This window comes from Arachis hypogaea, chromosome 20, assembly GCF_003086295.3.
Source record: "Arachis hypogaea cultivar Tifrunner chromosome 20, arahy.Tifrunner.gnm2.J5K5, whole genome shotgun sequence".
Taxonomy (NCBI): Eukaryota; Viridiplantae; Streptophyta; class Magnoliopsida; order Fabales; family Fabaceae; genus Arachis; species Arachis hypogaea.
This window is the reverse complement of record NC_092055.1, coordinates 138,224,553-138,296,263: the sequence shown is the minus strand read 5'-3', so window position 1 is coordinate 138,296,263 and position 71,711 is coordinate 138,224,553. Positions and strand designations below refer to the sequence as shown.

The 71,711-nt window shown below is 34.3% G+C and overlaps 7 protein-coding genes and 1 long non-coding RNA gene across 15 annotated transcripts; all 8 read right to left on the bottom strand.

Moving 5' to 3' along the window:
- Window positions 1–9,043: 9,043 nt before the first annotated feature.
- Window positions 9,044–11,897, bottom strand: LOC112784861 (NDR1/HIN1-like protein 10). Its single transcript, XM_025828195.3, has one exon. It carries the CDS (start codon window positions 9,868–9,870, stop codon window positions 9,175–9,177), a length of 696 nt encoding a protein of 231 aa, XP_025683980.1. The 5' UTR covers window positions 9,871–11,897; the 3' UTR covers window positions 9,044–9,174.
- Window positions 11,898–19,669: 7,772 nt separating this feature from the next.
- Window positions 19,670–22,041, bottom strand: LOC112784030 (NDR1/HIN1-like protein 1). Of its 3 annotated transcripts, none has more exons than XM_072231555.1 (3): window positions 21,599–22,041; window positions 21,063–21,429; window positions 19,670–19,911 (listed from the first exon to the last, which is right to left on the bottom strand). In XM_072231555.1, exons 1-2 carry the CDS (start codon window positions 21,899–21,901, stop codon window positions 21,100–21,102), a joined length of 633 nt encoding a protein of 210 aa, XP_072087656.1. In that variant the 5' UTR covers window positions 21,902–22,041; the 3' UTR covers window positions 19,670–19,911; window positions 21,063–21,099. The 3 variants fall into 3 exon arrangements, with proteins under 3 accessions (XP_072087656.1, XP_072087657.1, XP_025682902.1); XM_072231556.1 differs by having other exon boundaries at window positions 19,670–19,906; XM_025827117.3 differs by lacking the exon at window positions 19,670–19,911 and having other exon boundaries at window positions 20,802–21,429.
- Window positions 22,042–28,589: 6,548 nt separating this feature from the next.
- LOC140182813 (uncharacterized) lies at window positions 28,590–29,861 on the bottom strand. The gene is made up of 2 exons (XR_011878957.1): window positions 29,432–29,861; window positions 28,590–28,811 (listed from the first exon to the last, which is right to left on the bottom strand). It is a non-coding gene; the product is annotated as an uncharacterized lncRNA (long non-coding RNA).
- An 8,215-nt stretch (window positions 29,862–38,076) lies between these two features.
- On the bottom strand, window positions 38,077–38,703 carry LOC112784359 (uncharacterized). The gene has a single exon (XM_025827536.2). It carries the CDS (start codon window positions 38,701–38,703, stop codon window positions 38,077–38,079), a length of 627 nt encoding a protein of 208 aa, XP_025683321.1.
- A 932-nt stretch (window positions 38,704–39,635) lies between these two features.
- LOC112784091 (putative syntaxin-131) lies at window positions 39,636–40,132 on the bottom strand. Its single transcript, XM_072231305.1, has 2 exons — window positions 40,111–40,132; window positions 39,636–40,036 (listed from the first exon to the last, which is right to left on the bottom strand). The coding sequence occupies exons 1-2, from the start codon at window positions 40,130–40,132 to the stop codon at window positions 39,636–39,638; spliced, it is 423 nt and encodes a 140-aa protein (XP_072087406.1).
- Window positions 40,133–40,614: 482 nt separating this feature from the next.
- Window positions 40,615–41,606, bottom strand: LOC140182664 (syntaxin-121-like). The gene has a single exon (XM_072229848.1). It carries the CDS (start codon window positions 41,328–41,330, stop codon window positions 40,689–40,691), a length of 642 nt encoding a protein of 213 aa, XP_072085949.1. The 5' UTR covers window positions 41,331–41,606; the 3' UTR covers window positions 40,615–40,688.
- A 1,040-nt stretch (window positions 41,607–42,646) lies between these two features.
- Window positions 42,647–53,799, bottom strand: LOC112784549 (uncharacterized). Of its 6 annotated transcripts, none has more exons than XM_025827789.3 (27): window positions 53,496–53,798; window positions 53,321–53,415; window positions 53,132–53,231; window positions 52,608–52,712; window positions 52,294–52,456; window positions 51,567–51,690; window positions 51,287–51,349; window positions 51,108–51,188; window positions 50,887–50,981; window positions 50,543–50,693; window positions 50,243–50,329; window positions 50,010–50,129; window positions 49,800–49,928; window positions 49,609–49,706; window positions 49,384–49,507; window positions 49,061–49,168; window positions 48,355–48,496; window positions 47,773–47,883; window positions 47,098–47,222; window positions 45,876–46,061; window positions 45,635–45,745; window positions 45,223–45,387; window positions 44,973–45,131; window positions 44,437–44,670; window positions 43,798–43,962; window positions 43,537–43,655; window positions 42,647–43,409 (listed from the first exon to the last, which is right to left on the bottom strand). In XM_025827789.3, the coding sequence occupies exons 1-27, from the start codon at window positions 53,659–53,661 to the stop codon at window positions 42,872–42,874; spliced, it is 3,864 nt and encodes a 1,287-aa protein (XP_025683574.1). In that variant the 5' UTR covers window positions 53,662–53,798; the 3' UTR covers window positions 42,647–42,871. The 6 variants fall into 6 exon arrangements, with proteins under 6 accessions (XP_025683574.1, XP_029152313.1, XP_025683575.1 ...); XM_029296480.2 differs by having other exon boundaries at window positions 43,537–43,649; XM_025827790.2 differs by having other exon boundaries at window positions 51,567–51,687.
- An 11,930-nt stretch (window positions 53,800–65,729) lies between these two features.
- Window positions 65,730–66,374, bottom strand: LOC140183271 (uncharacterized). Its single transcript, XM_072231304.1, has one exon. The coding sequence runs from the start codon at window positions 66,372–66,374 to the stop codon at window positions 65,730–65,732; it is 645 nt and encodes a 214-aa protein (XP_072087405.1).
- Between the last annotated feature and the right edge of the window lie 5,337 nt (window positions 66,375–71,711).

The window sequence follows — 71,711 nt, the reverse complement described above, 5'->3', positions numbered from 1 at the left end:
AGTGGTAATCACCATGATCCTGGCAAACGCCCATCTACACAGAACACTAGTAGACCAAGGAAGCTCGGCGGACATCCTCTTCAAGCCCGCTTTCGACAAACTAGGGTTAGAGGAGAAAGAGTTAAGAGCTTACCCCGACACCTTGTACGGATTAGGCGACACGCCAATAAAGCCACTAGGATTTTTGCCCCTCCACACCACCTTTGGAAAGGAGGATAAATCAAAGACTCTGAGTATAGACTTCATAGTCATCGACGTGGGGTCGGCCTATAATGCTTTAATCGGCAGAGCTACCCTTAATCGACTCGGAGCGGTGGTATCGACGCCCCACCTCTGCATGAAATTCCCGACCTCAGCGGGGATAGCAACGGTGAGGGGAGACTAGAAGCTGGCAAGGAAGTGCTATAATGAAAGCCTAAACCTGAGAGGAAAAGGCAAAGAAGCTCACACAATAGAGCTCGGTGGAGCAAGGATTAAAGAAGAGCTGCGACCCCAGCCCGGAGGAAAAACCGAGGAGATTCAGGTCGGCGAAGAGGAAGGAAAAAACACTCACATAGGAGCCAACCTAGGGGAAACCCTAAGACAAGGGTTGACTAAGCTCCTAAGGGATAACTCCGATCTCTTCGCCTGGAAGGCCTCCGACATGCCTGGGATAGATCCCGAGCTCATGTCCCACAAGCTTTCGGTCTACTCGGGATCTCGACCTGTACAACAACGAAGACGCAAGTTCGGCCCAGAGCGAGCTCTAATAGTAGAGGAGCAAGTACAAGCGCTCCTAGAAGCCGGTTTCATCAGAGAAGTCAAGTATCCAACATGGCTAGCCAATGTAGTGCTAGTCAAAAAACAAAATGGTAAATGGAGAATGTGCGTCGACTATACCGACTTAAATAAGGCATGTCCCAAGGACCCTTATCCACTACCAAGCATTGATGCCCTAGTAGATTCTAGCTCGGGGTATCAATACTTGTCGTTCATGGACGCCTACTCAGGGTATAACCAAATCCCTATGTATGAACCAGACCAGGAAAAAACATCATTCATCACGCCCAAAGCTAACTTTTGCTACGTGGTCATGCCATTTGGATTAAAAAATGCAGGGGCCACATATCAAAGGCTGATGAATAAGGTGTTTGCCCCTCACTTAGGGAGCTTAATGGAATTGTACGTCGACGATATGCTGGTAAAGACCAAGAAAGAAGTCGACCTCTTGTCCGACCTTTCACAAGTCTTTGACACCATAAGGTTGCACGGGATGAGACTAAATCCTGCAAAGTGCACCTTCGCGGTGGAGGTAGGAAAATTTCTAGGATTCATGCTAACACAAAGAGGGATTGAAGCCAATCCCGACAAGTGTAGAGCTATCTTAGAAATGAAAAGCCCGACTTGTTTGAGGGAGGTCCAACAGCTGAGTGGCCGACTAGCAGCTCTCTCCAGATTTTTGGCGGGATCAGCACTAAGATCCCTTCCACTGTTCTCCCTGTTGAGAAAGGGACACCAGTTTGAATGGACTCCCGAATGCAAGGAGGCATTCCAGGAGTTCAAAAAGTTTTTGAGCCAACCTCCTATTTTGACCCGACCTGTAGCCGGAAAGGACCTCGTCCTATACCTATCCGTGGCAGACAAGACTGTCTCAGCAGCCTTGATAAGAGAAGACAAGGACGGTCAACACCCAATCTACTTCATCAGTAAAGTTCTACAGGGCCCTGAGCTAAGGTATCACAAATTAGAAAAGTTTGCCTACTCCTTAGTAACAGCCTCTCGAAGGCTACGGCCTTACTTCCAAACTCACACAATAAGAGTCCGCACGAACCAACCCATGAAGCAAATCCTCCAAAAGACGGATGTGGCAGGAAGAATGGTTCAATGGGCAATAGAGCTCTCCGAGTTCGACTTGAAGTACGAAACTCGGACGGCGATTAAAGCTCAGTGCCTCGCCGACTTCATTGCAGAATATGCAGGGGATCAAGAGGATAAACCAACTACATGGGAACTCTACGTAGATGGATCCTCCAATAAAACAGGAAGCGGCGCAGGCATAATATTGGTAGATGAAAGGGGAACCCAGATAGAGGTCTCCCTCAAATTTGAGTTCCCAGCTTCAAATAATCAGGCAGAATATGAAGCCTTGATTGCAGGATTGAAGCTGGCAGAAGAAGTCGGTGCCACAAAGGTAATGGTATACAGTGACTCTCAAGTGGTGACCTCCCAAATAAGTGGAGAATATCAGGCAAAAGACCCAAATATGAAGAGATACTTGGAAAAACTCTGGAGCACCTTGGGCGTTTTGCAGAAACCGAGGTCACGCACATAACTCGGGACCTAAATAGCAGAGCAGACGCCCTATCCAAGTTAGCAAGTACCAAGCCAGGGGGAAATAATAGAAGCCTGATCCAAGAAACTCTCCAGGAACCTTCAGTGGTAAAAATGGAAGACAAACAAGAAGTCTTTGAAGTGGTCGGATTAAACCTCGGATGGATGAACCCCTTGGTCGAATACCTGAAATTCGACATCCTCCCCAAGGAGGAAAAGGAGGCCAAGAAAATCCGAAGGGAAGCGCAACACTATACCTTGGTGAAAAATATTCTCTATAGAAGGGGGATATCAACACCATTGTTAAAGTGTGTGCCGACCTCAAGAGCCACTGAGGTATTAGAGGAGGTACACAGTGGAATCTGCGGGAACCATCTCGGAGCGAGGTCATTAGCCAGAAAGGTGATCCGAGCTGGATTCTACTGGCCAACCTTGCAGAAAGATGCCACAGACTTTGTGAAAAAATGCCAACCGTGTCAAATGCATGCAAATTTCCACGTGGCCCCCCCAGAGGAGTTCATCAGTGTCACCTCCCCATGGCCCTTTGCAAAATGGGGAATGGATTTGTTAGGTCCTTTTCCCCAGGCGCCAGGACAAGTCAAATACCTAATAGTGGGAATAGATTATTTCACAAAATGGATAGAATCAGAACCACTGGCCACCATCACTGCACAAAGAAGTCGGAGGTTCCTCTACAAAAATATAATCACAAGGTATGGGATACCTTATTCCATTACCACAGATAACGGAACCCAGTTCACCGACTCCACCTTTAGAAGCCTAGTAGCCAGTATGAACATCAAACAGACAAACACCAGTTCACCTCGGTGGAACACCCACAAGCCAATGGGCAAGCCGAAGCAGCCAACAAAGTCATACTGGCAGGACTGAAGAAAAGATTACAAGATGCGAAAGGAGCTTCGGCTGAAGAGCTCCAACAAGTACTATGGGCTTACAGAACAACCCCCCAATCCGCCACTGGAGAAACACCCTTCCGACTAGTTTATGGCGTAGAAGCCATGATCCCAATAGAGGTCAATGAGCAAAGCCCAAGAGTGATTTTCCACGACGAGATCGGGAATATACAGGGGCACAAAGAGGAGCTCGACTTGCTCCCCGAAATCCGAGAAGAAGCCCAGATAAGAGAAGCAGCGTTGAAGCAAAGGATGACCGCGAGATACAACAAAAAAGTCATTCGAAGGAGTTTCACCCCAGATGACTTGGTCCTAATCAGAAACGATATTGGAGTCAACAAATCGGGGGAAGGAAAGCTCGCTGCTAATTGGAAAGGACCATACAAGATCAACGAGGTCTTAGGAAAGGGATATTATAAGGTAACCGACTTCGACGGCAACGAGTTACCAAGATCATGGCATGCTTGTAATATGAAAAGGTACTACAGCTAAAAGCGAACCCTACTCCCTGATGTACTCTTTTCCCAATTTCATGATTTTTTCCCAAAACCAAAGGGTTTTTTCTGAAAAGGGTTTTTAACGAGGCATCATAGTAGGGGCTAAGGGAAAATAAATAATCAAAAGTCCTTAGTAGCAATAAGGTACCTCCTCAATTAATAAAGATCCCTTTCATTTTAAATATCTCTTTTAAATTTCCTTTTTATTCCCCTTCTACGAAACGCGCCGATTTAAGCTCGACAAAACGTGAAAATCCCATGAACCGACCTAGATGGTCGTCTGGATAAAACGACGAGGTACAAGTCGGCGTAAAGAGGCTATGAAAGTCGATCATGATAAACTCGGGAGCCGTCCGACTCGTAAGTCGGAATGCGAAACCGAGTAAAATTAAAATGAATCGCAAAAGTAGCCTAAGTCACGAAAAACTCAATAAAACAAAATTGAGTGCTAGGAATAACAAAAAGAGATAGGAAAAAACTAAGAAAAAGTTGTAAGGCTGCCTTAAGGATCAAAGAGATTCAGAAAAGCAGGCAAGCCCCAAAGAAAAGGTTTTTTCCAGAAAAGATCAAAGAGTCAAAAGAACCACGAACAGAAAAGCATGCGCGCATAAGGTAACCCAAAACCCTTATCCAAAAAGGGCATTTATTTAAAACGCTAAATTAAACCCTTATTTAAAAAGGGCATCATAAATTGTTTTGTTTACGGCCTTAAAAGGCCAAAAATTGTTCAAACATCAACAAATAAATATAAAGAGTTTAAAAATGGGGGGTCCACAGGCCGGACCCCCAATAGCCAATTCACTTCTTTGCAAGAGGAGTAGGAGGATCACCACCACCAGGACCAGGAGTTGGAGAGAAAGTCGGAGGAGCAGCAGAAGAACTCGGAGCGTCCTTAGAGCGAGGAGGGGACTCTATGATCCTCTGCCCCCGAGTCTTCAAATCAGACTCGGACTCCACCACGGGGACAGGAGGATCCACGATGGCACCATCAATGACGACCTTATCAGGGTCCAAAGGAGAAAGGTCCAAGTCAGGAGCAATGACTCCGACCTGCTCCTTGAAAACCCTCCAAGCCTCATCAGCACCATCCGCAATAGAGTCCTCCAACTCGGTATAGGCCTTCCGAGCATTCAGCAAGTCATTTTTTACAGACACAAGATCAGCAAATAAACTGTTGTAGCTGGCTTGCGCTGCTTTCCTCAAATCCACCTCCATGTTGCATTGGGCTTGCAACTTCTGCTCCTTCTCCCGGAGGCTATCCCTCTCCTCCTTCAGCTTGGCGACTTTCCCCTCCAACTCCCTCTCATGCTCCTGATATATGCGAAGCCTGCCCTCCAGCTCCTCGACCCTCGAGGTCGTCCCTAAAGAGCTGATAGGAGTCTTCTCAAATATATCCAAGAGTTTGCCACAAACCCCCGCCGTCTTGAGACTCTCCTCAACCACAGTGGTAAGGTAGTGCCGAACAGAAACATCATCCATACTCATACGAGCATGAGGATAGATGTTCTTTCGGACGAACGCAAGAGCGTCCACCTCACCAGAAGCGCCAGACTCTATGGTCTTACGCTTCTTCGGCTCTGGTTCAGGAATAGGTCGGACAGAAGGGGGTGGCAGAGAGGAAGCAAAGGAAGAAATTACAATAGGCTGGGAAGGAGTCCCAACGTTCCGAGGAGGAGGAGAAGGAGAGACAATCGCCCTAGCACCACCAGATCTGGCACGAGACTTTGCCTTGGCTTCCTGAACCCTCTGGAAAGACTCTTGAGCGTTTTTCTTTGCCATCTCTGCAAAAACAAATTGGTCGCTAAAAGTCAGACAAGTCGGTAAAAGAAATTGCAAGTCGGAAATAAGTGAGAAACGCAAAAAAGCTACCTAGTTGTGACTGGACAAAGGCCGGCGACCCCTGGAGAAATTTTTTAGTATCCAAGTATGGGGCCCTCCCCCACACTTCTCGGAGGAACCCCACAATGGCCGCCTCCACCTCATCCAAGTCATCAAGACCATATTTTTCACAAGGGGAGGCCTCCACCCAGTATAAAGGAAATCGGGGGGAAGAGTTGTCATCCAGGAAAAAGGGGTGGTGACCCTCTACTGCTTGAACTTTGAAAAAATAGTTTTTGAAATCGTGAAAGGATTCGTCAAAAAGGGTAAAAAGCCTCCGACCTTGTATGGCCCGGAAGGACACCCACTGTTGCTTATTATTTAACCCACTGAAGGGCTTGGTCATGTGGAAGAGATAGAAGAAAATCCTCAGAGAAGTCGGGAACTCTAAAGCCTGGCTGATAAATTGGTAAATTTTCAAAAAACCCCAAGAGTTGGTGTGAAGCTGGGTGGGAGCAACCCGGCAATGACGTAACACAGACATTTCAAACTCTGAAAATGGAAGAAAAACGCCCAAACGGGTGACCATACTCTCATACATAAAAAAGAAATGAGGGGCCGCCTCGTCGGCCTTCCCGAAGCAAACCCGGTCTTCTGGACCCGGGACTACCAACTCGTACTTCGGCTCATCCTCTTCAGACGTACAAATTCTATGATGAGTACGAAGGTGGGTGATAAACTCGGTATCGACCGAAGGCTCCTCCCCTAGAACCGTGACATCGACCCACTGAGAAAGAACATCTACGGAAGCCATTTTCTTTTCTTAAAAAGGGTGACAAGAAACCTACAAAAAGAAAAGGAAAATCAACACACGGTCTCTAAAGGGAGGGAGTACGGAACTAAAGCCTACAAACCAGCCTACCTACAAAATAAAGGCACGAAAATAGAAAGCATGTTACAGAAAGGGAAAAAAAAGCTAACCTTTAAGTCTGAAATCAAGACTGCAAGAAGTAAAAGCCTTCGAAATGCAAGAATGCAGCACGAACAAATGCAAGGGAAATTTGAAAGATTGCAGAAACGAAACAACGAAAGAGAGGGAAAGTATTTATAAAGACGTTAGGGGCATAATGGTAAAACTGGCGCTATCATTAATGAAGATGCACCGTTACCAAGGCCATTAAAATCCCCACGCACACCCCTAACAGACACGACCTTGATTAGACGTAACTGACAGAACCGAAAGGTCAAGGAAGATCACGTCAGTTCTTAAACCATCACGTCGGTTCTCTTGCAAATTGGCTACGACCTCGAATTGAATACTCGAATCCAAATCCTAAAAGGAAATTGGGCTCGAGTAGGGGCACTGTTCATACCCTGGCCCAAGAATTAAGGTCCAGGATCCAAGCAAAAAGGCCCAACCCAAAGGGTTGGCCCTCACCCAGTACCAGCCTTCATCCCCAGAAGTCGGTACTAAGCACGACCTGCTCCAAAGAAGTCGGATACGAGGGTCAGCTGGCAGATAACACTCATTCGAGTGAGTAACTGCCCCTAGAAACTCTCTAACCACTTCATAGAGCCATATCTTAACCTCCCTAAGATATGGGAACGGTTAAACACCTAAAAAGGTGGCACTACTTCAGCGGTGGTTATTGGTTCACCACTATAAATACACTGACACCATTCAGGTATCAGCAAGTTCCAATATACTCTCTAACCTGCTCACACTCTTGCTAACTTAGGCATTGGAGTGTCTTTGCAGGTACCACCCCCCATTCTGTCTCACGTACAAGTCGGACGGAGGAACACCGAGTACCAGGTCCACTCGACAGCCACCTCTTTTACACGTTTGGGCCAACCAACCCCATCCGACCCATTAATCTCCGGTTACCCACCGTAACAAATACATATGTGATTTAATTTATTTTCAAGATGTATATTTTAATATATATTTTATATTAGTGACTAATTTTGGTGGCTAATTCTAATATACACTTAGTACATCCAATATTATAAGGAAAATTCTATGGTAGCATGGGAAGTGGTGACTAAGAGTGACCAAGAGTTGACTAGCTTATAGAAAAAAGACATGTGGTAATTTAATGAGTTGATGACGAATTTAGGATGCTCCAGCTCTCTGGAGGTCTACTGTGCTCTATATGCTCTAGCACTACCAAATGTCAAACTTGTGATATGTGAAAATTTTTTTAAAATGTTTTAGAAGAGATTCAAACCCTTGCCCTCATGGATATAAGGAAAGTGATCATATCACTGTACTAGAATGCTTCTTATTATTATATAGACAAATTATAATATATATAACAATATTTTATTTTATTTATATTCAATTTATTTTAATTTTAAAGTCACTCATTTTAAAATTAATTATATTTTATTTAACTATAAATTTTATTAAATATATACAAATTAAAAAAATAAACAAAAAAAATTTATTAATCACAATTTATTTTTTTTATGATTATATGATATCTATTAATATTATTTTTTCAATGAATACTTGTAATATATAATAATAGATAAAGGCTCACATACAGTTGTCTTCATATGAAGTTAATAGTTGAAAAATTTTAGATGATATTTAAACTCATGCAAATTATTGCGCTCCACACCAGTCTAATGGACGTCAGAACCGCACCGGTGTAAGACTACTAGGTCACTCGGTTATTGGTTCAATTGGTGAGTTACTGGTCGAACCGATTAACTCGGTATAATTAAATAATTATATAAAATTTAATTATTTTTTTATTATAAGTACTTTTATTTTGTTTTTATAAAAATAATTATCATTTTTAAATTTTAATACTTTATTAATTAGTTTATATTTATTGTATTATTATATTATTATAGGTGAAAACTCACATACAGTTATTTTCATGTGAAGTTGATATTTAAGAATCGTTAGATGATTTAACAAGTTTGACTAAATATCATTTAAAATTTTTCAACTATTAACTTCTTATAAAGACAACTGCATGTGAGCATTTACCTATTATTATATACTACAAGTATTTATTAAAAAAATAATATTAATAAATATCATATAATAAAAAAAATGAATTGTGATTAATAATTTTTTTGTTTATCTTTTTAATTTGTATATATTTAATAAAATTTATAGTTAAATAAAATATAATTAATTTTAAAATAAGTGACTTTAAAATTAAAATAAATTGAATATAAATAAAATAAAAGAATTATTATATATATATATTATAATTTATCTCTATAATAATAAAAAGCATTCTAGCATAGTGGTATGGTTACCTTTCTTGTATCCAATTGGACAAAAGTTTGAATGTTCTAAATATGTCTTCAACTCATTGTATCACCACATATTCTCTTCTTATAGGCTAGTCCACTCTTAGCCGCAATTGATAAGTATACAACAAAATTCATATTCATTTAAATTAACAGATAAATCCTCAAACCCACAAAGAAAGGAATAAAAGATGAAGAAGAGTAGAAGACAGAGATTTAAGCGATCGATTTGCAGTTTTGCACCATGAAAACATACTTTATTAAATGGAATGAGGCATATAGATTCACATTATTATACAAAGACAGTGAAATAACAAATAAAGAATGAATAAAATAACAAGAAATTGTGAAGGTGAGAATCAGAAATCAATATCGCACTTGGTGGGCGTAAAGACGGTGAAAGCATTGGTGCCATTGATGAATGGAACCTTGAGATCACACTTGACTCTGGGCTTGTAGGTGCCAGAAATGAGATCCCCAAGCCTGAACCTGATATGAAAGTAGAGCTTGACGTAGATGTCAAAACTCCTACGGTTCTTATCATCAGTGATCTGCGTGTACTGGCTATAATCGAGGAAAATCAATTGTTGACCTGAGAAAACACCGCTCATAGGGTTGGTTCCCTTCTTGTCTTGCCTGAAGGAGTTCATGAAAGTGATGACGTTGGCGGAGGCGAAGTCGGTGTCCTCGTAGAAGGCTTTGGCCAGCACTTGATCGTAGTAGATGCCGAGTTTCTTGTTGGGGTTGTGGGCGGTGAAGTTGAGCACCATGTTGTAGCGGAGTTGGGTGGTGTTGGTGTTGTAATCGAATTGCGTTATTTCTGCGTCGTTGACGTAGAACTTGAATATGCGAGGCTGAACCACCAGGTAGAATATGACTCCTGCTATCACGACCAGCACGATGAGCGCAAGAAGAATCTTCCAGAAGACGCTGAATAGGCAGCAGAAGCAGCTTCTTCTGCTTCGGTCAGGGCGGTAGCGCCGAGGCGGCTCAGCCGGTGGAATGGCTGGTCCGTAGTAGGCTCCGTTCAAGTTTGGTTGCTTATTATCAGCCATGCTTAATTAATTAAGAGATAGAAATTAAATAGAAATGAACAAGTGTGATTGAATGAATGTTAGAAGCACGATGAGGTAGATAGATGAGAATAATAATGAGTATATATAGTAGAATTGTAGAAGGGATTAACGCGGTTGTGTATCAATGGAATGGATCAAGAGTGGATTGAATTGACTGGGTGCATGTTTCGATGTAGCATCGTTGAATTGAATGACTTTTCTCAATATCTTCTTCTATCTCTCCCGAAATCGCCACGAACCAACTCTAGAAGAAAATTTCACGCCAGGTGAATGAATTGAATGAGTTATATTAAAAACATCTTTTTATAAATATTTTTTATTTAAAAGTGGAACTTATTTATTTAGTTATATTAAAAATAAAAATAATATTTTTATAATATATTAAAATTAAATTTTATAATTTATCATTTAATAATTAAAATAAAATATTTTTACACAAAAATAATTATAAAATATTCACTTTATTATACTACTTTTTTTTCTTTTTTAAGGAGGATGGGAGACTCGGACTGTTGTTTTGGTGCAGCTCGCAGTTTAATTAACACAGGTTGGCATGGTGCCTAATCGAAGAAGAAAGTAAACAGAGGCGATTAGCGGTCGATATGATCCTAATTATTATCGAAGCTTGAATGCATAATTAGGCCTTCAATTCCAGAGACTCGTTCACGTAAAACTTGAATATGCGCGGTTGAACAACCACCCAGAATACAAAGCCTGCGATCACAGCGAGAATGATGAGCACAAGTAGAAGCTTCCAGATGACGCTGAAGAGGCAGCAGCAGCTGCTTCTTCTTCGTTCCGCCGGGGGGATGGCGGGGCCATAGTAGGCTCCGTTCAAGTCTGTTGGTTGCTTATTTTCAGCCATGCTTATCTTGAAGCTTCAAGTTTAGATTTTTTGTGTTGTGAAAGAAAATTAACTAAAGAAGAGATTGATGATTTGAGTTTGTATTGACTTTGAGTGGTGACTTCATTCTCTCTCTGCGGCCCCAAACAACGAAGGCGGCAAGTAATTATTTTCAACATTGGTGGCTACCCCTTGCATTGGGAAATTGCAGTATTCTGGGCTTGCAGACAAAACTGATTTCAGTACTTGGGCCTACTGAAGCTCAAAGTCTGTGTTAGCCAGGCCCGTATTTAACCATTGTACAAGCCAGATTTCATAATTTCAACATGATTTTAAAAGACACAAGAGAATTGGCCCTTTTTTTAAAAAAAATTAGTTAATATGTGTTTTAAGGATAGATGATAAGTTTATCATTAATAAAAATTTTTAAATATTTTTATTTAATAAATATAAAATAAATATATTAAAAATTTAAATTTTTTATATTTTCAATAAAAACTTTTTTAATTTATAAACTTAATATGTGATTTTAGAGCACCAGATAAATAAAGTTTTTTTTTTTTTTAATTCAAGTTCCTCCATAATAATATTTCAGTAATTGTTTAAATAACTTTAAATAATTCATGTGTTTAGTACTTTAGTGTGTCCTCCTGATGGTAGATTGTATCTCAATTGTTTAGGTAACCTTAGACTATTAATTAGTTTGGTTAATAAATATGGTACTATTATAAATTCTCATTAACAAGTCGCAAATTTAGATAGATTCAAATGACACATCTTCTGGGAAAGTTTTCACGTATTACAGGCCACTTTACTGGCATAGCGCTATATCAGTGTGCAAAGCTATTCAGATATACATTAAAGAATTTAAACGTTGTAGATTTTGTGTTAAGTTGTTGATGTAAACTCTAATAGAAATGGTGCAGGGTGCTCCTTTAACCGGTGGAACCCATAACCTTGGCAGATCATTTTTTTTTTTTGGACGTGCTTGGCAGATCAATTTAATGACATGTTGTGTGTCCTTGCATTGGATATTGTCATTTTGGTAAGCCAATGCTAAAGCGGACCTGACAATTGTATCCAATACAAAAATTGGGCTATGCATTTTTGTTGGATTTTGTGGGCTTCGTAATGTGTAAGAAAAAATTTGTTTCGAAAGAATTAAAAAGTTTGGGTATTGATCTTTAAAAAAAAAAAAGAGTCGCTAGGCCTTGGGAGAGGTAACAAGACTATTTAGAATCAAATAATTTTTAACCAACTTGGGTTGGTCGAGTGGTTAGCTCACTCGTCTGCTTAAGCAAATGTCGGGTTGGGGGATACTGTTTGGGTAAACAAAAAAAAAAGAATCATAATTTTTCATTTGCCAGGAACATGCAAAATTAAGCTTAAAAGTGTTAAAGTGAAAATTTTAAAATTTCGAGTGCATAATATTGGTTGAAAAGGAATAATTGATGATCCACTTATTTTCATAGTTCCAATTTTTAATTTAAATTCCAAACATAAAAAATTGTAATTTTTTTAACAGGCGGGTTTCGGTAAAAATTTGAAATTACTTCAATTATGCTGTTACGTGGGTAACTTGAAACTGGTGGATTGGGCTTGGAGAATAGGCCCGAGCGTCAAAAAGGAGGTGGACTTCGACTTGCCTCACGTCTGAGAGCCGCCGTCCGACTAGTGCTTGTGAGAGAATGGGATGTGGTACCTGTAAAGACACTTCGATGCCTAAGTCAGCAAGGGGTTTAAGCAGGTTTAGAGAGTATTGGAACTTAGAGATACCTGAGGGGTGTTAGTGTATTTATAGTGGTGAACCAATAACCATCGTTGGAGTAGTTCCACCTTTTAAGGTGGATAACCGTCTCTTTATCTTAGGGTAGTTGGGATATGGCTCTTGGAAGTGGGTTGAGAGATTTTAGAGGCAGTTACTTATTTGAATAAGTGCTATTTGCCAGCTATCCTTCAAGTCCGACTTCTTAGGGAAGGAGTCTGTGTTGGATCTGACCTCTTTCGAGGAGGTCGGTGGGAAGCGAAAGCCAATCTTTGAATTGGACCTTTTAGTGTGTTTGGGCCTGAACCATAGTGTTAGGGCAGGGTATGAACAGCGCCCCTACTCGAGTCTGATCTCTTTTGTTTATGAGTTGGATTCGAGTATATGAATTCGGGTGCGTAGCCGACGTGAATTTGAAACCGACGTGATTTTAAAACCGACATGATTTTCGATTTTCTCAACCGTCGCGTCTAATCAAACGTCGCGTCCGTTGGGGGTTTTCGTATTTATACGTGGAGAGCAGTTACATTGGTAACGGTGCGTTTCTTTAATGATCGCATCAGTTTACCTTTATGCCCCTAACATGTTTATAAATACTTTTTCCTCTCTTTTCTCTGTTTCCTTTCGTCTTCTGAAAATTTCTTACCTGCAATCCTTACTTTTTCAAGGAAAAAGCTTTTTTGCATTCCTTCTTGGAGTTCTACATTGTTGTTGCCTCTGCTTTCTTCTGCTTTTATCAACAAAGGTTAGCCTTTTCTCCTCCTTTTTCTACCATTTACGTTGATATTTTGCTTTGTGCGTTTAGAGGAGGTTTGCCTGCCTCTTGTGGTTTCTTGGTTTCTTAGCGAATACGTTGGTCTAGCAGTTCTGTTTTCTAGCTCTTTTAGAGAGGTTGTCTCGACTTTTAGAGGCTCTGTTGTTTGATCCTTTCCATTTTTTTCTTTGTAGGTTTTTGTCGCTTTTTCATCCACTTCCTTTTATTGGAAAAGATGTCTTCTTCCGTTTCTGAGTGGGTAGATGATACTGTTCTTGGGGAGGAATCCTTAGTGGATACCGATTACATCACCGACCTTCGCACTCATCACAGGATTTGTGGTTCTAATGAAGACGAGCCCAAGTATGAGTCGATAACCCCGGGTCCTGAAGACTGGGTTTGTTTTGGGATAATTTCTGGTTCTGATCCCCATTTTTTCTTTATGTACGACTGCTTTTTTAACCGCCTGGGGGTTCTTCTGCCTTTTTCAGATTTTGAGATAAGTGTGTTGCACCACTGCCAAGTTGCTCCCACCCAACTTCACCCCAATTCTTGGGGTTTTATGAGAATTTTCCGATCTCTTTGAAGATCTTTTTCTATCTTTTTTATATGACCAAGCCCTTTAGTGGGCAAAATAATAAGTAACAGTTGATTTCTTTCCGAGCCAATCAAGGTCGGAAAATTTTTTCTGTATTTGACGATTCTTTCTACGATTTCAAAAGTTTCTTTTTCAAAGTCCAAGTTGTAGAGGGACACCATCCTTTTTTTCTTGATGAAGACTCCAACTCCCGATTTCCTCTCTATTGGTTCGAGGCCTCTCCTGTAGAGAAATATGGCCTGGAGGATTTGGATGAGATAGAAGAGGCTGTCGTGGAATTTTTCCGAGATGCTTGGGGGAGAGCCCCCAATTTGGATACGAAAAAGTTTCTCTTAGGCTCTCCAAATTTCGAGCAGACCCAGAAAGTTCAGGATGCCAAGAGAAGGTCTCAGGCTCGAGCTGACGCTGCGAGGGCCGCTGGCGCTCCTCTTCCTCCTCCTCCTCCTCCTCCTCCTCCTCCTCCTCCTCGTGATCTGGGGACCTCCTCTCATCCCATTATGGTAACTTCTGCCTCTGCTTCTTCTCTTCCTTCCCCCATCCCCCCAGTCCGACCTTCTCCCGAACTCGAGAAAAAGAAGCGTAAGACTTCGGCGTCTGGCTCTTCTCTTTCTGGGGAAGCTGATTTTAATGGTCTCAAATTCGTTCGGAATCATATCTTCCCCCATACTCACATTAGTATGGATGATGCTTCCGTTCGAAACCATCTTCAAATTTTAGTTCAGGGGAGTGTTCGGGCTGCTGGGGTATGTACAAAACTTCTTGATATCTTGGACCAAACACCCATTAGCTCTTTGGCCTCTACCTGAAAGGTTGAGGAGTTGGAGGGGAGGATTGGCCTCTATCAAGAGGAAGAGAAGAAGCTCGAGGGGGAAGTTACCTGGTTGAAGGAGGAGAGGTCCCGACTTCAGGAGAGGGAGAAGAAGTTGATGGCCCAGTGTGTCATGGCAGAGGGCCTGAAGGAGAAGGCGGAGCAGAATTACGTCAGGGTCTTCTCCAAAAATATTGATCTCCAACGGGAGCTGGAAAAAGGTCGGGAGGCCTATCAGGGTTTGGAGGACTCCGTGGCTGAGAGCTCGGAGGAGGCCTGGGAGATTTTTAAGGAGCAGGTTGGAGTTATTGCTCCTGACCTGGACCTTTCTCCTTTGGATCCTAATAAGATTGTTATAAACGAAGCTATCGTTTCTCCTCCCCGACCTGAGACGGACTCCGAGCTGAAGACTCGGGGACAAAAGCTGGTTGAGTCTCCTCTTCGCGAGGAACAACAGGAGGGGACTCTCCCGACGTCTTCAGAACTTCCAACTCCCGTTGCTGTCGAGGCTGCTCCGACCTCTTCTGCTGCCGATCCGAACTCCCTTCCAGTTGGTGACTCTAATCCTTTCTCTTAGATGATTTCAGCTATTTGGGGCCTGGCTTGTGGGCCCCTATTTGAACAATTTATCTATTTTTTGTTGTGGTTTGTTGTTGCCTCTTCTGGCCTTTTCGCCGTTAACAAAAAATTTGCATTATTTTAATTTGCCCCTTTTTTTGGAAAATGGCTTAAGATATATTTGGTGTGTGCATGCTCTTTGTGATTTTCTTTTGTTAGGTTTTTTAGAAAAAAACCCCTTTGATCTTTTTGTTCTGGAAAAAACTTTTTATCTTGGCAGGTTTTGCTTTGTCTAAGTTGCTTGATTTTCAAAGACTTGAGACAGCTCCTGCCTTTGACTTTTGATGGATTTTTCTATCTCTTTTTGTATTCCTTTTGTGTTCAATTTTTTGCTTATTGAACTTGTTTCGTAACTTAGGTTATTCTTGCGATGCATTTCTTTTTGCTCGGATCCGCCGACTAGGTAGTCGTTCTAGGGTCTTAGGATTCCGAGTTATCATGATCGTCCGTGGAACCTCTTTACACCGGCTTGTACCTCGTCGTTTTATTCTGCCGACCGCGTAGGTCGTTCACGGAATTTTTTCGTTTTTTTGAACTTAAGTTAGCGCGTTTCATAAAATAATGATAATAACTAATGGAATTTACAATGAGATGTTATAAAAAGATCTTTATTTATTGATGGAGGTACATTTTGCTGCTATGGGCTTTAAAGTTATTACCCCTTAGTCTCCACTTGATGCCTGGTTAAAACCCCCTTCAGGAAAATTCTTTTTTGGGACAAAACCATGAAGTTGGGAAAAAGAGTACACCAGGGAGTGGAGTTCGCTTTTAACTATAATACCTTTTCATGTTACAAGTATGCCACGACCTAGGTAGCTCGGTACCGCTCAAGTCGGTTACCTTGTAGTATCCCTTTCCTAAGACTTCACTTATTTTGTATGGTCCTTTCCAATTGGTAGCCAGCTTTCCTTCTCCCGACTTGTTGACCCCAATGTCGTTTCTGATCAAGACCAAGTCTTCTAGGACAAAGCTTCTTCCAATGACTTTCTTATTATATCTATTTGTCATCCTTTGTTTCAACACTGCTTCCCTTATCTGGGCTTGTTCTTGGACTTCAAGGAGTAACTCTAGCTCTTCTTTGTGCCCTTGTATGTTGCCAACCTCGTCGTAGATATATATTTAAGGATAATTCACACGAACAACATAAATTGCTTCTAATATTACATCAATGTTTTACATCTAAAAAGCTTATATGCATGTCTCATTTTGGTATATAACTATGTAAATCGAAGCAAACAAATTTAATTTACACTCATTCTGTGATGTGCAGTGATAAATCTAAGTAATTTATTTTGATTTACCAATAAAGTGTACGGTGATATAATTCGAAACTAGCTACTTCGATTTACAGCCAAAATAGATTATTGCTAATTGATTCTATTTACTATGACGTTTAGCCAATTTCATGAATCGAATTTATCTAATTTGACTTGGCCTGGAATATTGGGTGTTCAATAGAATGGGACTCACAATGATTAAAAAATATAAATTACAAAAATTCTTTTGTTTTTATAATCTAATAATATATTTTAAGTCTGCATGTTTAAATATTGCTAGCTAATTAATAATAAATTAAAAAATAATAATTATCTTTACCTTTTATTATTCCTCAGAATATGTAAACTACTAAAGAATAAAAGAAAATTTCAATAAATCTATGAGTACTCATTAACGAATATTAGTTAAAAGATTTAATTAATGAGTACTCATTGAACTTTTGTAATTAATGAGTACTCATTAAATCTTTTTAAAATAACGACTATTTATATATAATATACTTCATCAAAAGATTTAAGAATAAAAATTTAGACTGGCTTTTAATTTTTTTTATCTTTTTAATAGTTCATATACATTGAAGCATACTAGTAGGTAACTAAAATTTATTATTTCTTTATTATTAGTTAGCTAGCAACATTTAAAAGTGTGGAGTTAAAATCTATTATCGAATTATTAAACTAAAAGAACTTATTTAACTTATATTAAAGAAAAAATAAATGATGATAAAAAGACAAAGAAGAGGGGTCAACAGAGAGGTAGAGGGAGGAGAGAGGTGGATGGAGAAAAAGGGGATGATAGAGAGGTGGACAAAAAATGGGAGAAAGGTTAAAATTAATTTTGGGTATGTTAAAAACTAGTTGTAGCATATAAATCAGTTTAGACTACTTTAGTGAATTAAAACAGGTTTTATTTTTATGAACTAGTTTAAACTGATACATTACATGATAAACTTATTTAAAACTAATTTCTATGTAAAAAAGCAGTTTAGTTCAGTTTTTAAACCATTTAACATGGTTTGTGCAGTTTCAGTTCAGTTTAAAAAAAACTGAACCATCAACACCCCGTTATTCAGGCCAAATAAAAAATAATGCAAATCACCAAAAGATTAAATTCATTGCATTACTATGGTTCACAACACCAGAAAAGACTAACCACATCACCAAATGTTACAAACACTTGAAGCTAAAATTTAATGTTAAACCCGTCAATAACAACTGATTCGATTCATTAACAACACTGCTCTCAATCCTGATTTACTATACACATCAAATTTTCAATAAATACATCTCAGACATCTGTTGCATCATTAGGAACTAATATTACCATCTAAATTGACAACTATAACAACACATTATGTTAAAAGGCATATTTTTACTAATGTTTTCCTTCTCCAAAAAACACTCTCATAACTCTTACTATAAAGTAGTTGACCCATTTTTTCCTTCAAAATCAAATATTTAAACCACAGCATATATTACCAACTATGTCACATTTAGAGATTAAAGCATAATTTCAAACACTAATACGAATGTATCTGCTTATCCAAATCTACACCGTTGCGTTGAACCCAATCATCCTTACTCCTCACATTTCACTGGCACGTTCCCTCTACAACACCGCTGCAGGACCCCATCCTTTCTGAATAAATTAGAATCATTACAACAATTAGCACAATTGGATATATTTAATGTGTCGTACACGTTTTTTCTCATTCCACCAGCCTAACAACATCTATTGCTTCAAATGCGACCCACTTAGTGGCACTGAGTATTTATCCCACCAACTTTGTCTGTCCAGCACTGCACTCGCTATGCCAAAAATCGTTCAATACCAAGCTACATCGACCCAATGAACCCATTCAATCGACATGAACACAGAAGTAGAAGACCCCAAAAGCCACCACGTCGGTAACACCCCCTCTTTGTAAGTTTGTCTACTATTGCTCCAACAATCATATTCTTTAGAAAACACGATTTTTTTTTATTAAGGCATTGGGTAGGGTCACCGAAGACCGACCAAACCCGAAAACAAACCCAAAAAATAACTACGATTTAAAAAAAAAAAACACTTACAGCAGCTACACTCCCTCCTAGTGGAACCTACCTCTCCAATCCTGATGCACATAATCTTACGGCACTCCTTGATTAAATCCAATGTCCTACCATATGCAAACCTTGCTGCTTCAATAGCGGAGGGAGATGACGACGCAAGGAGTCAGCCACTGAAGAGAAGGTCGCCGGGGAGATGAGTCCGCTGCTAGAATATCTTCAAATCGGCTCTTTTTCTTGGGAAGATGCCAGAACTCAGCATAGCAATTACGCTTCTCAACATTGCGTTCCTTTGAGGAACATCTCAGGGGACACCAAAATTACACCTTTTTCTTCAGACACTTTTTTAACCTTCAAATCTTCCATAACGATTGACAATGTCATATACCCAATACAGTACAAATCTGATTAGTTATTACTCTTTTATTTCATTTTTTTTTTCAAACCCATCGTACAGTTTGGACTATAAATTCTCAACCATTAATCAAAAGAAGAAAATTATTCCAAAAAAAAAGCCCATATAAACAAAGCCCATTAGTCAAAAGCTACCAAGTTTATACTAACTCAGCTACCTCACCAAATAAGTTGTATTTGAGAATTACTTTTAGCCGTCTTTTGAGTATCCTTTTATAGTTTTTTTTGTCATTACACAATATTAAACAATAAATTTTTAATTGATTACCTAACTGTACTTGTCATACCAATATATCAGTAAAGCCATTAAAATACATGAAAATTTTCCTATCTTCTGGTGAACAAAAAAAAATTGCAACTTTTTGTAACTTTAAAGATCTGAATGAGCTCAATTAAAATGCAGTAAATTAAACCATAATCCAACTAAGTCATTTAGATACCAATTTTATAACATGTCGTATTCCCATTCATTATAGGCTTCATCTTAGCCTCCCAAAGCGGAGTAAGATCAGATATGGTCACGTGAAAAACAAAGAAAGAAGTTGCTACGACTATGAGACATGAGACGTTTAGTCAATTCTACTAGGGTAACACAGAGAGCATGCATGTGATTGATTATTGCGTCTTGTTAGACAGATAAAAGCAAAGAAAATGAGAGAATATAATATTACATTAATAAGGCCTAATGTATACGGGTTGGGGAGCTGAATTGAGATAATTGATTGCTTGATGAGGTGAGTATAACATGGCTCTATCCTATCACATCACTTGCACATGCCCTATTACAGACTAGTGTTGACAATAAAAGAAGGTTCCTTTAATCTGCCTAACTCCATGACGGTGCTTGCATGTGTTCTGTTGGGTTGTCCACACCAAACTTTTCTTTCGCTACACTATATAAATATTACATTATTAACATTTTTACATTATACACATATACATGAACATGAACATGAGGGGCATGCATCCATTTTTATATAAGCAAGCATGACGTGAGGAAAAGCTTCTTTCTAGTTTCTACCTATCACCGCATTATTATTAGGCAAGTTATTTGAGTGTGACTACAATAAGGACCACGCACTACTATTCGCCACCACCACCATGCCCTTATGCGCAAGAAATGGAGAATTAAACAGAATTAAAATAATAAAAACGTAATATTTTATAATAAATATTTAAATATATACTAAATAATACTAATTAATCATAATTATACCTTAACATGTTCGAACTATTTAAAAAAAATTCACCATGATAATTTCTACAAATTAGAGTCAATCCTACAAAAAGACATTTTTTTCTGTCCAATCACTTGTTTGTTCCGTTCCTTTTCTATTTTTTCCTTTTTAAGTGTAGTTAGTAAAACTCTCAATTCGAATAGAAAGAAAATTTCAAAGCACATATGAAATAAGGAATATGTTTGATTTTGATGGTATATACTTTCACCCTAGTTGGCTGGAATTCGCTAGAATCCAGATGATATTATATAAGTGTTAGTTGGACCTTCAATTTTCATACTATAAATAAATAATAAGTATATACTTTTATTATTGATTAAATAATGAAACAGAGGCCACCGAGAAAACAGACAAAAGAATACACGTACATATTCCAATTCATAAACCAACTAACTAACAAAATAATTAAAAGTGAAACTAAATGATAAAAGAAAAAGAAAAAACAAAGTCCAATAAGCCAAATAAACGCGAATCATCATTTGTATACTGTTGAGATCAGAAGATTAAAGCTAAAGCTAACCACTCCACTATCTATAGATGCATTCTTTTATCGAAATGAAAATAAATTTATTACTGTTTTTATATGGTTTAGCTCAATTACCTTTGTTACAAATTGTAATTTTGCTATCTCGTCCCAATAAGTGCAAATATATTATTCTATAGCAAAATGTACAATTCCAAATACCGCAATAGCAAAGGTATATCCACCGTACCAATACGGAAGATATATTTGGAAAACTACGTACAAGAATACGTATAAAAAGAAAAAAAATTATATTTATAAAGCATTAAATATAGTAATATACCAAGCAACGATCATTCTTCTAACGGCGTTGAGTTGAGTCAAACACCGACTGTGCAGCGCTGAACAAGCTGAAACTTAACGGCGCCGCTATCTCCGAGGGCGATGCCGTTACTGCGGGGTCCGAAAGTGATGAAGGCAGGGCAACGGACATAGATGTGGTAATGGCCGGAGACAAAGGCACCGACCTTCCAACGGACCTTGCCGTCAAGTTTAACGACGACGAGAACGTTGCCGTTGTTCTGATCCTGGCTTAGTCCTTGGAAGTTAAACGGAGCCACCGGAACATTGTTGCCGGAGACAAATGGGGACCAGATGTCAACCTCCTTGTGGCCTTGGTACGACGGAGGAATGGAAGTCCGGAGGGTGATCTGTATATAATAATAAAAATAAATACTAATTAGAATATGAAAAAAAGTCAACTAATAACTTTATTAAATTTTAGTCAACATCTAACCAATAAAAAAAAAAATGAGTAATCTCACACGTTAAATGAAATTTCACACTATTAAAAATATTGATTCATGTGTCTGTTGGTACCTGCTGGCTGCGGTAGGAGATGTAGGCGTCGAGGCGGTCGTAGTAGATTCCGATCTTGTCGTTGGGGTTGCGGGAGGAGAGGGTGACCTGGAAGTTGGAGGTGAGGAAGTTGGCGACGGAGGCGTTGAAGGCGTAGACGGTTACGTCTTGGAGGATGAAGGTGGGTTTTGATGGTTGGAGGATGGCCCAAATGATGAGGATTGTTACGAGGATGATGAAGCAGATGATGACTGTCCACCAGAATATTCTCTTGAAGATCTTCTTCTTCTTGCTCTTGTGGTGCCCGCACTCCTTCACCGACATGCTTGCTTCAAGAACAGATCAGAGCTGTGGGAAAGTGATCGATGAGGAAAATGTGCAAGGTTACGTACTCAACAATATATATACTTCATCATTGGAGTTATTTGGCGGAACCTCGCTATAGTTTGTTTGTATTTATTTTTACGGGAATTTGATATTTAAAAATTATTAAATAATTTAATAAATTTAATTAAATTATTATTTAATAATTTTAAGTTTTAAATTTTACATAAACATAGATTGAGTATTTTTAGGATTATTATCGTTAAAACCTGAAAATTCAGGTGCAGTCAATTTTATGTGAAGTTAATAGTTAAAAATTATTAAATAAAAAATTAGTCATCAAATCATCTAATGATTCTCAATTATCAACTTAGCTGAAGTATTATATAGCTTGTTTATGCTAGTTATATAAGTTTGTTTAACAAATAAGGAAAACTTTCTCCACTCAAATTATTAAGCCAATTTAAAGGTGACATCATGAATACTTCACACATGTGCCACCATCGTAATTATTATTTCACGTCTTTTGCCTTATTTAATTTCTAAGTTAATTCATTTAATAAAATGCATCATATGTTATTATAATTTCTTTACTCGAGCAACTAAATACTACAACTATACATCCTCAGTTGAAACCTCCTATATTAACTATTGATCAAAGCTAGTTTATATACTAAGCCACCAAGTTATGATCAAAAATAGTATTTATATATTAAAATTAATTATTAAAATTAGTTATATATAAACATATATTATTTAATTTTTTTTAATATATATGTTATATTAGTAGTTAATTTTGATAATTAATTTTAATTTACATTTGGTATGATTGTATTAAGCTATGTGGGATACTTTGTGCTTGCCAAGTCAACAAAAGGTATCATTAACCATTTGTAAGATCGAACAAAGAAACTTTACTTAAGTAAAAGAAAGATAAACAATTTTATAACATTTAAAAGTTATATTATTAAAATAAATTTTATTCATATTTTAAAAGAATAATGTTAATTAGACAATCAATTTTTTTAGTCAATGTTAAAGAATTTTATTAAATTTCTTTTATTTATATCTTAAATATAGATTCTAAATTATAAAATATTAAATTTAAATTCTAAAGTTAGTTAATATTAGTTATCTTAAAAAACAATGAATCAATCCGATGGTAGGGTGAAATTATTAAATCACAGTAAATTTACTATCATGTTTTCAAATAATCGTAATCTTGCATGTATATTAAATATGATCATTATGATACCGTGTTCTTATTTTTATTTAAATTAAAATTAAAATTCTTCGTTAAATTTACAAAATGACAAATAAAATGAAAAAGAATTGCGATACCCACATACAAGAACTGATGAAAGTATGAAACCCCTCCCCTCCTTTTTTTTTTCAAATTTAGCAATTTACCAAAAAGAAAAATAATAATTTAAGGAAAATTTCATTGCTTGTTAAGTATTTCTTTGTGACCGTTGGATGGCTTAATCAGAAAAGGAAGATCATCGTTCAACGTTTGGGGTCAATGTAGGGCCCACTTAACTGATGAATTAGCTTCAGCCCAGTTGCACCGACCATTCCTTCTGTTTCTTTTTTAATGGTTGGCGATTAAAACTTAAAAGTAAATAACAAATAATGAAGACTAACCACAATTAAAAAAAAAGTCGTTTTTATTATCAATTTCCATTTCTATTGAAGACAATTCTATTCTATTAATATATGTATCCGGTGACGATGCCAAAAAAAAAATGACCTCCTTTTTTTATCCATGCTCCCACAATAACTTCTCCCCCTTCTTTTTTTTTTCTTTTTCTTGAAATGACACTTTTAATTTCGTTTTGTTATTTATTGTCTTTGAGACACAGACATATACACAAATACATAAAAATATATAAATTTTATAGTATATTTGATAATAATATATAAAATATATATATATAAATTAAATATTAATTTTATTTGTGTCTTATGTATTGTGTTTTATATTTTGATAATTTTAAAAATAATTAGAAATGAAAAAGTTAAATTTTGTGTCTTATATATTATATCTCTATGTCTCAATTTTAAGAAGAAATACTAACACTATGTTTAGTTGGAGAAAAAATGAATGGAAAAAAAATAAATAAAAAAAAATAAGGAAGAAAAATTTTGTGTGAGTCTCACTAAACAAATATTCTTTTCATCACAAGTAAGAAAATAAAAAAGAAAATACTATATTTTTCAGGTTTAATTATTTTGTTGGGTCTCTGTAGTTTCACAAAATTTTTAATTAGATTTCTATACTTTTTTTTAATTGAGTTCTTGCACCAAAATTTTGTTTTAATTGAGTCCCTATACTTTTTTTCTTTTATTTGGGTCTCTATACTAATTTTTTTTTTAGTTAGGTCCCTATAAAATTAAGCCAATTACTACCAAGAGGGACCTAATTTAGAAAAAAAATTTACTATAGGGACCCAATTAAAAAAAAAAATATAGAGACCTAATTGAAAATTTTGTGAAACTATAGGGACCAACAGAATAATTAAACCTATTTTTTATATTTTTAATACTACCCTTACTTATATTATTATTAACAACTATTAATATAAATTTAGTTTTAATATATTATTATAATAGGGATTTATATTTAAACATTATATCTATTAGATAAATCATTTAAATCAAGTATATAAAATTATAATATTTTATAATATTTATAAACCATAATAAAACATGAATAAATAAAATATTTATACTTTATTTTATGATAAGGGTATTAATGTAATTTTATATTATTATGATTTTTTTTCTGTTCTTTTTTTTTCATCCAAATAAAATTTTTTTTTCTCTATTTTCTTTTTATTTATTTTTTATTCATCCAAATAACACACAAATAACTTTACTTTTTTTTCTATTTTTTTTATTTTCTTTTCTCTTATTTTTTTGTCTACATTCAAACAAAGTGTAAATATATATATTTTTGTGAGTATCTATATATCATTATATTTATACAAATTTGTATCATAAGAGTAGTTAAAATTTCAATTTAACTCTTAAAATTTTTTAATATTACGATTTTAAATGAGTCAATCAATTTTATAAAATTTTTATTAAATCTAATAATTTTACGATTTAAATCTTGTTAAAATTTTACATCTTACATACTTAATTTACTTTTTTAATTTTACATAAAATTTTAATTTTCTCTATCTGAGTATCTCAACAAACAAACAAATTCGATGATCTTTTAAAAATTGGGTGACTTTATTTTGCAAAATTATTTTCTTATTATTCATGTGCAAAAAAAGTCACATCTACGAGACAAACAGAACAGAAATAAAAGTTCCCAAGTCCCAACAATGACATTTTCTTTTATTTATAAGAATAAATTTTGCGACCCATTCGAAAAGGTTGTATCAGCACTTATTATTTTAATTAAAAATTCGAAGTTACTAAAGAGCAACCAATTATAGCCCCATAAATATATATATATATATGAGAGACTTTTTTTTTTTTTATGTTTTAACGCATGATTGGGCTTTTATATGTAATTTTATTAACATTAAAAGGAAGACAGAAAAAAAGAAAAACATATATTCCCATTAATGCTGGTACACACTAGGTGCCAGCTTCTTGGGCTGCTTTCATTACTAGCTAATTTGAAACTGAGCTACTCTTTAATTAATTTTCACCTCCAATTGACATAATTAAATGCAATTTACAAGATTGACCAAAAATACGGATTTTTAATTTTAATAAATAAAATAAATATAATAGTTATTGAAATTAAATAATTTTACAATTTATTACTGAAATTCGTCATTTTTTCTTATCTCGTTTATATTGTGAACGGTATAATTTTACACGTATCTCATTTATAATATAAATAAGATAAAATACATAAACGTGACACGTATATATCTCGTTTAAAAACAAAATATATGAACGCTTATCTAATTATAAAATTATTTAATTCAGTTATTATTATATTTATTTTATTTATTAAAATAAAAAATCCCCAAAAATACTAACGTAAGCAGCATTAGTTGACAACTCACACCTACTCGGTGGAGTTCTTTTCTCCCTTTTAACATTAGATTAATGGAGAAGCAACAACTTTCCAAATATATATTATTTCTCCTTTGGAAAACAACCTTTGTTTGATAGTCAACTTTATATCATTTTTTTTTGGACCGACTCACTTTTAGTTACTTGCCCCTTAGCTTGTGCCCTTTCATTCACCTAGTGAATAATTAGTCGTTAGCAGCTCAAATCTGAAAGAAAGATAGATGCCGTTTGGTGTAAGAAACATTAAAATTTAAGTTAATTAATTAACTATATATATATATATATCATGCTAATTTAACATCAAAAACACAAATCTCCATCTGCCCCATTACATATTTTGGATTTGAATAAAGATGTTAACTACGTCCACGTATATGTATTACTAATAATTATAAATTCATATCATGATGATAATATTTATTTAGAAGATAAAAAATAGCTCAAATAATTAAAATTTATCTTATTTAATATTTATTAATTATTGTTAAAATTATTGAATACTAAATAAGAGAAAATATTGTGGGTGATTAGTATATATGAAACATTTATGAAGATGAATAAGAGAATTGGCTATTCACTCTTTATTATAAGCCATCATATTATTACATATAGAGTCCAATAATTATTGTCAATAAGATAAGTTTATTATTGAAGAATGTTAGGGGGCAGTAACTTTTGTGATTTGTAGCCATCAAATAATTATTAATGATGGTTTTAATGGTGTGAGATTAGTGTAAGATTTTATTCAATGATTCAATTTTTTTTTTGCTGATTACATGCTGGCCAGAATTTAATAAAATTGTTGTCCTCTAAATTTTTTCTTTATTATTTCCGATCAATGGCCCAAATAGTTGCACTTCATTTCGGCATCTTTCACCAATTATTAACATAGCTCCCGTCTTCCAACAAATATTTATTATAAGTTTATAACATACAAGGTGCGTGTTGGTTTAAGCTTTTGTTTATGAATAAAATTTTTAATAATGAATTTTGCTAGGTAAACGACGTAAATAATGAGTTGTATTTCAAGTTTATTAAATTAAAAATTATTTTATTCTATTTATCTACTATAATTTTAATTTTTTATTTTTAATTTTTTTTCTTTTTACTATAGTCAGCCGTTTCATTCTTCTTTCTTCTATCGTGTTGCATTTTTGCTGTACTTTCTTCTTTCATATTATCGTTGCACCTTCTTTTCCTATGGAATTGGGGGTACGGTACCCTTTGGATGCAGGAACCAAGAAATTCAAGTGACGAACCTTTTGTGGGGCAATAGCATGGAAGCTCTCTCCTTTTTCGGTGGAAGGAAGCTTCTTAATCGCTTCCTAGTTATCCAAATACGGTATATACTCACTCATGTTTCGCAGGCTGTCGCTGCACGCCTTTTTCTCCTTTATGTGACGTTGCACTATCGTCAAGTAAGAGGCTTTGTTCTGTCGCTGCTCCAACGCTACACCTCTACCCTTACTTCTACGCCGTTACATCGTGTTTTTGTCATTTCTATTGCGTGCCACTTTGCTTCATTCATCTAAATTGTATGACCCAAATAATGAAAAGAACTATCAGCATACATAGTAAAATAAACATCATGCGAAACATATGCATGTAGATTCAAGCAAATCAAGAAAAATACCAATGACATATCCAAATAAACAACTACTTTAGAATGAAAATAATCATACGGATACCTAGTAAAATGAACATCTAACTTAGTTGATAAGAAACAAGTAACGAGACAGCAGCTCTGGAAGCACCGAAGTCGCGATACAGCAACAACAACAGTGACATAAGATTGCGAGAAAACGGTTGTGACAAAAATAAAAAAATTCAAAATTATGATTAAACTAAATTAATTTAAAATTTGAATTTTAAAATTAAAATTAACTTTTTTTTATTTATTATTTACATTGTTTAAAAAAAAGCATTGTTCTAATGTAGTTTCTCATTTTTTAAATATTATTCCATGGCAGGTAGACAATATTGACAATAGAAGATTCTATCTTACCTCTATTAATTAGTTCAAACGGAAATGCTGCATGTATATGTGTCTTCACATGTATATGTGGGTACATATTCATGAATGATGAATATGTGAGAGTAGAGTATGAATATTTGAGGGTCAACCAAGAATGTTGCATGTGATAGGGCCAAGTGGCTAATTAATTAATATATAATTAAGTAGCCAATGGTCATATTAAAAGTTGATGGTTGTGCACTCACATTCAGATCCCAAGTTGAAGGTGATCTCTACACCTTTTTAGGCGATATAGTTTTTTGAACTCAAAATAAAGGTCCCTGCTTTCTACACCATCTTCTTGGAACTACTAACTAAACGTACTTCTTAAACAACAAACTCCACTTTTCACTTTTCACATAATATAATTCAACGAATAAATTCTTCTATGCTAGTTAAGATCAAGGTTGCGAGAACCGAACCGGTCACTAAACCGGTCGAATGACTGGTTTAATGGTTCAAAGATTCAACCGGGGTTCAACCGGTATAATTAAATATAAAATAAAATTATTAAAAATTTAATATATAATTTTAAATATTTAAATTTAGTAATTTTTAAACTAATTAAATTTAAAATTTTATAATTTTACATAATAAATTATCCATAATTTATAATTAAAAGTTCATAAATAACATTAAACATCAATCTTTATAGCTAATAAAAATCAAAATGCCCTTAAATGACAAAGAAATAATGTTCAACCACAAACAATTATTCCAATTTCATAAAAATTATAAAAATAAAAAATATCAATAGAACAAAAAAAATTAACAATAAAAATTATAATGTTCTACAATAGCAATATCAGATTTGTTGAATGCAATTGCTTGTGATTTTTCCTTCTCATTCTCCTACAAATTTTCAAACCACATCAATTGAAAAAATCAGTACAAAAACAAAGAATAACAACAAATAAACTAAATATTCATAATCATAAAGCAAGAGTTATTATTATTATCCACTTGCATTGAGAATTTCACCAACATTGAAACTAGAAACTTTGACAAACCCAGTACAAAGGAACTTACTTGGAATTTTCAATGCAAAACAACTAGAAACTTTGACAAACCCAGTACAAAGGAACTTGCTTGGAATTTTCAATGCAAAACAATTTGAAACACTCTTTCCAGCATACTTCAAAGTTCAAAGAAGAGTATAAATTTGAACAAAAAATGTCCAAGAAAGAAATGTAATTTGTGCTCCTGAAAGATGTGAAATGATGAAAAACAATTTACCATACCACCATCAACAATTTAGATTCAGCAAAAATCAGCAACCAAAATTAACTCAGAATCAGAAAAATCAGCATAAACAACTCAGAATTAACATAAACAAATCAGAAAAAAATTCTAGCATTAACAATGTTCATCAACAACGCAGAATCAAAAATATCAACGACCAACAACTCAAAAATCAGAATAAATAAAAATTAACAAAATAACCAAAAATAAATTGAGGCAGTAGTGCTTACCGGCGGCGAGGGAGGAAAGAAGGTGACGGCGCGGTGAATACTCCACAGCCGAGCAGAGAGACACGTCGCAGTGAGAAAGAGAGAGACAGAGAGAGCTTGGAGCCTCGAATAGAGAGAGAGAACTCGAAGAGAGAGATGAGCACCAACAAATCGAGCAGAGACAATGATGGAGAAGCCTTCGCCGCGGCGTCGCCAACGGTTCCGAGCAAGCACTCGACGTCGAGGAGAAGAGGATCGAGAAGCGAGCAGACCTTCCACGAGCGAAGACGGCACCCAAGTCTGTCTCTGTCAGCAGCGACAACACCGTCTATCGGAAGAGAAGAGCTCGGCAATGGGATGGGGCTGGGTTCCTACCGCCGTTAGGGTTTGGGTTTGCCCAAAGAGAGAGAGAGGAGAGAAAGGGGCAGGGGTGGGTAAGGGTTATGAACCTTTGAAATTTTTTTTTTTAACATATATATATATAATTGAACCGGAAAAAACCGAACGGTTCTGACGGTTCACCGGTTAACTGCCGGTTTGACCAGTTTTTAAGCCAGTTTTTTACAGAACGGTTCTTCACAGCAATCGAACCGGACAAATGACCGATTCTCGGTTAATCCGGTCGAACCGGCCGGTCCGGTTCGGTTTTCAGAACAATGGTTAAGATCAATTTATACCCACTATTCAAAAGAATTAAATAATTTATAATTTATAATTATCAATTAGTCATTATTAATATTTTTAATAATATAAAATTATATCTAAAAATATAAAATTATTTATTTTTTTATTAGTTAAATATTAACTAAATTTTAATAAAAATATTGGTCTATAAACTTTCTCTATTAAGAAAGGAAAATGGTTTTTGTTATTCAATTGAGTCTCAAATATTCTATTAGAAAGTTATCAGATATACCTAAATATACCGATATTTCAGTTGTTTTAACCGTTAATTTTAATTAATATATATTATATATTTTTTTATAATTTAAATCAACGGTTAAAACAATTAGAACACCGATATTTCTGATACACCTGATAATCTTCCTTTCCTATTTAGATTGACTTGAGTTACAAGTTATTTACAGATTCCACCTCCATCTGATTCAAGAATCATGATTGGCTAAAAGTCTCTGTCAGGCAAGTAGTCAGTGAACAGTTACTGTCCCCTATAATTATTTGGCAATAATTGCTAAATGAAGCGGCTAGTATAGTGGATAAGAGAAAGGAATCAAGTTATGCATGCATATACTTGGTTTCTTGGTTGTCTTGTGCAAAGGCCAAATGGTTTCTTTAATTGGACATAGTAATGAATGATGCTGAATAGGCAAATCGCCTCAGAGAATCTGCAACTGCCAAATACTGACAACAGTACAGTAGTTTAGCTTCCAACAAGCTGCATAATATTATTCTGTAATACTCGTTACCATCCAAATTTATTTTTAATTATTAATTTAATAATTTAATAATATACTTTTAATTTATATTTATAAATATTAATGATTAATTGATAAAAAAAACAATAATTTTTTATAATTTTTTAAATAAATTTAAAAAATTATGTCTACTACACACTTCCATCAGAATGGATACAAGCATTTTTTTCAGTATTAAAGGTTTACATCTAATAATAACGTAGGTGATTAAAAAAATAATTTCGTTACGTTCCCAACAATATTTCTGCTAATTTCTGTTAATTTTTATTTATAATTATGTTTAATAGAAGTATTTTTATGGATGTGTCTAATAAAAATATTTTTTTTATGGTCGTGTATCTTTATATATGTATTTTCTGGATGTGTCTCCTTATATATATATTTAAAATATAATAATTAATTATTATTGACAATAAATTGACAGATAGTATATTAGTTTCCTATATTTTTCTTTAAAAAAATATATGATAATTTTGATTTATATAGGGATGTACTGAAATTGGATGAACATGCTATCATTATTTAGATAACACCGATGAAATTGAGTTATTGGTCTAATTGTGGATTTTACTCAAATCAAAATTTCATTTGTTAGGGTATAGAAACGGAGAGCACAGTAGCTAAAATCCAACAAAGAGTAAAAATTTAATAATATTATTCCGGAATATTTGAATGTTCAAAAAACAAAAGCATTAATTATTTTCCTTCAAAATAATATGCACCAACTTTACCAACCATATATACCTAACAGCATAAGTCTTTTGATTGATTCGTCGTCAGCTTATTATAACCACCGTCTTCACGAATTTCAAAAGCCATATGGTACCAACACTAACTCATAATAATGTTGTCATTGATCTTATGATTTGCTACTCATAATAACAATATAATCTTCAACTAATTACACGATTATCATACCGATATGATCATTACTCGTCTCAACAATTCAATACTAAATTACTAATAATATCAATGGCAACTTCATAATAATACCCATTTTTACGAAGCACATGTATGACAAGTTGTCAACGTCAGAATAGACATCTTCGTTCACTCAGAAAAAACGTTATAGAACTCATGGGCACTTTTGTAATAAGTCACCGCGTTATGAATTTCTTTCTAACATACTGCCACGTGTCATCATGGGAAGACACGGGAGTGGGGCAACAACTATTAAGTATCAACCTTCATTAGGCCCATTAAAGAGGGGAAACCCTTAAAAAAACACGCAAAGCTTCCGAGACCAAAACAATTGGGCCTAACCTTCGACCGAAACAAAACTTGGCATAAACTAAAGCCCACATACTTCATCCCAAGGGCCAAAAAATTATTTACATTATATATGGAAAATTATCCAGTGTTCCCGCGTACGGATTTGGAACTCTAATGTTCTGCGTACGAATAAGTTTCTCACTTAAGGTTTGTCATTTTCCAAGGTTGGAATAGACGAAAATGACCCATTTTAATAATGTGTTTCTCAAAAATGACCAACTTAAATAGGTAATGGATGAAGCTTGCCATAAGATTTAATGATTTATGCATGAAGTCAGCCGGCTTCGACTTTGGCTGACAGTATTTTAAATTGGAATACACGAATAATAATGAAAGAAGCTACACAGAGGCAGGCATGGATCCGGCAACAAGTATGAGGGAATATTTGCCCCACTGTATATTTTTTTTTAAATAAATAGTTATTTATAATATATTTTTATTTTAAATTTTAAATGATTTCACTGTAAATAAATTAAATTCAATTGGTCAAAATCTGTAATTTATTTTTTTTATTATTTTAATTATTATTTAATCTAATCAAATTTAGTTATTGGGTCATCGTTTTTTTATTTCTTTAAATCTTTTTTTATTTTTATATTTTTAACTTTTTTTTATTCTTTATCTAATAGTCATCTTTTTTTCATCAAAAGATAAATTTTAAATTCTTCATATTTTTTATATAACTCTCTATGACTCTATGTATCTTCCAATTTTATTGTTAATCTGATCTTGTTAAAATTTTCAATTACAAATTTTAATTCAAATAATTATAATTTAGATATTAATCTAATGTTTTATTTTTTTCATGATTTTATATATTTTATTTTATTCTCAATTTATTCATCTTTATTACTTGTTTTATATCTTTTGTTCTATTATATGTACTTATATTACATATAAAATTTTAAAATAAATTAATTAATTTACTAATTTAGAATATATTTTTTATTTTTAGAAATAATAATAAAAAATATTTAAATTACAATACATAATTAACAGATACATAAAATATTTTATCTAATATTATATCAAAATTAAATTATTTAAAATTAAATAACAAATTTAATTATTTAAAAAAAATTGTAAATTATATTTTTATTATTTTTTATAAACATACTTTTTATATACAAATTTAATTTTTTTTAATATTTATATATAATTCTAGTTTTAAATTATAAATACTAATGTATTATTAGCCACTAATATACTAATTGATTCAGTCTTTTATCCTTAGCTGCTACATTACTCCCACTCACGTCTTCATCAAACAAAACTACACTTATTTTTAACTATATACCTTTGAATTTGAATTTTAATTATATTGCCATCTAAAAAAAATTTAGCTCAGATCTTTAAAATAAATGCAATACCAACAATTATAATTCACATGTATATAATTACAAAATCTCAACTTAATTTAATCTAATACAAATAACAGTATTTATATTATTCTATTCTTTATATATGATGTTCATGTATTTACACACTCAAAATTTTAGTATAACTTATAATTAAATAGCTTATTTTTATTAAACATTGGATTTTTAATTATCGAATAATCATGAAATGTATGTCTTTGTATTTGAAATTTCTTTAAAGCTGAATTAAGTACTTATTATTCGTCCCACTACAATAATACGAGTACGTTACTTTTATTCGATTAAATTATATCGTTAATTTAAATTATATTAATTTACATATTTAATATAAATTTTCGTACCTTTCATGTTTTAAATTATATGCATAAAAAAATTAAAAAAAATAAAAACCAAACTAATACAATATCGTCGTGTTAAACAATTTTTCATATATCTTCAATAATTTTAAAATTTTAAATTGTTAATTTTAAAATTTTAAAAAATTATTTGTTATATTTTTTACCAAATCATATATTCAATTAACCTAACAAGTAAAATAACCGGCACACTACCATTTGGCTCGGCTTACCCTCGACTACAGCTTCAGGATACTCCCCCTCCACCAATGCGGTTTTCAATAATATTGGACAAATTTGACATTTTCTATCAATATGTACAGCAGAACTTTTGCACCTGTTGCTAGCCCATCCTGCACTTTCTTCCTATGTTTTCCACAAAAGAAAGCAACCCTTCAATCAACGCCAATCGAATATTTTAAATTAAATCTGTAAGGCCATAAAGCTTGTAACACTGCTGTTCTGTGAAAGTACACTGTCACACCTGAACACCTTCCTATATATATATATATATATATATATATATATATATATAAGCCATCATTTTACTATTAACATTAATTAAGATTACCAAATCAAGTTGGCATAGATCGATGAGAGTCTGTGTTCTTTAACCATTTTTTCCAGGTTCAATATTCACTGGAGGATAGGAATGGAGCTTACTTTGGGAGGATCGTCCACCACTTTGTCTCTCCAGTATCCGAGGAATTAGTCATTAGACTTCCAGGCTTATGGACATGAAGTTTTATCAATTTGAATTTTTACCCGTAATAATATTACGGTGATATAAATTTTTTAAAACTACGATATACTTTATTCTGACAGTATAGATTATGCATGGTACAAAAGATTTATAAAATCAAACTACTTTTATAAAAAAAATGTCATAGGTTGACAAAAGTTTTTGGCTAAGAAGACTAAGGTATCTGTAGATAAAAAATCAAATAATAAGATTTTTAGTTATTATTTTATATGAAAAAGTTTAATTTTTTATTAATAATTAATTTTAACATTAGTTATCTAAAATTTAAAACAATTTAACGTGTATATTTTTACATTTAATTAGGTGTTAATTATAATTAATTTTATACTTGTTATTGAAAAATAATATTGTTTCTCTCTGTGTATATAAAAATATAATTAGATATTAGTATAAAAAAATTATACTGATAGTTATAAAATTAACACAAAATTAATTTTTTTAAAATAATTGAATCTTGATTCTAACTTTTAATTATAATATTAGTATTCTCTCCAAATTATATGTAATAAATATTTGAAAGAAGAGAAATAAAAATATAGATTAGAAAGATAAGCGGTAAAAATTTAAAACTAAATAAAAAACTAAAAAACTATGTATATAATAACAATAATAATATTTTTTATTTAAATTATATTATTTTGTTAATTTTATTTTCTGTAGAAGAGAAAGATAGAAAAACAGAGAATGAGAGAAAAGAGAGAGAAAGATAAAGATGAAAAATGAGAATGAGAGTGAGAGTTTGTTAATTTTGGAAGAAAAAATTTTATTTTTATTTGTAAAAAATATCGGATGACATATTTTGATTTGTCAAATTACTAATATAAAATATAAATTATATATAGAGTAAAAATAGTAGATAGAAATAGAAAAATGGAGAGAGGTAAATGGAGAGAATTTAGAAAAGGCGTTTATTAATTTTAAAAAAAAATATTTTTTCTCAATTTTAATAAAAGTGTGTCATGTGACACATTTGATTATTAAATTAGATAGTAATATATGATACATAATATAGGTATATTTCAATTTCAATTTTAATATTTCAATTTTAACTTTAATGTAATTAAAGAATATCATACTGTATATTTTGATTGTCAAATTAGTCATTAGTCATTGATATTAATAATGATATATAAAATAGATAGAGTGGTTGAAGGAATGAGAGAAATAGATATCAGAAGGAAGAAGGATGAGGGGAGATCTCTTTAATTTTGGAGGAAAAGATTTAATTTCAATTGCAATGAGGGAGTGACATGTGGCATATTTTAGTTGTAAAATTAGGGAAATAGACCCTCTCCATTTTTTTAACACTTGAGAGAATAAAGTGTGATCTCTCACCTTTAATTCTATAAGTGGGACCAAAAATAAATAGGAGAGAGAGAGAGCAATGAAGGGTGAGATTAAACACTGGACACCATATAATTTTTTCCACTGGAGAGTATCCACTCCCCTAAGGAGGAGGGAAGAATTCTTTAATTTTGGAGGGAAATGTTTAATTTCAATTATAATGAGAGAGTGACATGTAGCACATTTTGGTTGTAAAATTAGTAAGGAGGAAAGGAAAATTCTTTAATTTTGGAGGAAAAAATTTGATTCTAATTGTAATGAGAAAGTGACATGTGGCATATTTTTGTTGTAAAATTAGAGATATATAATAGATATGACACATAATATAGGTATATTCCAATTTCAATTTTAATTTTAATGCAATTAAAGAAGGTCATGTTACACATTTTGATTGTCAAATTAGTAGTTAGTCATTGATATTGATAATAATATATAAAATAGATAGAGTGGTTGAAGGAGTGAAAGAAATAGAGAAAGGAAGAGGGAGGAGTGGAGAACTCTTTAATTTTGGAGAAAAATATTGATTTCAATTGCAATAAGAGAGTAACATGTGATATATTTTGGTTGTAAAATTAGTAAAGAGGAGGGAAAAATTCTTTAATTTTATAAAAAAAGATTTAATTTCAATTATAATGAGAGAGTGACATGTGACATATTTTAATTGTAAAATTAGTAAAAAAAAAAAAATTAATTTAAAAAAAATTAATTTTAATTATAATAAAAAATAATATATAACATATTTTACTTCTAAAATTAAAAATATATAATAAATAATAGATATGCTTACCCTTGAAGATAACATTTCAAATATCAAAATTAAGCAAATATGGTATCCTTGTATGTCGTGATATTCCGGATGATCCACTGCCGTAACAATAAGTCAATAAGTAACCAAACTACATATTATTTATTTCTTCTGTTTTAAAATAGTTGTCGTTTATTTGACATTTTTAATATATTGAAAAATAATATATTTAGAGTAATTTTATATTTAAATAGATTAATTTTTAATAAATAAAAAAGTCAACAATAATATAATGCTTTTGTCCATTCGTGTAACTTAAAGTGAGATTCCTTTATAACTCCAAGTCTCAATCATGTAATTTGCCTTTAGCGTAGCAGAAACAACACAGTTCATGCCCTTGTAAGGCAGCCATGTGGATGGAGAAAAATACATGAATGCTATTCTATTAGCCACCTACTCTAGTTGAAGATGATAAAAACACCTTTCTATAAAGATATTTATTTTAAAAAATAAAAATAATATTTTTATAACATACTAAAATTAAATTTTATAATTTATTATTCAATAATTAAAAATAAATATCTTTTCATAAAAATAATTATATAATCTTTATTAAAGTATTTAACTTTGTTTTAATATTTTTTTTATACGAATGAATGTGATTTTAATTAAAGAACTTGTGCGTGTATTGTATTGAACATAGAAAGGAAAGCTTAATTAATTAAGAATTTAAGCGGCAGTCGCTGCAAATGCTAATACGTTTTAAAAAAAAATTAAAAATACGTCGCTTGGTAGTTGTTACTAATAATAAAAAAATATATATTTTAAATTTTAAATCTGAATCATTGATATAAAATAATATAATAAATAAAGAGTTAATTATTTATTTAATTAATAAAAAGTGTAATATTCTTTATCTTTTTAAGGATTATTCCATTTAAAGAATATATAATGAAATAATTTATTTAATTAATAAAGAGTGTAATATTCTTTATTTGTCTAAGTATTATTATTCCATTTAAAGAATATATAATGAAAATTTTGAGGATAACATTGAAAAAATTTTGAGAAATATTCCCTAAAAATGTTAATAAGTTTCCTTCCTCATGTTCTTAACATTCCCACCAATAATTTAAACAAATAAACAATTAACAATTAACAATTAAATTAGTTATTTTTTTTATTAAAGATAGGAGATTCAAACTCGCAACCTCTTAGTTAAATATGGGGAGACCATGTCATTTGAACTATTACTCATTTGAACTATTACTCATTGACTTAAATAAGTTATTGGTATAAGATATATGTGGAAGAAAATAGTATAAAAATAACAAAATATTGAAGAAAATAGTATAAAATGTTGGAAAAGAGTATACTAGTGGCGTTGGTGAGTTACTTGCATGTTACAGGGTTTGTCAAAGTGAGGGAAAAGTTATTGGTAGCTGAGAAATCAAAGATGAGAGGGTCGCACACACTCTCCCAAAAATGATACCTTGACTTGATAATACCATTCTTGAACCTCACCCATCCCGACAACCTCAGACCAAATCGAACATCCCCACGTGACCTGTCATCCCAAATTCTCAGTATCTCCTCCTTCCCAAGAAACACGTCCTTCGCCGCGAACCCAAGGCCCACGGCATTCTGGGCCCGCGAGCCCTGTACAAAGGGCTTGTAGTGTTTGGAGTCCAGAATCCCGAACTTGCCGTACGTTATGGCGGCGGAAATAGCGTCGTAATGGATAGTGAACTTGTTGTTAGGGTTCTTGACGACGCACATGACGTCCCACTTGGCCGTGAGGCCGTAGCGGCTGGTTCTTAAGGTACCGGAGCCTGAGACCACTAGAATTTCAGGGTAACGTTGCTTGAAGACGAGCTTGACGGTGAAAGAAATGATAGCCATGAGGGCGAAGGCCGCTACCATGGCTACCAGGAAGCGCCAGAGGAAGGTGGAGAAGAAGGAGCGCTGCTGCGGAGGGTCGTGGACGGCGTAGGGTTTGCCGTGCGCAAGGGTTTCCATGGAGAGAAAAAGTTACACAAGTCTCTGTGTGTACTTATGAGTTATCAAAGGCTGCCTTCATTTTAATCCTCATGTTCATTTTCAACTTCCGAGTGTGGACATTTTATATTCTCTTCCGTGAATTTAACATTATTCAATTAAATAATAATTTATAGTTATTAACTTCACATATAAATAATTGTTTATGAATCTTCACTTTTTAATAATTAAATTATTTTTTTTAATAATTTCAATAATTTTTTAATTATTAAGAATTTATTCTGTAAAAATATGAAAAAATGAGATGTTAATTTTTAAATTTAAAATTTATTCATCTCAACTTATTTTTAGGTTTTGATAAAATTATTAATAATTTTTAATAGTTCTATGAAATAATTTATTTATTAATATTAATTGTTGTATATATTAATAGTAGTATAATTTTTTAATTTAATATTAAAATAATATACATTAATATCAAAAAATTAACTCACATATAATTATTTTCATATAGAGTTGATAATAAAAAATTATTAAATAATTTAACATATAATATAACTATACTATATATATACCAAAATCAACTATTAATATAAAATATATATTAAAATATAAAATACACATTAAAAATCAATTAAACTTAATATTTATCTATATATAAATATATAATAACTTATTTTAGTGTACAAATAATATTATTATTTAATATGTTTAATTAAATTATCATAATTTTCAATTATCATCATATAAAAAAAATTATATGTAAATTTTTATCTAATAAAAAATACATTATGTAGTAACTAGATCTTAGTATTTACGCATTTAATTTAACATACATATCCATTCTAAACATTTCTAAACCTAAAAGTAAAGAAATTATTAAAGCAAATAAGTGATGAGAAATAATATCCACAGCAATCAAATAGTAATAAACAAACAACACCATTTAAACACTATAAAGTTTTAGGAGCAACATGGGTGAGTTGAGCTCCCTTATTAGGTTGCCATGGTTTGAGGAGAAAGAGGAGGAGGAAGATGATGAGAATAATAAGGATAATGGCACAGCATGTCCATTTGCGGGTACTCTTCTGGGTCTTCACCGCCACCTCCACCTGCCGAGTACCGCTCTCCACGAAGGAGTTAGCTTTTGTGACAAAGCTTTCGATGTCATTAAGTCGTTCCCCTTGAGATTGCACCAACACTGCCATGTCCAAGAACACTTGCTGCAACTCCATCAGCCTCCTCTCTATCTCTTTCACTGCATCGTGCCTCTCCTCTATCTCCTTCAATGTCTCCACTATTCTTCCCCTTCCATGTTCTTCTATGGCTTTTTGTACAAGTGACTCACTCTCACCTGCATTATTAGTTTATTACTCAAAACACAATTATGGTTTGTTGCTATGTGCTGAATCATGAAAAGCTCTGAACTTAGTGGCTTGAATGCATGCATCTTTTATACTCCTCTCAATCACACTTGCAACTTGCAGGTAATTTTTTATATGTAATATTATAAGGAAAAGTCTAGGGCAGCACCTTTTCTAAATTCTGGCAAGTCAAGAAAAAGTGAGCTATTAGATGAAATCTCACACCAATTTCACACCAATAAAATCATCATTGATGACTACAAATAACAAAAGTTGCTGGCTCCTAGCACTCCTTTTATTATAAATATCTACTAATAAAATAGAAAATAATAAAAATTATATAAGAAGCCAATTTTTTTATAGTGATAAGAATGAAAAATTGACTAATATTAACTCAAATGTAAAAAAATGTGTTAGTCAATTAACTAACTAAAATTTATAATAAAAATTTAAATGATTATAGAAAAAATTAAAAAATAAAATAAATATTTATCGGCTTTTACTGATATAAAATTACTAAAGTAATTAATTTTTTTCATAAATTTTAATGTAAAGTGCGTAGACTAAATTAAAAAAAAATATGTGTATAAATTAATGAATAAGTGAATAACAGTAGTGTAGGTGAAACATAACTATAAGATATCAATCAATGTAACGGTGGCAAAAAATATTATTTTGTGATCCAAAACCAAAAAGAGCTTTAAAAAGCAGAGCGTTGCCACAAACAATTAAGCATTCTGTACCCGTGGAGATCAATATCTCAACGGTCTTCTCATCGGGTTTCTCGCCGGTAATAGTGAAATACCGGCGCTGTACTGTGTCCCGATACTCTGCCGAGATCTGGTTCCTGAGCCCATTGAAGGCGTCCATGAAGTTCTTCAGCTTCATCTTCAGCCCATGCACGACGGACATCCGTGTGCGGTCGGAGGAGGAGCCAGGCCCACAGGTGGGGACGCGGCGGGAGGAGGCGTTGGAACTTTCGAGGGTCTCCAGCTTGAGCTTGATGAACTTGGCTTTCTTGAGGGCAAGTGCCACGTCAGCGTCCATACGTGAACGGAGGTCCTTCACGGCGGTGGCGTCGTAAAGGGTTTTGCTCTCTTCGTTGAGGCTTTTGAGGCTCTGGAAAATGTTCTCTAGATTCTTCATTTCATCTTTCGTCGCCTCCACGTCGGCGAAGAATTGGTCTAGGGTGGCTCCCGCCGCGCCAGGGTTGATTTCGATGACATGGTCGTCCGGCGAGCCATTGCGTGAGACGAAGGATTTGCTAGCCAAAAGGTCATTCATGTTTTCTTTATTCTAATAAGCGGAAAATATTAGTTAATAAGAAGATTTAATGTTTTATGAAATGGATTAACCTAATGTTGTTAGTGTTAATAATGTGGACATATATACTTAGTGGTGCTTGCATGAATAGTCTGTTTATGAATGCAAGTTTGCTTTTGTTTTAGTAGTTACGGTTTAGTGGGAGGGATTATGCTTGTCTATATCAATTTTTCAACCATGTTTGGTTTTTTTGGAAACAAGAAAAATAAAAACTTAACAGATCAATCCAATCCGTTTGGGAAAATTTTCACAGCGCGTTTCAGTTAATTTACGATAAATCTTTAAAGAACTTAGTCGCTTTTTATTTTTATTATGGAGAAGGGTTTGGAGTAGCACGGGTTTATGGAGAGAGTGTGTGCTTTACAACAGTGTGGAATCAGGTAAGAACAGATCGGACCGTCCGAATTCTCCATTACAAATCGGACGGTCCGTATTGCTACCACAGATCGCAGGGTCCGATCTGCTCCCTCCTCCCCCTCAAAATAATCTTATAATAATCAAATCGGACCCTACGAATTGTTTTTTCAATTTATTAAAAAAAAAAAAACAAAACGGACAGTCCGAATTGCACCATCTAAAATTTAAATTTTTGCTCCTTGCAAATCGGACCATCCGATTTGCACCATATATTTTATTCTTCAGCAATTCGGACCATCCGAATTGCTCCTGCCTAATGTCCCAAAAAGCTGCCCCCAGACTGTGGTTAAGCACCCCAATACCCCATAATAGATGACTACACACTCATTAGTTCCATATCCATAAAAATCAGTCGAACTTAGTTGGTAAGTAAAATAAATCAAACTAAAGACACCAAAAAAAAAAAAATCAAACTAAAATATGGACGTTGTTGGGGTTGCACAAAAAGTTATGTTTCTGAATAAACTGTATCAGTTTTTTTTTTTTTTTTTTGCGTTCACAAATAGACTCTCAACACTAGAAGCGGGTTGAGTTGAAGGATTTTTTTTTTTTACATTAGAATAAAATGTAATTAATATAAATGTAATTACGTACTTATACATCTTCAGCAAGTAGAAATTTTTAATTCATCCATTTAGCATTACGATAATTATTGAATAGTATACACTATGCACAATTAAAAATGTCATTGCTATAGAGTCGTAGAAATTAAGGATGATAGATAATAGTGGGGTAGGATAATACTTTAATAATATCAATAACATTTTAACGTTAAGATATTTTTATCACCCGGTGTGCATTTTTTACGAATACAAAATAAATTTAATTTCTTTTGGGATAATTTTGTCAGTGTCTCAGTCTTTTGTAACTAAAAATGGTAATGTACTCTCTTCATACTCATTATTGTTTGGACAAAAAGAACGTGTTGCACCTTTTCCTCTGAATCTTTACATCCTTCCTTGTTCCTATTGACGCTTAATAATACAGGGAAGTGTACCTTTTTTTTATATATATACAGCCACCGTTAAAAATGAGATCTAAAATTCTAGCAAATGGTAAATGGACAACTAAAATTTACCAGCTTCTCAACTGGATTGGAGCACAGTAATATAATATTTATACCCCTGGCACTTGCCTGATTGCTGTTTCGTTTCATCACCACCTCCGTGACCTTTGGATGAAAGTTTCCAATTCAAAACATAACTGGACAAATCATACGTACCAGGAGAGAATACACAGATCTGAAGAGGGGTTTCCACAGAGGACATAGGCTCAAGGTGTAGATTGGTAGAGCTTGATCCAGACCAAATATATGGTGAGACACTGTCCAACGATAGTGCCTTCTTGAGTTGGGTTTCAAAAGCATTTGATGTGACTTTGGGCTCACTCGTTGGTGTCGTTGGTGTGACATCATGCCAACCTGCTTGGATATCCGAAGTGGGTGATTGAACCACACCACCACTGCCTGCAGAATCTAAAGTGTCAATGCGCACGATAGCAGTAGCATGAGACGAATTGTAAAGATGCATCTTCAGGTTTATTTCGCAAAAGGACGCAGAGAAATCATGTTGCAACGTTCGAGGTCCATCCACTAGCCATGAAATAGGGCCGGTGCTAGCAGTACTGTCATCAGGAGATAGGGGGGAAAAAGATTAACATAAACCCCGCCAATACACACACACATATGAATAGGGAAAAAATGCATTGTAAAAATCAAAATCAGAAGCATCATGTTTGAAATGAAACATGCCTGAAGTGACACGCATGGTGAGACATAACACAAGGAGGATCAGAAAGCCCACTATTGTGGTCACTCTTCAGTGACCGGGAGATCAATACAAAATCAACAGTATTTAAGTCACCCTGATCCTACAAACAGGTGAAGTTCTTATAAGATAGAATTATTGAACAGTGTAAGATTTCGCAATACTGAATCCTAAATGATATGGTGACATAAAATTCCAATAACAATAAAATACACAGCATAGTGGACACTAAAATAAATGTCTACCTCGTGTGGAAATTCCTGCTGCAATCTTTCAAAATGGTGGAAATTGATCAAAGGTGCATTATTTATATTGAAAACTAAATTGTCACTGCTTTGGGGAACCAGACTTAAATCACTTCTGACATGCATGGCAGGTTCATTGGCCTCAGATGTTAATAATCTTGAATTCTGATGGCAAACAATAACTTAATACAGTCAACAATAATCATATTGTGCGTGTCATACACACTAAGTAGCCAGCATATCTCAAACAAAATAAATAAATAGTGGGTATACAATAGATTGATACTAAATGGTTTATCAGATAAAAGCGGGCCAAGAAAACATTCAAGCTCGAATATGAAAACATTAGAGTATTTCATAATATTATCATGCACCCATCCTTCAATGCTTCTTATCGATCATTCTTTTTTATTTCAATAAAGCATTTCATACTGCAACATTTAGTTTCAAGCAAGTACCGCACCTCTACTTGGACTTAGTTACCTGTATTATGTATGTCACCATCAGTAACTAAACATATTTTCGTTCACTAAGTAATTAATATCTATCTTTACAGCCCAATAACCATTCAAATGAAACATGTCTGCCTTGGTGGGAAAATATTACAAAATAAAACATATCATAAATGAGAACTCAAACCTTTAGCGTGAAAAAGCATGATATTGCTTGACCAGCCATCAATGATTGCAAAGGAAAAATAGTATCAGGAGGTTGAAGTAAAGAAATTTCCCAGTGCTTCCCAACAGAGGACAACTGGTAAACTTGGAAACTTTCTGAGCTTGTCTTGTTAACAACATCCAATCGAACAAGGAATTCTTGCATTCTCATCCGAGAAGGACTGATTTGAAATGAGACATCCAACGATGGTAATATCTGTGATTAACAAATTTTGGCAGTTCAGAATACATTAGGTCTAAAAATGGTATATCTGAAATAGAGCTATTTAACATAACTGGATTTGGTTATTCGTACAGTGCTAAGAATATTGAGAATGTATAAATGACCAAATTTTTTAGCAGACATGTAACCAACAACCCCAGTTTCACTCTCCTCCTTTGCAAAAAGGAGAGCATACTTGGTTAGTTGGTTTCCTTGTTTTTCCTTATGTTGGCTACAAAACAGTTGACCATATAGCATAACCCAAGAATGTTATATAAACAAATTTCTATACTAACCTGCACATTGTAATGCAAACGAAGAGTGCGATATCTGATGACACTTGATATATCTCCGATCTCATAATATATGCTCATGCAAAGAGAAATGTCTCCTGGAAAAGCAGCCCTAAACCAGAGAGGCCACAAGAAGGGTTTTTCACCTTGTATTGAAGTGTCCTGATATGAAGTGAATACATGTGACCGAGTTGAATGATGCTAATTCAAAAGTGCAACTATATAGCGTGCATGTAAAAGATTCAATACTGACCTCTGGAAACATAAAAACAGTGTCTGACATGATACCAGGATTAGCTTGTGCATCATTATTCACTGAATCTATTTTCTTTGTTAAGCAAGCAGGAAATTCTGACTTTATATGTTCTGGATTCCCAATCGTTAAAAATCTAGGATGACTTATCTTCATCTTCAGATTCTGCCAAAACCCCAAATGAATAAAACATGTAGAAAAATAGCATGTGAGAAAGAGCAGGGAAAGTATAAAGCTAACTCTGCAATCAAGTCACATCATTCGTCCACTGAAATTGTAAGCAAGAATAATAGGTACAATATAAATAACCCCGCAACAAAAAATTACAGCACACTAATCAGTAACAGTTGCCTCTTCCAAAGGTAAATCACAATAGCCAAATGAGTTGATATGCAAATCCAGGATGCAGTACCTTAACAGGAAAATCTGATGGGTTATGCAACTCTAATACAAGTTGCCGTAAATCTCCAGCATATGCCTTTCCAGGTAAATGGCGAACAGAACCCTGAAGCTTGGGAATGCTCTGGGATTTTAAGAGAGAAACAAAGCTGGTTCAGTCTAAATGTAAAGACTACAAGAAGATAGAACAGGAGGATTCAACATTAAATTGGAAAAAATTCAATAGTGAAAAAGGATAGGACAACAGCATGTACCTTAATCACCATAAATTTAAACATGTTGTTAGGTGAGTAATTTGATTTCCTTCTTCCTTTCACAATATTCTTCTTGGGATGGCTTGACTCAAAATTGTGAAAGCCAATGATAGTACCAGACAGTTTCCACCTAACACCAAGAATTGAAAGAGTACCTTCTACACTGGGAGTAACTGATAGTTGAACCTGGAAAACAGGTTTTTGAAAAATATCAATTTTACAAACTTCGCAACTTAAGATATGAAAATATATTTAAGGAAAATTAAGGGGGAAAAGAAGAAACATTCAAAAATAATATTGAGCAACCGGATACATTTACCTTTCATGAACTACATATGGAATGTCATTTATGTGTAAATTAAATTAAAATATCTAAGATGTAACATCATTTGTGGAATTAAATTAAAAGATCTATGATGAAATATCATCTTACTTTGATGATTTTAGTTTATTTTGTTCTATTCAAAACCCCAAAATAGCCAAACGGCTCACAATTGGCTCCCATACCTGCTTCACAGGCCAGCAGAGTGTACACATGATTGTACAACATTAACCTCCAGGACCTCAAAAACCAGATATGCAAAAGTTCTCAAATCCAATTACAAACCCAATAACCAAAATCATTTAAAAATCAAAATGTATATAAAGATAAAGTAAATAGGACAAAGCAAGACATTTGCCAGCTATGCTAGCAAATTTAGAACTCAGGAAATATGCATCAAGCAATAATGCTTTGCTGAAATTTTCTTTTAGAAGGAAAACAAGTCATTAATTGAAACTTGAAAGTATCTTTTCTTTATTCAAAATGCAAATGGGAACCATGCATTGTTAAAAGTTATAATACAAATGAATGTGGATGAGCTTTCCGTCCAGGAAATTGTGGCCTGCTGATTAGGCGAAACATTCTTCCTCCCTTGTTAAATTGCTTTTTCTATTTAAAAAAAATAAAAAAGGCAACCTTGCTAACAACTTCCAGACAAATGATCATGAGAAAATATGTTGTGCACAAAATTATGAGGTAATCTAGAATTTTTGACATTGCAGTTCAATTTGGATATATCTAGTCAAAATTAAGAAGATGCCGAGATTCATGATTATCCACAATGCCGCTCAATTTGCATATTTTTAGTCACAAGATCTCTTCTACAGAATTGCAACTGTAAATTGTGGTGATGATACATAAAAAGAATAACTTGATTGATACTAAATGCTAGAAACGCACCATGGTTGTTTCACCACCTCCTAGTGAGAAATCAACCTCTGATACCGAAAATGAGGTGTTATCTGAACTCATTTCCCTGAAGTGATCAATCTCATTATTTTTCTCCATGTTTGACTGGTTTTCATCTGTAATATCCATGATAAACAATAATCAATATGAAAAAAAAAAAAAGAATAATAGGACAAGTAGGACCCTGAAGAATTTTTCAATTGACTTAGATCTTGAAAGAAAATTAAGTACCAAATAAGTTCCCAAAAAAATGGTCATATACTTATAGGTCCATGAAGGGGAGAAAAAAAAGTATCAAACTAAACTCTTGAAGAATTTAAATGCTAGACTTATAGGTCCCCAACAAATTGCAACACTGGACACAATTCATATTAATATTCCATATCGTTCCGTTAAGGAACGCTAATTCTACCATTGCAATTCTTCAGGGTCCTTTTTTCCCTCAAGGACCTATATAAGTCCATCGCAAAATTTTCTCAAGACAGTATTTTTTTTTTTTCCTTATGGATCTACAACTCCATCACAAAAATTTTCGGAGACCTATTAGTCTTACTACTCGCGGCCACGGGGGAAGCACAACGTTGAATATAAATGAATATTTTTTAGAAAACGAAGAAAGAAACGAAAAAACAAAGGAAGGAGAAATAGACAGAAACTCTAGCTTGCCTGATCTAGCTTCATCAGTACTACCAGAATGCTTGCAAATGAGTGCAACACCAGATATAGGAATCGGGATTTGCAGAGGGTTTTTGAATTCAATATTCACCTTCACAGCCTCTACAGATGGGTGGTGTGGATAAACATTGCACCAACAGCAGACAAGGTAAACATAGTAAGTGTCTTATTCGAAATCTTTACTGATTCTGACACACACACAGAAGGATATGGACATATCAAAATATCTTTCATCCACTTTTCATAAATATCATGTTACAAAATACTTTGTCAAGGAAGTCCCAAGGTCATCTAAATCTCTACCAATTAATTTCCAGTAAAAGCTCCTCAGTTATAAATTAATATGTACAGTTCCCAAAATGAATTCCATGAATGACTTTGTTAAAATCTGTCCCTATTGTTCCACACCAGAAAATATTATTTCTTGTTTCCAAAAGTCCTGATTGAAGAATATATGGAATATTCTTTCTTTTTTTTATCCGAACAAAAACGAAAATACATTCAACACCAATACAAAAGATAAATTGATAAAAAAAAAATTCAATTATCAACTTTTGATGAAATTTTACATACCTCCTGCAATACAAACATTTGATTGACTATTCTTTTTTGGGATTAGCTTTGATTGCAATTCCAACCAATTAGACTTAGCAGCGGAGAATGAAGGTAGCATTTCTTCCTCCAAAGAATTCCACAAGCCTTCTCTAATATTAGCCTGAAAATTTAGATACTTCAAACTATGAGGCTACAGCCATAAACATTCTAAACCTATGTGCAATATAATAACAAAACATGCTTCCCGTGACATCTGAAATACAAACACATATATTAAGGCTTTAGGCTATATATTCTACAATATACAACTATGATAGCCAAATTTTATCATGTAGTTATTAAGAGGTTCATATCATTGATAAAGGCATGTGAATTGCTTTATCATATTATATCTTGACCCAAGTGCCCATGACAATTCAAGGTGTTTTACATGCATTATAGGTCAATTACATATTTAGAGTGACAGACCTCTCAAAAGGTGTAACAGACTTGATTGAGTGAGAGTGAAAAATCTTTTAAGATGATATATAAGATGCTAAACAAACAGACACACACATTCAACAAAATATTATAATATTTAAAATAATCAGTTAACTGAACAGTAAAAAAGCCTGGTTAAATTGGGTCCCAAACATGTTTTAGAAATTAAAATGCAATGTGTGTGTGTCAGAGAGAGAGAGAGAGAGAGAGAGAGAGAGAGTGCACTGGATTAGAGTCAACTTACAGCTGAAGGAGATCCAAAAGTTCGGTAATCTTCAAAGATGACCTTGATTGAAGAAATGTTGATTACTGGCAATTGAAGTTTTGTTACCTCAAATGTCCGGCCTGTTTTCTGTGATATACAAGAGAATTAGAAAATAAAGACAGCTGTCAAACCAATTAGCTTCTGTCCAACTCTGTCAACAGACATATAGCAAAATAAAATTTCAAGTGTCCTACAAAGCACACTACTTCAGGAATTACATTAAATCAAACTATTGGCAGTTCAGTATTTTAACAATCAGGTTCTAAGCATGAGATCTGAAAAGGAAATAGAGTCACTATCACCTTCACAGTTTGAAGAAAGTCACTAAGGAATAATTCCTGTGTTGCCTTGGACTGGTGACTGCAGGCCAAGATTTCCATCATATGCTTGACAGCCACATCATACATCCCAAGTGAAGCATACCACCTATAACAATGAAAAGTAAGAAAGTTTAAAGAATCTAGATGCATACGTTCTACATTATTAAACAACCAGAATATGCTATTACTGAAGCAAGTCAAACTTACTGTCCTATATGAAAATGAACATGATCATTGATGTAGCTCCAAGTAGATCCTTTGAGAACAGAAAGAGCATTTCTATATGTTCGAATTGCATGTTTTATCTGAATATGTTAAGAAAGAGAATAAAATCAGCGTGAAAATCAATCTGTTAAATATGGGTAATTTAATTCTACATATTGTTGACAACCCAATACCTGATTACACTTTTTATACTGCTCACCAGAAAGCACCAGATGAAATCCATATTTACGCAACATGGAGGGTTTACACAACATGTAGCAATACGATGCTTGTTCAAGCATCACCGCAGAATGTAGGATATCCTACAACAAAGAATTTGTCAAGAGAAGAAAACAACATTTACAAATTACCCCTTTTTTTTCAAGGAACAAAAAAAGCACTACCTCACCACAAATGCGAAAATAAACAGTTGCTGCCTCTTTATACTGATCTCGTGCCTTCAACATTTCTATCCACCACAGACCACATCTTGTTGCATTTTGCTGACCCAATGATCCAAGTTTCTGCACATATTAAGTTTATTAATTAAAAAGATAATTAAACGGAATATAGTGAGCACCTTGTAGAAAAACTTATTACTTAATCCTTCTCATGTTCCAAAATAAACCATACGTACTACATATGTGCTAAAAGCATTTTCCATGCAATACTCTGCTTCCTTTCTAGATTGATCCAGCATGAAGTAGGTAAGTCCCATCATTTCCTGAAATATATTATCACCAGCAGCAGAAATTATTACTCTTTTTTTTTTTTTTTGGTGGTAGTTAGGGGGAGGGAAAAAAAAAGAAGAATCCAAGTTAATATACCTCCACCACTTCTTTATTGAAAATCCTAATCTAACTTAAACGGGTGTCACAACCATGGGACCATGCATCTGACGGTCCTCCAGACTTTGAATTGAAAAAAAATGAATTACCTGCACGCCAGCATACCGTTTCCAGGCTTTATCAATCTTGTAATCTGTGGAAATTAGGCGGTAATTTGACAATGCAAGCTCATAATCACGCAGCATGAAAGCGTAATCACCCAAAACTCTAATCTGTGACTCAATGGAGCTATAATTATACCTTCAACAATGAAAACAAAAGCCTTATTAGAAAAATGCACAACATCACGTGAAACATAGATAGCATACATCTATATTCTATCACAAAGATAATTATATTTTCTTATACATATATACACACAGACATGCATAACATTACAGTTTTTAAAAATAAATAAAAAAGAAGAAGAAACATCTATAACATATTAACATACATGGGACCATTGGGAGAATCTGCACCATCTTCTTTCCCTTTTCTCCACCACAAATTTTTTATTTGATTTCTAAAACCTTTCCTTGTTGCAGAAACCTAAAAAAAAAAGAAGCATTACAGAAACAAATTTCAAAGGAAGATCAGAATATGGATCGAAGTATTGGGGGCTGAAATAACGAATTCAATCCACCAACAAAAATAAAGAAGCTAAAACTAAATGACCTGTTGATTGAGTTCACGTATTTTTTGCTCCATGTTCGGGATGATGTACTTCGATGATAAATTTTGCATTAGATTCTTGATCTGTAAATGGGTCATAAAAATAGAGTTCAAAGTTTGTCTATTACTTAACCATAACTCCTCCATGGCAAATTTAATAATTGGTGCTTGTGGCAACTTACCTCATTGATATCATCGGTGTTAAGAAAGCAACCAAGACCTTGACTAAGTGATGCATCAGACATCTGTCACAAATTTCAGCAGACAATAGCCTAAGTTGCATGTTTTCGCATGATTGAAACCAAAATATCATATCATATTATATTATATTATATTTAACGTAGGTTCTAAAACACAAGAAAAAACAACAAAAGAATAAGGCTCACACAGTAACTAATGATTTTCTAATTTAATTTTTTCTAACAAAAAGGAAGAAGTTACAAGTTCTTCAAACAAACTTACATGTGAAGCCCAAAGATTCACTTGATGTTTGATAGGAGCATCTACTGAAGAATTAATGCAAAGCAACGAACAGTCACTTGTACCAAAAGTACTCCTCATTTCTGTGAAAATTTTACTTGCTCTGCTGAAGAAGATACATAAGGAACTCACACAAGTCTAACACTACAATACTACATCAACTAATAAAAATATTTAGCTGAAGAAAAAATGAAAAAACGAGGGATCGAAACACCTGAGCTGAGAAAGCATTAGTTTCTAGAAAATAACTGTCATGTTTGTTATATACTTTTGTTTTCACTAATTTTCATTTTCACTCTTAACTATCAGGGAATGAAACTAGTTTCAAGGTTCAAAATTACGAAAATACAAAATCTACATCAGTATTAAGCTCTGCCAAAACATGAAAAACATTCTCTGGCAAGAAAATAATCCTGTCCAGAGCAACCAAAGAATATTCCAACTATACTTTCAGGTTTCAATATCCACCACATAGACACCAATGAAAATGTCTACCCTTTTCCTAAAAACCATGTCACTCCAAGACATCTTAACAAAGACCAAAATATAGACCTCTTCAACATGCATCATGTATGAGATACAGCTTACAGAATGGCAAAACCAAAAATTAACAATGTAGTGTACATGCTAATTGCAACTGGTACTCGGTCATATATTTCTATGTGTATATAGCTTCTCAAATGCAATAATAATAAAAGAAAGTCCATACCTCTCTGCAGGGCCATCTTGATTATCATGTACTAGCACGTAATGCTTCAAAATATTTGGATCCATTGCACCACCATTGAGAAGAGACGGAAGCTTGTTGGAGTTATAAAGGTCAACAAATCGGTTAATAGGCCCTTCATCATTTGAAGAGACAGCTAGAATACCTGCAAGTAATTTTCAGGAGGGAAGACAAATTTGATGATATTGAACCGCAAATGACGCTTTGAAGAATTAAAGAAGGAAAACTAGGTATGAACTATTATATTAGTAAGAGACTAAGAAGAAGAAGAGTTCTAACTGTGTGTAAAATCTTACATGCCACAGGATGGTCAAAAGCTTCATGGTCTGAAAAGGAGGCCACGCGTACAAGCTCTTTATTAAGAAACTGAAACCAGGATGGTGTGTTTCTGTACTCAGAACCTAAAAGATTATTTGTTAATCAAACCAAATCTTAGACAACGAAAAAACTTCAACTAACTTGATGTCACACTAAAGGAAATTTTACAATTTATCCTACAACTGTAAGAAATTGAAGCCTCTCAGATCATCAGCATGCTCAATTTGAACATACCAAGCCTCAGGTTTGATCATACTGTATATCAGAACTCAAACAGTCAAGCAATTCACATAAAGTGGTATTTATACGACTTGTTGATGAAATTAATTTTCCATTTTAAAAACGTGGACAGGAAATAGAACTACAAAAAAGCATATTACCGCCTAAATTACTACAAATTCACAAAACTATAGTACGTATCAATTCATTTGTGTAGGATCGATGATTGCAGATAAAACGAATTACAGCCGAATACAAATTGTATACAGAGAATGTGACTTACTTGCAAGTTCATGATCAATATGTGGCACATCAGAAGCCAACTCAGAGAACACTTTCTCCCCTGCCTCCGTAATAACTTGTTTCAAACGCTCTTTAGCTACCTAGTAAAAGGCGAGGAAACGCAGAATGAGAGAAGCTCTGAAAACAACAAGAAACAAAGCCCTAAAGAAGCAAAAGCGGCATCGCGTACCTTCAAATCGGGCCTTCTGACATCAGAAGCGTAGAACAAACGCAATTTGAACTTGTGAAGGCGATAAGGCTGGTCACTAGCGGTCCTAACAGGCACTGCAAGAAGCGAAATGGAGCAATGCTGGTATCAGCAGAGAGAGAGAGAGAGAGAGAGAGAGAGATAGAGAGAATAATACCGTCGATGTTGTTGAAGGAGCAGAAAGGAGTGAGGAGATGGAGGAAGGAGAGGCCGTTCTTGAGGGAAGAGTCTTCGACGGAGGGAGTGGAGAGGACCATGACGACGGGAGTGATCTCTTCGAGGAGCATCTGGCCCAGCGGCGTGGTGGCCGGATCCATCATCATCTTCTTCAGATCGATCGGATCTCAGCCGTCAAATGGCGATTGGAAAACACAGCAGAGTAGCCAGGAGAAGGATTAAAAAAAACCCGGCTCGATTTGTCTTATAGCTCACGACGTCGCCTTTTGGGGGTTCTAACTTCTAACTTTCTACTCTCCCCTCACTCATGATTAAGTACTGCCACAATTTGGTGAAAAGTGAAATTAAGTAACACGTAAAACTTATTGTCTTATAACAGAAGAAAATATTAAAAATATAAAAACACCGTAAATGTACATTTTGTTCACGATATTTGTGGCTGGATCAAAATTTTATTTAAAAATTTATTATTGATCAATGAATTATTATATATATAAAGTAAAATTTAAACTGTTATTATTTATTTAAGTAGACTAATAAATTAATTATTAAATTAATTTAAATTATTTTTTCTTTTATATTTTATGCAAGAAACAAAGAACACGTTTACTCGTTACCAACAAATCTGAATGGCTCTCTTGGATCTAATATGGACAAAGATTAATTACGGTATATGAGGTATATCGATTATTTCAGGAATTAATATATAAAGGGAGTCTGAGTTATTACAAATACATTATCTTTTTGAAAAAAATTTAAAGGGCCAGCAACTTTATTAAATTCTGATCAGCATGTAACCAGCAAAAAAAAAAGAGTCATTAGATGAAATCTCATACCAATCTCACATTATTAAAATCATTATTGATGGCTACTTGATGGTTACAAATCACAAAAATTTCTATCTCCTAGCATTCCTCTATTTTTTTTTGTGACTGTCACAAATACATTATAATCGCTCATATATTTTTACTAAATATTTTAACTTTAAAGTAATTATTGAGTTGAATGTTGGAGTAATTTTACAACTATTTTACCAGTTTGCGGACATATTTAAAGGCCCTCTCAAAGTTCCACCTACCCAACGATCATTGTGTTCAGGGAATGCCACTGAAGTCAAGATTATTAAACCTTGTTTCAAAACTTAAGATTATTGAGTTCTTATATTTTTAAGTCCAAAAAATATAACTAAGATTATAACATGCCTCGACTAATATTTGGATATTAACTAGGAATGTAGAAAAGGTGGTAAAATTTTGAATGAGCAAAAGCGTAATTCAATAATTTATTACAATAATATATATATATATATATATATATATATAAACCTAGTAAAAAAAATTTGGCATCAAGTCAAACTATTTTTGGACAGCAACATAAAGTCAATTTTTTTGGGTCATGGGCTTAGCCCTACAAAGACCCGACCCGTCCAGAAAAATGGACCCTCCCAACCCACCCGCCCAAGTTGCAACTCCAAACACAGGGGCTTAAATATATTTTTCACTTTTATTTCATATTGGGTCTGAAATGTCTGAATATACAAACACATTGGCCGAAGCCCAACAAAACCTAAATACCTAAGTAACTTAGAGTTACGCCACAATGCCTAAAACACAATAACAAATAAAGCCCAAACTCCTCGAAAAACTTAAAAAAAAAAAAGTACCGAAAAAGAAATAAAACTTGGAATATGTCTACTGAAAAGTAAAAAGATTAACTAGGAATACAATCTGGAGTAAACAAGAGTGTTATTTATATCAAGTTAAAGTGTATGGGAGATGGAACTTAATTTTTAATTAATAAAATCGACCAAAAAAATTATAATTGTGAATAGCCCAATCGGCCAATCATTTTTTTCTTTTTTTTGGGCATGACCAATCCCAATCTTAAAAGCTGAAAAATGGACTTTTTGGTTGGTCGAAAATTGTAAGAACTTGAACTTCTTATTGGTGACAGATTTTTCACACTCCAAAATGATGTCCATAAAGCAACGCCCTAATGCATAATTAAGGTTAAGGCCCATACAAAAGACTATATGGCCCAATTAGTTTATTAGAGACATATTATTAGGGTTAGATTATGTAAACATTTCATGAAAAAATAAAAAAACTATCCAATATTTATCTATTATCTATCCTTTTCTATAATTACCAAAAGAAAATATATTCTTATCTGCTGTATATTTATTGCATATAATGAAAATTAAAAATATTTTATATATAACTTTCTTTTAAAATTTTTTTACCATATATATTCAAAAAATTATTTTTTATTATTTTAAAAATTAAACAATATTTTTGTAAAAATATAAAATATTATTATCTTAACTAGTTTCATATTTTTTTTTTTTCCACATACTTATTAAATAAAACAGTATCTATTAAAATACTAACATCAAAACTATTATTATTATTATTATTATTATCATTATTATTATTATTATTATTATTATTATTAGTTGGTTTAAACATGTTGGGGAGAACAAATGTATATATGGTCTATGCATGATAGTCTGCAAACATTATTGCCGAAGGTGACAATAATAATAGCTCTATTGAAGAGTTTTAACTTTTAATTGTAATATGAATCTGTTTAGGAAGTAGCAATTTTTTTTTTAATTATAAAAAATTACATTAGATGTTTGATATTATTTTTGAGAAATGTTTTTACTTTTTCAAAAGGTTAATTCAGAATTTTTAAAAAAATTAAAAAATATGACCTATATCTTTTTCAAAAGTTATTTTATTATTTTTATTTTAAAAAAATTTAACTTCAAAATAAAAGAGATCATTGTATTATTTTTATTCATGGTTCTGTGAAAAATGTTTTTTATTTTTGTTGGAAATAATGGTCCTCCATGATCATTTTCATACAATATTCCATCTGTTAAAAGTATTGACCTTCCACCACTATTTTCACGTAATGTTTCATCTGTTGGGAGTACTGATCCTCCACCACTCTTTTCACACAATGTTCTTGTTTCGAGAATGACCTGAAACGTTGATTTGGGCTTGAACGTGAGGTCCATATCCCTTAGTATGGCAGCGTCCGACTTCTTTGGTGTCGAGGTGTCGCCTGTCCGAGTTCCTCGTGAGGAAGTGGGGGTGGTACCTACAAGAGACTCTAAGCTTAAGTTAGCAAGGGCTTTAAGCAGGTTTTTAGTAGATTAGAACGTGAGTTATAACTGGGGGCTCAAGTGTATTTATAATAGAGCTGCTAACCACCTTTGATGGAGTAGTTCTATCTTTTCTGATAGATAACTATTCCTTTTATCTTGGAAGTCTATTAAGATCTCTCTTATAGACGTAGCGAAGAAATATCCGGAGCCAGTTACTCGTTAGGTCAAGTAGAGCTGGTCATTTTTGTTGATGTCCGACCTCTTTAAGAGGTCGGGCTTTACCGTAAAGGGCCACTTTATTAGTGGACCTTTTGTCTTATTGGGCATGGCTTTTATTTGTTGGGCTATGGTATGAACAGTGCCCCTACTTGAGTCCAGATCCTCTTGTGGGTCGGGGTCAAGCATTTCACGGCTTCTGTTGTGGACGTCAGGCTTTAGCACTTCGGTCTACCCGACGTGTTTGAAATTTTGAACGTTAATGGTGCTTTTAATGAGGGGCGAATGTTGCGCGACAGTTACTACTTAGAATCTACACACGTTTAAAGAGGAGTAAATGAGTCGTTTTTGGTTTATTGTCTCTTATAAAGGGAATTTTTCGGCTCTTCTTCTCTTTTTTGTTGTTTCTGAAAAGATTGCTTTTATTTTTCTTCATGAAGAACTTATCTCTGTCATTTTGATTGCTTCTATTTCTTCCAAGATTTTTTTATCCTGGTCTTTGAAGATTTTTGCTTTCACCGACGTAAAGGGGATCGTCCACGTTTTCTGCTGTTTTAGACGTGCTCTTCCTTTTTCACACTCTTTTTTTTTAGCTTAGTTTTCATTTTCTCTTTCCTTCGAACTCTCATTTTTCATTGCCTGAGATTTGCTTTGTTGTTTTATTGAGCTTTTACCTTCACTATCATCGCCATTTTTGTCTTTTGTTGAGAAAATACCTCTTTTTGCATTCTGACTTTCTTGTGAGTTTGATTCTTGAAACGTTTAAGAACATTTAATAATAAAAGATCCTGAAAAGATTTTCTTTTCTGCATTACTGGTACTGTGGCTGTTACCCTTTTGTATTGTGTTCTCCTAAATGGTGTCGCTTTAATGTGACGGTGTTCCATTGGAGAGTCACCATTTGATTGTTCTGTATGAAAAATTTCTGACAAGAGTAGCTTTCTTTTGGTTTTGATGTTTTGCCCGACTTGCCTTGGATAAGCTCCGACTTCTTTTAGTGACGACCTTCTTTACTTTTGCGTTTGTAGGTGTAGCATTTATGTCTCGCCGTGTTATCTTGAATATGTCGACTAAGGTCCATCCTGCTCTTTGGATTTGTGTAAATAGTACTGTTCTTAGTTGTGTCCCGATGACCGATAAAGAGTATTGTGATGAGTTCCGTAGGCACCATAGTATATGTGAGAATAGGGAGGATGAGAGAAGCTATGTTTTAGAACCACCCGACCCAGAGGAGAGAGTGTGTTTCCCGCCTTTAGAGAAGTCTGAACAACCTTTCTTTTATGCCTATGATTATTTCTTTACTAGGCTAGGTGTCCGACTTCCCTTTACAGTTTTTGAAATGAAAGTGCTGCGATCTTCAAACCTTGTCCTTTCTCAGTTACACCCAAACTCTTGGACTTTTATGAAAATGTACCAGCTCCTATGTCGGGAGTTGGATGTTTGACCTACTTTTAAACATTTTCTTTTACCTCTTAGTTGCCATGAAACTCTATAGTTCCACTAAGAAGTCGGGGTGGATATCATTCCGAGCTGTACAAGGTCGAAATGTTTTTTCTATATTTGATGATTCTTTCCATGATTTCAAAAATCAATTTTTTAAGGTCCAGGGCGCTGTGGGTGTCCGACCTTTCTTCTTGCCCGAGAACCAAGAACCCCTTTTTTTCCCTATACTGGCAAGATACCCTTAATATCGTTAGATGTGATCTAGCCGAGTTAGACGACCTAAAGAGGGGTGTTGTAGATTTTGTGTTGGATACATGAGGCCAAGCTCCCCATTTAGACACAAAAAGATATTTGGAAGATCTCAACCTTCTGAAGTCCGATCTTGGTAGTTCTCTCTTCCTTTACTTGTTGAATTCTATTATTCATAAGTGTTGTTTCTGAGTATGTTTGTTTTGTTTTTTAGAAAGTATGGGTCCAAAATCAGCTATGACGTTTCTTCGGAACACCAAAAAAATAGTCGTTGCCAAAAATCTCCAGCAACAAAAAGATGTCGGATCCGGATCTTATGTCTAATATTCTCCCAGGAAGTTGGGATCGGGTCCATCTAAACAGAAGATCATCATTCCCACTCCTCTCTCCAGGCATATCCCTTCTGAGCCTTCTCCACTGTCTCCGTCATCCACCAAACCTCCCTTCAAAAAGCAGAAGGTGGATGACGATGAGAACATTTATTCGAAGAGCTTTAACGCCTTGTCTTGGGGGGAGAAAAATGTCCTTACCACCACCTGAGCACGGATGATGTGGCCCTTCAGAACCACCTCCAGCACTTGGCACGTGGAGGCCTTCGTACGGTTGGAGTATGTACTACTCTAGCCAAGGAGTTAAGGAACTCTCCCATTCAAGTGATGGCTAGTGCTTTGGTGTCAACCCGTGCTTATGTGGAGAGGCTGAACGAGCTGAAGAAGGACTTGGAGTTGGTGCGAGATGCCTTGAGGTCTGACCTTGAAAGAGCTCGGGAAAGAGCCACCAAGTCAGAAGCTGCTGCTGCTTTGGCCGATGAGAAGGCCAAGAAATTCCAGGAGAGCTATACCCGTGTATTTGGGGAGAGGTTGGCACTGGAGGAGGAGGAGGAGTTAGGGAAGCTGAAAGAGCAGTTTGCTGAGTCTCAGGAGTTGGCAGCTTCGGGGATGGACGAGATGTTCGATAACTTGGAGGCTCGGGTCAAGGTCTTGGCTCCCGACCTTGACCTTTCCCTCTTCAGTGTTGACAACATAGTAGTAGACGGCAAGATAGTCCTGGCACCCGAGGACGATGATGAGGAGGAGCCTCCAGTGGACCCAAAGACCTTGGGGCCTCAGGTCGGGCAGACGTCCACTTCGGGAACCAAACCTGAAGCTGCTACTATAGAGACTTCTCCTACGGCCTCTGTAGTCGTGTCGGTTGAGCCAGTCTCTGTGCATCCCCCTTCTCCTGGAAAAGATGATGCTACTGGCGAGAACCTTACTCCTCTTTAGGCCTTTTTATATTTTGTTACATGTAACTCGTACGACCAGACTTGTGGGCTTATAATACTTTTAATTTTTTGTAATAGTTTATAGTTTTTTGAACACTTTACCTTTTTTTTTAGTTTTTTGTTCACAACTTTTATGAAGCAATGTTCAAAAATTTATTTGCAAAGTACCCTTTTTAACTCTTATAGTAAGGTACAGTTTGTTTTGACTTTTGAGTCTTTAACAAATTCAAAAGTTTGTTAATTTCCTTACGTAGGTCCGACTTCGAGTAATTGGCCTTTACTAAGTTATTTTTACAACTCATTTTTTATCTGTCCTGTTTGAGGTCGCTTTATACGAGTTGCTTGTATAACTTCTTACATTAACTTGTACCTCGTCGCTTTCATCTTTGCCGACCACTTTTAGGTCGAGCAATGATTTTCTCCGGTTTCTCGAGCTTAAATTAATGCGTTTGAGATAGAAAACTTCTGAAGAAAGAAATAGACCAGTAATATTTATTAATGTTTAAGAAATTCCTTTACAAAGCTATTCACTAAAGGCTTAAGTGCCCGCAACCCTTGTGCTGGTGTCTCATTAAAAAACCCTTATTATTGGAAAAAAGAGTGCACCCAGGTACAAGGCTTTTAACTATAGTGTTTTTTTAAGTTATAAGCGTGCCAGGACCTCGGGAGCTCCCGCCCTTGGAGGTCGGACATCTTATAGGAACCTTTGCCTAGGACCTCTACTATCTTGTAAGGTCCCTTCAAATTTGCAGCTAGCTTTCCTTCCCCTGACTTCTGTATTCGGATGTCGTTTCGGGTCAGGACGAGGTCATTGGTAGTGAAATTTCTCTTGATCACCTTTTGGTGGTATCTTAGAGCCATCCTTTGCTTTAGAGCTTCCTCCTTAATCTGAGCTCTTTCTCGGACTTTGTGGAGGAGGTCGAGCTCTTCCTTTTGTGCCTGGGTGTTAGCTCTTTCATTGTAAAATAGGACTCTAGGTGATTCTTCAGCTACTTCTATGGGGATCACTGCCTCCATTTTGTAAGCAAATCAGAAGAGTGATTCTCTCGTTGTGGTATGTGGAGTGGTCCGATATGCTCACAAGACTTGGAAAAGTTTGTCTGCCCAAGCTTCTTTCACGTCTTGCAATCGGTGCTTTAACCTGGCCAATATGACTTTGTTGGCAGTTTCATCCTGTCCATTGGCCTGTGGGTGCTCTACGGATGTGAACTGGTGTTTTATTTTTAGGTCGGCCACCAAGTTCCTAAAGGTTGAGTCGGTGAATTGAGTCTCATTGTACGTGATGATGGAGTGTGGAATTCCAAACCTTGTGACAATGTTCTTATACAGAAATTTCTGACTTCTTTGAGTAGTAATAGTTGCTAGGGGCTCTACCTCAATCCATTTAGTGAAAAAGTCAATCCCTACTATGAGGTATATGACTTGGCTTGGTGCTTGTGAAAATGGTCCGAGTAGGTCAAGGTTCCACTTCGCGAATGGCCATGGTAAGGTAATACTGATGAGCTCTTCAGGAGGCGCCATGTGGAAGTTAGCATGTTTCTGGCAAGGCGGGCATGTCTTAACAAATTTAGTTGCCTCCTTCTGTAGGGTCGGCCAGAAAAAGCCAGCTCGGATCACCTTTTTGCCTAGTGACCGAGCTCTCAAATGATTTCCGCATATGCCACTATGTACATCCTATAAGACTTCTCTTGTATTAGAGGTCGGAACGCACTTTAAGAGGGGTGTTGAAATTCCTCTTTTGTATAAAATATTGTGGACTAATGTATAATTTGTGCCTCCTTTACGAGCTTTCTGGCTTCTTTTTTGTCCTTAGGGAGTACGTCAAATTTGAAGTAGTTGACTATGGGGTCATCCACCCTAGATTTTGATTAGATATGGTCATTACCTCTTCTTCCTTTGCTATGGATGGTGATTTCGGAGTCTCTTGAATGAGACTTTTGTTGTTGCCCCCTAATTTGGTGCTGGCTAATTTTGAGAGGGCATCAACTCGGGCATTGGATTTCCGAGCTATATGTCAGACTTCACTTTCTGAAAAGTGTGTTAGTTGTTCTCGGGTCTTATCCAAATACTTATTTATAGTGAGGTCTTTAGCTTGATAGGTGCCATTAATTTGCGAAGTTATTACTTGCAAATCACTAAACACCACCACTTTTTTTGCTTCCACTTCTTTAGTCAGCTTCAAGCCAGCAAGTAGAGCTTCATACTATGCTTGATTGTTGGAAGCAGGGAACTCGAACCTTAAGGATAGCTCTATCTGAGTTCCTTGGTCGCTTTCTAGAATAACACCAGCTCCACTTCCAGCCTCATTTGATGACTCATCTACATACAAACTTTATATAATTGGATTTTCTGGGCTTTTGATGTATTCGGCAATGAAGTCAGCAAGGTACTGAGACTTAATGGTTGTCCGAGCTTTGTACCTTAAGTCAAACTCGGACAACTCTATTGCCCATTGTAGCATCCGACCTGCCAAATCCGTCTTTTGTAGGATGTATTTCATGGGTTTATTAGTGCAGACTTTAATAGTGTGAGTCTGGAAGTAAGGCCGGAGCCTTCGAGATGTAAGGATAAGGGCATAAGCAAACTTCTCTATCTTTTGATGGTTCAACTTCGCCCCTTGTAGGAATTTGCTGATGAAATAGATAGGTTATTGCCCCTTTTCGTCTTTTCGGACCAAGACTGAAGCTATAGCCCGACTTTCAATTGACAAATATAGCACGAGCCCTTCTCCTTTTTTAGGTCGGGTAAGTATGAGTGGTTGCCCCAAGAATGCCTTAAAGTCTTAAAAGGCATGTTCGCATTTTGAGGTCCATTCAAATTGCTTCTCTTTCCTTAGGATTGAGTAAAGGGGAAGTGATTTTAGAGTCGACCCGGCTAAAAATCTGGATAGAGCGGCCAACCTTCCGTTTAGTTATTGGACCTGTTTGACACAAGTCGGGCTCTTCATGTTAAGTATAGTCTGGCATTTATCTGGATTTGCTTCTATCACTCTTTGGGTTAACATGAACCCCAGCAACTTCCTAGCTTCTACTGCAAAAGTGCACTTTGAGAAATTTAACCTTATATCATGCTTCCTTATAGTCGAGAATACCTCAGAGAGGTCGGATAGTAGTGTCGCGTCCTCTTAGGTCTTAACGAGCATGTCGTCCACATATACCTCCATGAATTTTCCTATGTGAGCAGAAAATACTTTATTCATCAATCGCTGGTATGTAGCCCCTGCGTTCTTTAATCCAAAAGGCATTACTGCGTAGCAATAGTTAGTCTTTGGAGTTATGAACGAGGTCTTCTCTTGATCCGGTTTATACATCGGGATTTGATTATATGCTGAGTAGGCATCCCTAAAGGACAAGTATTTATAGCCTGATGCTGAGTCAACCAGAGCATCAATATTAGGGAGTGGATAAGGGTCCTTAGCGTAGGCTTTATTGAAGTCGGTGTAATCAACACACATTCTCCACTTTCCATTTTATTTTTTCACCAACACTACGTTACCTAACCATAGTAGATATTTTACCTCCCTTATAAACCCTGCCTCCAGCAAGGCTTGTACTTGTTCTTCTACGACCTGTGTCTATTCTAGTCCGAGCTTCCTGCGCTTCTGCTGAATAGGTCGGGAGCCCGGATATACTGCAAGCTTATGGGACATCAGGTCGAGGTTTATGCTAGGCATGTCGAAAGCTTTCCAAGCGAAGAGATCGAAGTTTTCCCTTAACAGTTGTATGAGTTGCTTCTTAAGGCTCCCTTCTAGGTTTGTCCCTATGCTCGTTGTCTTGTCAAGGTGGTTCCCGATTTGCACTTTTTCTATTTTACCCTCAGGTTGGGGTCGCAATTCTTCACGAGTTCGGACTCCCCCTAGCTCAATGGTGTTGACCTCTTTTCCTCCTGAGTTGCCTTTCAAACTGAGGCTCTCATTGTAACATTTTTTAGCTAACTTTTGGTCTCCCTTTACAGTAGCAATCCCTTCTGCTGCTGGGAACTTCATACAGAGGTGAGAAGTAGAGACGACGGCTACAAGTCGATTTAAGGTAGTCTGATAAACCCCAATTTTAGGGTTTATCTTTTGTTGAATTTAGAGGATTTTATTAACTTTTCTCATATTTATTTAATGAAATAGCATGATTTTGTGAATCTCTCCTAATTTGTGCTTAAGAGTAAAAACATGCTTTTTAGGCTCTTAATTTGCTAAATTTAATTCACTTTAATTCCATTCGATGCCTTGATATATTTGTTAAGTAATCTCAGGCTTAGAAGGCAAGGATTGGATTGAAGAAGTGAAGAAAAAACATGCAAAGTGGAGAATTCATAATGAAATGAGAATTTGGTGAATTCATGGTGACGCATACGCGTGAGAGAGGAACTTGTCAGGCAACGCGTACGCGTGACCCATGCGTACACGTGACACTTGTCATGTGACCTCATTAAAGAAAATACGCTGGGGGCAATTTCTGAGCTCATCCAGGCCCAAATCCAACTCATTTCTGAAGTATTTGATGCAAAAATCAAGAAGGGCGGAGCAATTCGAGTAGTGCAGGAATCATACTTTAGGTTAGTTCTAGAAAGAGAAGCTCCCTCTTCTCTCTAGAAACTAGGGTTCTTAGTTTAATTGTCTCTTAGATCTAGGTTTTAATTCTTGTTTTCAATTAGTTTTCATTGCAATTTCTTGTTCTTACATCTTTGCTCTCTTAGTTCTTCTTGTTAATTTCCCTTATCATGTCACTTTTATGTTTATGAACTCTTGTTACTTTCAATTTCATTTAATACAAATTTGATGGTTTATGTTTCTTTGATGTTTATTTGAGTTATTGTTATTATTCTCTTGCATTTGGTAGCCTTAGAATTTATATTTCTTGCAATTTAATATGCTTTTCTTTTATTGCACACCAAGTATTTGATAAAATTCTTAGCTTAGGTTTAGAGTAGATTTTGTGCATTCTTGCCTTGGAAAGAGAAATTAGGTGCTCTTGAGTCATTAATACCCAACTTATGTTGGTGATCTAGAGTTGTTAGTTAATATTGTTTCCATTGACGTTAATCTCTTGCTAATTTAATTAGTAAATTGATTAGGACTTATGAATTGAGATTAACTAGTCTTATTTGATTTTCTCCCGATGTTGGAGATAATGAAATAGGATTATCTCTTGATAATTATTGTGTTATGATTAATGACTAGGATAGAAAACCTTGATTCTCAATCTTTGCCATGATTGCCTCTTTAGTAATTGTTATATTTAGTTGTTTGCTTTAATTTCTTGCCATTTAGTTTCTTGTCTTCTTATATGCAAACCCCACTTGAACCTCATAACCAATAACATGCATACCTCACTGCAATTCCTTTGAGAGATGACCCGAGATCTAATACTCTCGGTTATTATTATTATTGGTTTGCACTTGTGACAAACAAAATAAACTTTGATTGAGAGTTGTTTGTTGGTTTAGACCTATACTTCGACGAGATTATTTTTGTGTGAACATTTTTAAACCGACGGTAACCCTCTTTCATAATCCGACCTATTAAGGCATTGTAGGCCGATGTTACATCGACTACTATGTAGTCGACTCTTAGTGACTTTGATCGGATACCTTTTCCAAAAGTGGCGTACAATGAGATATAACTAAGGGGTCGGATCGAGGTATCTCCTAGTTCGAAGAGCCTGTCGAAGTATGCCTTTAGATCCTTTTCTTCTAATCCAAGTTTGTCAAAAGCGGGTTTAAACAGAATATCAGCCGAGCTACCTTGATCTATCAAAGTTCTGTAAAGGTTAGCATTTGCTAGGATCATGGTTATTACCACGCGCGGGATCATCAGGTCCAGGTAATATGCCTTGAGCATCTTCTTTAGTGAAAGAAATAGTTGGCAAGTCGATCAGTTAACTATCTTTTTCGACTTGATATACCTCCTTGAGGTATCTTTTTCGTGAGGATTTTTATATCCCTTCTCCTGCAAACCCACCATTGATCATGTGTATGTGTCTCTCTGAGGTGTTAGGAGGGCGTTCAGGTCGTCCTCCTTCTTCATCCCGTCTTTTCTTTCTTGGGTCGTCCAATTTGTCGGCCAGGTATCTGTCAAGTTGGCCTTCTCTAGCCAACTTTTTTATGACTTTCTTTAAGTTGTAACATTCGTTGGTGGAATGTCCGTACAGCTTGTAGTACTTGCAATATTCAATCCGACTTCCAGCTTTCTTATGCTTAATTGGACAAGGAGGTGGGAGTTTCTTCGCGTGGCATATCTCACGGTAAACATCCACCAGGAAAATCCTTAGAGGGGTGTAGTTGTGGTACTTTCGGGGCTTCTCTACACTTTGCACATCTTTTTTTTTGGGTTTCCTTTCTTTGTCCGGAGTTTGGTAGTAGGGCAGGTTTGTTCCCGGGGATGGTTCTTTAAGTCGAAAATTTTTTTCTATATTGATGTATTTCTCTGCTCTTTCTTGAACTTCATTCAAAGAAGGCGGGTATCGTTTAGATATTGATTGGGAGAATGGTCCTTCTTTGAGGCCATTGACCAAACCCATAATTACAGCTTTGGTTGGCAGATTATGGATCTCCAAATAGGCTTTATTGAACCTTTCCATATAGTCACGGAGGGTTTTCCCGACTTCTTGCTTTACTCCCAGCAAGCTCGAGGCATGCTTCGTTTTGTCCTTCTGGATGGAGAATCTGGTCAGGAATTTCCTCGTCGAAGTAGGTTATCGACCTGGGTGACAGGTTATCAAACCACTTCATGGTCGCCTTGGTCAAAGTAGTCGGGAAGACTTTGCAACGGGTGGTGTCAGAGGCGTCAGCCAGGTACATTCTACATTTGAAGTTACTGAGATGGTGGATCGGGTCGGATGTTCCGTCGTAGAGATCCATGTTGAAAATCCTGGAAACTTTAACCTTCATGATCTCTTATGTGAACGGATCTTCTCCTCCCAGGGGACTTTCGTCACGCTCCGCCCGATTATTCTTCCTTTGTAGGTCAGCTTCCAGTTTTCGAAGCTTATCTTCTAGCTCCTTCTGTCGTCTTACTTCTCTTCGCAACTCCCATTTTGCTTCCCGTTGTCGTTCAGCCTCATGTTCGAGCTGTTGCAGTCGATCTCCTTGGCTATGAACCAGGTCCAGGATCTCAGTTGTATGAGGGCGGTCCTCATCCTTGGGATGGTGGACCTTGGAATGAATCCTCCTTGGTTGAGGATTTTGAGGTTCCTTCCTCGTGAGGGCCTTAGTGATGTGGTGAGGAGGAAGCACGAGGGCATATCCTTCTGGCTGAGCTTCTTGCTCAAACTCAGATGCCGTGTGGCCGTCCTCATGCTCGCGATCTGCCATTTGTCAAGGGTAGAATTCCAAGTCCCCGACAACGGCGTCAATGTTCCGAAAGTTACCTGAAACGTTGATTTGGGCCTGAATGTGAGGTCCAGATCCCTTAGTATGGCAGCGTCCAACTTCTTTGGTGCCGATGTGCCGCCTATCTGAGCTCTTCGTGAGGAGGTGGGGGATGGTACCTGCAAGAGACTACAATGCTTAATTTAGCAAGGGTTTTAAGCAGGATTTTAGTATATTAGAACGTGAGTTATACCTGGGGACTCAAGTGTATTTATAATAGAGCTGCTAACCACGTTTGTTGGAGTAGTTCTATCTTTTCTGATAGATAACTATTCCTTTTATCTTGAGAGTCTATTAAGATCTCCCTTCTAGATATAACGGAGAAATATCAGGAACCAGTTACTCGTTAGGTCAAGTAGAGCTGGTCTTTTTTGTTGATCTTTACCATAAAGGGCCACTTTATTAGTGAGCCTTTTGATTGGGCTTGACTTTTATTTGTTAGGTCAGGGTATGAACAATTCTATTTGAACCAGCTGTTGCATATATCCTTTTCAGGTATTTTTTTTATCATTCTACCACTCTATTTTTATTATTAAATTTGTATTTAATATTATGTGTGGTATATAATCTAATAATTCTTTTTTTTTCCACATGTGATTTTACATGTGTTATATAACTTACTATTTTTTTTATAGTTGTTAAAGTAAATTCTTGACCTCAATAAAGGAGGAGAGAGTTCTAATAAGAGTAGCAAAAATAAAAAACAACAATAAAATATACATGACATACATTTTATATTTATTTTCTATTTTTACCTATCATATCATACACAATAAAATATTAAACACTAATTATACAATAATTTATTTGACACTGTCATTAAGATTATTACCATCAAAATTATTGTGAATTAGAATTTTATGATTAAATTATGTAAAATTAATATTTAATATTAAAAAATATTTGATATATTATCGTTATTTTAATATTTATTTTCTTATGAAAAAAAATATATTTTTTAAATTATTTATTCAAAATTATAATTTTAAAATAAATATTTTTATAATTAAAAAGTTTAAATATAAAATAATTTATTTATAAATTATTATTAAAAATTTTTATATTTTAAATATTTTTAAAAAAAATTATTTAAGTTATTTATTCAAACGACACCTAATAAATACATAATCATCGATACAATGAAGCCTGCAGCAACTCATTTTGTTATTATTCAAACACATAATATATGTCAACATTGTCAATTATGTACACTACTGGCTGGAGCCTTGAAGCATCAACTTTTTGGAAAGTCTCGTACATTCCTACTCCATGTCTCTGTCAATTCTCCATGTGCTTCGAACAAAAATCATGACCATGAGGGTAAAATATATTTTTTATTTTTTAAATATTTTTAAATTTTATTTTATTTTATTTTTATTTTTAAAAATTTCAATTTATATTAAATATATTTTTAATAATTAATTTTTTTAAAAACTTAAGATTAATTTAAAAAATTTTAAAATAAAATAAAACTTAAAAATATTTTAAAAATTTTTAACAAATTTTTAAAAAAATATATTTTTTATCCTTATTATTATTATTATTATTATTATTGTTGTTGTTGTTGTTGTTGTTGTTGTTGTTGTTGTTGTTGTTGTTGTTGTTGTTGTTGTTGTTGTTGTTGCACCGTTATATTTTTTTTTTAACATGAACCTAACAAAAATTATAAAGTCCAAAAAATATTTGATTGATTGAATGATATCGATTTTCCAGTGGTATATATGCTCAAGTTGTAACCACTACCACTTGGATCTTAGAATGGTCACCTAACTTCAGATCGTGGTGGAATCAGCGCCAATGTAGGCCAATATTTGAAGATGTTATTTAATAATCTTATGTTGATGAGCCTCAACACTCTGACAAATATGACCATAACGTGGTCAACACAAGCGTACTGTTAATTATATATTGTTGAAGTTATTTTTAATAATTAGAAATGACATGACAAAATAATGATTCTTTCTTTTATTATTATAAAATAAATATATGGAAAATTTTTAATCAATTGGGGAGGCGCTCAGCTCTCAATAACTTTCAACAACCCTGTCCCTCTGAAAAGAACCAACGGCGTGGATTAGACCTAATAACACAAGTTGTATCAATGGCCAGAACACAACTACACAACCTCACTTGCGGTCTCTCTTTCTTGTTTAATTAATTAATATGGTCAGAAAATCATATTCAAATGGTAATTTTCTTTCATTATATAAAAAAACTTGATAATTATTTATATGAAAATATCTCTAACGACAATAATAAGAAAGATAGATATCGATACGTAGTTTTTAAGATGGTAGAAATTTACATGCATTTATGTTTAGAAAAGTATAGAGTACTAATATATTATCGGTCAACTTATTATTAATAATAATTAATTATTATATTTTAAATATATGTATAAAGAGACATATTTAAAAAATACATTTATAAAAATATTTTTGTTAGACACAATCATAAAAAAAATATTTTTATTAGACACATCTATAAAGACACTTTTATTAAATACAGTTATAAACAAAAGTTAGCAGAAGTTAGTAGAAATACTATTAGTAACGTAATAAAATTGTTTATTTTTATATAAAGTTGATATTTAAAAATCATTAGATGTTTTAATAAATTTGACTAAATTATCATCTAATAACTTTCAACAATTAACTTGGTACGAAGAAAACTCCGTGAGTCTTTATCTTTTAATATTCATTCATAAACTTGCATGTTTTCATGTTTATGAAAATATTGACCTCTAAATCTCTAATAATGTTCTCGAACGTGTTGTGGAGCCAGTTGGGAGATGATTATTCTTTTCTTATACAATTCATTATTCATGTGTCTCATATTCACATCATTTTTCTACTATTATTTAGTCGGCGATGAAGCCACGCCACCGCAGTTTCTTTTTTTTTTCTTCGCCGGTGCTAAAAGTTTGGTACTTCAGTTTAGACAAAATGAATTCTCTAGTTTGAAAGTTTTCTTTTAAGTGAAAACTCAGGTGAAGTCGATTTCACGTGAAGTCGACTGCACATGAGTTTCACTTTTCTTTTATTATATTTACTTTACGATGGTACGATACATTAGTAACGTGATTTATTTTTATTATTTAAAATTAAAAAAAAAAACTCATTTTTTTAATTAACAACTTTTTCTTTTCAACATTATTAATATTTATAATAGTCAAATAAAATAAATAAAAAAATCTCATTAATATTAAATTACTTAAAAATTCTCCAAATTTTTGTGCTACACATGATGTCCTAGAAATACCAACAAAGTTTATAATAGTAATAATTTTAATGAGATCTCATCTAAAGTATATACTTCATTATTCTAAGACATGGTCCTCACCATATATATCTTACAAGATCAAAGGGTGGCATTAACGTGTGCAAGCTCATACATACATGCACCTGCTAATACTAATCCTATATAGAATATATATAATAATTAACTTGACTAATTAATTAATCACAATAATAAGCTAAGCATTAGTATTGGTTCCGAATTTGGAGTAACTTTTTTCAGGAGCCAATGCAATGAACCAGACTGATACGGCGAGTGTTCTGTTCGTGGCTTCATGCCATTTACTGCATGCATTGATTCTTTTATTCATCTATTTTGAGTCAAATGTAAGAGAAGTTTCGAGAAGTTTGATTTCATGTTACAAAATTGTGGTAGGTGTTCATTTTATATCACTATTAACTATATAGGTTGGCTTCGTCCGGGTTTGAAACTTATTAAGGCACATTATTGTATTCACAAGGGTACGTGAATTCTATAATATTTATAATTTAGTATCTAATTTTTGTCTAATTATTTTTTTATAGTAAAATTTGAATATTTAATAATTATGTATTTTTATATATTTAAAATTAAATATTTATTTTTAATTTTCTTAATAAATTAGACAAATATTTTTAGACACCATAATAATTACCATTCACAAATTAATATTCATCTTCTACAAGTGCTTAAATCACGAACTTTTAAAGAAAAATAAAAAAAAGTGCAAGTATTCAAAAAAGTCCAGAGACACTTAATTGCATACTTTAAGTTTAATTGTTTCAAATACAATAGAGTTCTGAATCTTAATTATTTCGCTCAACTAGTCTCAAGTGAATCTCACAACCTAATCATTTCGATCAACTGTTGACTCTTTCATATAAATTAACTCAGGAGGGGCAAAATGAAGCTATGCCTATATAGTTTTAGCCGAAGTAATTGATATTATTTCTCTATCTGTTTTATCATAATATAATCAGCATTTTCACCGTTAACTCAATTTTTTTTTGCTTTTCTCCTTTTTCATTTTGGGGCCCTTTATTTAATGTTTAATTAAATTATAATTTAATAATTTTTAACTTTCAATTTTATATAAAAATACCTGTACGTAAATTTTTACTTTATTTAGTTAGATCTATTAGGAGTTCCTAAAACTGACTTATATATTACTGATTTGTAAATTGTAACCAATTATCCTAATAGTTTTAATTTGGTTACGACTAATTAAGCTATCTAGCATGGAAATGGAAAAATTGGAATTACATGCATGC

Excerpts from the sequence above, each read along its gene's own strand:
- LOC112784861 (XM_025828195.3), bottom strand. The coding sequence starts at position 9,870 with ATGGCTGATAATAAGCAACCAAACTTGAACGGAGCCTACTACGGACCA.
- LOC112784030 (XM_072231555.1), bottom strand. The coding sequence starts at position 21,901 with ATGTCGGTGAAGGAGTGCGGGCACCACAAGAGCAAGAAGAAGAAGATC. Across the intron at positions 21,430-21,598 it reads TCTCCTACCGCAGCCAGCAG|ATCACCCTCCGGACTTCCAT; the intron begins GTACCAACAGAC and ends TATTATATACAG.
- LOC112784359 (XM_025827536.2), bottom strand. The coding sequence starts at position 38,703 with ATGGAAACCCTTGCGCACGGCAAACCCTACGCCGTCCACGACCCTCCG.
- LOC112784091 (XM_072231305.1), bottom strand. The coding sequence starts at position 40,132 with ATGCATGCATTCAAGCCACTAA. Across the intron at positions 40,037-40,110 it reads GCATGCATTCAAGCCACTAA|GTGAGAGTGAGTCACTTGTA; the intron begins GTTCAGAGCTTT and ends CTAATAATGCAG.
- LOC140182664 (XM_072229848.1), bottom strand. The coding sequence starts at position 41,330 with ATGAATGACCTTTTGGCTAGCAAATCCTTCGTCTCACGCAATGGCTCG.
- LOC112784549 (XM_025827789.3), bottom strand. The coding sequence starts at position 53,661 with ATGATGATGGATCCGGCCACCACGCCGCTGGGCCAGATGCTCCTCGAA. Across the intron at positions 53,232-53,320 it reads TCAGAAGGCCCGATTTGAAG|GTAGCTAAAGAGCGTTTGAA; the intron begins GTACGCGATGCC and ends GCCTTTTACTAG. Across the intron at positions 43,963-44,436 it reads CATGCTTTTTCACGCTAAAG|AATTCAAGATTATTAACATC; the intron begins GTTTGAGTTCTC and ends GTTTGCCATCAG.
- LOC140183271 (XM_072231304.1), bottom strand. The coding sequence starts at position 66,374 with ATGGAAAGGTTCAATAAAGCCTATTTGGAGATCCATAATCTGCCAACC.